This window comes from Lolium perenne, chromosome 1 (assembly GCF_019359855.2).
Source record: "Lolium perenne isolate Kyuss_39 chromosome 1, Kyuss_2.0, whole genome shotgun sequence".
NCBI classification, from domain to species: domain Eukaryota; kingdom Viridiplantae; phylum Streptophyta; class Magnoliopsida; order Poales; family Poaceae; genus Lolium; species Lolium perenne.
This window is the reverse complement of record NC_067244.2, coordinates 188,331,171-188,403,259: the sequence shown is the minus strand read 5'-3', so window position 1 is coordinate 188,403,259 and position 72,089 is coordinate 188,331,171. Positions and strand designations below refer to the sequence as shown.

The 72,089-nt window shown below is 44.1% G+C and overlaps 4 protein-coding genes across 4 annotated transcripts; all 4 read left to right on the top strand.

The window, feature by feature from the left end:
- The first annotated feature begins 22,008 nt into the window (after positions 1-22,008).
- Positions 22,009-23,028, top strand: LOC127316185 (uncharacterized). The gene has a single exon (XM_051346599.2). The coding sequence runs from the start codon at positions 22,109-22,111 to the stop codon at positions 22,751-22,753; it is 645 nt and encodes a 214-aa protein (XP_051202559.1). The 5' UTR covers positions 22,009-22,108; the 3' UTR covers positions 22,754-23,028.
- A 7,394-nt stretch (positions 23,029-30,422) lies between these two features.
- LOC127316196 (uncharacterized) lies at positions 30,423-31,706 on the top strand. The gene has a single exon (XM_051346609.2). The coding sequence runs from the start codon at positions 30,703-30,705 to the stop codon at positions 31,339-31,341; it is 639 nt and encodes a 212-aa protein (XP_051202569.1). The 5' UTR covers positions 30,423-30,702; the 3' UTR covers positions 31,342-31,706.
- A 14,397-nt stretch (positions 31,707-46,103) lies between these two features.
- On the top strand, positions 46,104-48,159 carry LOC139833476 (uncharacterized). Its single transcript, XM_071823778.1, has 4 exons — positions 46,104-46,139; positions 46,223-46,358; positions 46,560-47,878; positions 48,145-48,159. The coding sequence occupies exons 1-4, from the start codon at positions 46,104-46,106 to the stop codon at positions 48,157-48,159; spliced, it is 1,506 nt and encodes a 501-aa protein (XP_071679879.1).
- A 1,799-nt stretch (positions 48,160-49,958) lies between these two features.
- LOC139833474 (uncharacterized) lies at positions 49,959-52,175 on the top strand. The gene is made up of 10 exons (XM_071823777.1): positions 49,959-50,111; positions 50,196-50,472; positions 50,554-50,647; positions 50,733-50,868; positions 50,951-51,027; positions 51,113-51,239; positions 51,320-51,471; positions 51,562-51,850; positions 51,922-51,983; positions 52,064-52,175. The coding sequence occupies exons 1-10, from the start codon at positions 49,959-49,961 to the stop codon at positions 52,173-52,175; spliced, it is 1,479 nt and encodes a 492-aa protein (XP_071679878.1).
- Positions 52,176-72,089: the final 19,914 nt, after the last annotated feature.

The window sequence follows — 72,089 nt, the reverse complement described above, 5'->3', positions numbered from 1 at the left end:
GCAAAGTTATTAAAGTAGTTCTATTCCTCCTGCACGTGTGTAAAGGTGACAGTGTGTGCACCGTGTTAGTACTTGGTTTATGCTATGATCATGATCTCTTGTAGATTGCGAAGTTAACTATTGCTATGATAATATTGATGTGATCTATTCCTCCTACATATGCATGAAGGTGACAGTGTGCATGCTATGCTAGTACTCGGTTTAGTCTGTTGATCTATCTTACACTAAAGGTTACTAAAATATGAACAAATTGTGGAGCTTGTTAACTCCGGCATTGAGGGTTCGTGTAATCCTACGCAATGCGTTCATCATCCAACAAAAGTGTAGAGTATGCATTTATCTATTCTGTTATGTGATCAATGTTGAGAGTGTCCACTAGTGAAAGTGTAATCCCTAGGCCTTGTTCCTAAATACTGCTGAGTTACTACTGCTTGTTTACTGTTTTACTGTGTTACTACTGCTGCAATACCACCACCATCAACTACACACCATCAAGCTATTTTCTGGCACCGTTGCTACTGCTCATATATATTTATACCACCTGTATTTCACTATCTCTTCGCCGAACTAGTGCACCTATTAGGTGTGTTGGGGACACAAGAGACTTCTTGCTTTGTGGTTGCAGGGTTGCATGAGAGGGATATCTTTGACCTCTTCCTCCCTGAGTTCGATAAACCTTGGGTGATCCACTTAAGGGAAAACTTGCTGCTGTTCTACAAACCTCTGCTCTTGGAGGCCCAACACTGTCTACAGGAAAGGAGGGGGAACGTAGACATCAGCGTATCACCGGCTGCCAGGCCGGCCGGCCGGATTTGGCGCTGAGGAGCCCAGCAGGGGGTCCGGCCGGACCGGCCCAGCAACCGGGCGTGGGCGGCAGGTAAGGAAAGGGGCGCGCGGTTCGGTGGAGAATCCGGCTGGGCCGGCCTGGCAGCCGCGCGGCCCGGTGGCAAACCGGCGCCTCGGCCGGAGGGAGCTGCCAGGCCCACTGGATCCCGCCCCCGGATGGCATGAGCTCCCGGGCCGGATTCGGCCGGGTGGGCCGGCGCGGGGCCCGGCAGGCCGGCCGACCGACCGGCTGCTCCTCCTCCTTTTTTTCTTTTCTTTTTACTTCTTTTTCTTCTTTTCTCCTTTTTCCTTTTTCTTTAATAACTAGTGCTCCCGAACTCCGATTCGCATGAAACCAATTTTGTTGGAAAGATAACAACAAATGCTATGCAATAGAAAGTGCAAACACAAGAAACTGTAGGAGGGGATTTTATCATGAATATAAAAGGGTAGAACCTTATATCATGAATAACCGGTAAAATCACCCAACCTCGAAAACGTAATAGAAGATGCATGCGAACTCCGTTTTCGATGAACTTGGGCTTGTTGTAAAGCTAGCAACAAGCTCAAGAACCTTACACATAGAAACACCAAGAAGCAATAAGGATATGCAAAGTATGCAAAGGGTTGAGCTCCCTAAGACGATGTGATCAAGTTACCCAACCGAAAGCCCCTCTTAATAGTGCGGCTATCTATCCTATAATCCGGTCTCCCAACATCCACCTTGAGACCGGTAAAAGGAAAACCTAGCAAGGCCATACCTTTGCCTTGCGCATCCCGCTTGATCTTGATGATAACTCTTCAAGCTTCACTCAAGCCGGAATGCCTCTCTTGACCAATGTTGCTTCGTGAAGACTCACAAATGCTCCTCCCATACACTATGATGGGAAAGCTCCATTGATGCACATCTTCACTAGTCCATTATCATCAAATGGACGGCAGGCTTCAAGTATGTGATTCACTTGAGACGCTCATCTTGAACTTGCCCAACTCAACCTTGTATCTTCACATACTCACTTAAGATAGAGCATGGCTAATATTGAGTTCCACATAAGAACTCCATCTTCATTTCTTCTTATTGATCATATCACATATATATATATCTTTATACCGATGATCTTGATACCAATACACAAGGAATACCTTTATCGTCATGGCATCCATACTTGAATCCAACACATGGAGTACAAGTAGCACCTATGGAATATTCCTTCATATAAACTCAATGAAAACATTAGTCCATAGGGGTTGTCATTAATTACCAAAACCACACATAGGGGCAATGTACCCTTACAGCTATGAATATAGAGATCGAAGTAACATCTTTCATCATGCTTGGCCGAACGTATTACATAATGGTACGATACACGTTCATGCATTTGTAGAATATAATTTCTATGGATCGATCATCGTTGTCCAGAATTGATTTGGCCCTATTGGAATTCTCCGATTGGTTCTATGACCTGGTCAAGTAAGAATCCTACAAATTCTTCTTGAATTGCTTGTACACGCTCGGTTGCTAGAAGTCCATCCCGCAACCGTTCGATCTAATAATTTAAAGAAGGTGGTCAATATATATGAATGAAACACAACACAACTGATGGTGATAAAATAAAATTACGAATATTTTTTACGTACTTGAAGTTTGTTCTAAAATTCTCCCCGTCTGGCAGGTCATATGGCGAATGAACTCGCAAGCGTAGAATCCACATAAATTATTCTCGTCTTTTTGCGTCAAGCACTTTACGAGAACAGAGTTCAATCAAAATAATAATCAAGGATGGTAACGGTATTGAAACTAGAATCAAAGAGATACACAGACCTAGCTAGTAATACTTACCGGTATTCGTTTAAGTTGAAGCTCCTTTTTCCACTCACCCGGAGCCTTCTTGATGAACCGTTTCCAGGCCCTGCCCGGCAAAGAAAATGAATCAAAGAGTTATGAATTACATGATATCGGGAAAAAATGAAAATTGTCGATATACTGCCATAATGGTTGAAATTATCTCTCGAGGATATCAGCCATGTCCCCCCACACCTCAAAGGATTTACTTTTCGAGTTCATGACTTCTACTAGTCCGGCGCCAGGTTCAATGATTAACAGAATAAAGTGAAACCTACGCACGCACATAACTCATCAATTACGCTTAACATCGAGTAAGCGAAATAGATTTAATGTGTATAAGACTCACTGAAAATTGTAAGGAAATACACACATAACTCATCAATTACACTTAACATTGAGTAAGCGAAATAGATTTAATGTGTATAAGACTCACTGGAAATTGTAAGAAAATAGTATGTCCCTTTTATGTGCATGTCTCCTTAAAGCCTATACCAAATTATCCTCCGTGTCTTTTTTCCAACTCATTTGCATGGTTAGGAAACGATCTCAAACAAGTTTGAATATACGGGGAACAACAAAACATGACACTTTGGAATGAACATGGGCCGGATTTTATACACAGAGACAAAGAATAACGCCGTACAAGAATGAATATATCAAGTTCTCTAATGCATTCAAGAAATTGATTTACAAATTACATGGTCCGGGTGGTTTATGGCTGTGAGGTCAAAGCGCTATGATACGGTTTCATCTCGCCATTACCACAATGATGAGCTAGGGCAAGGAGCAAGGACGACAGTACGCGGCGTTGACGACTCCAACCTTGCGTTAATGGAGGCAGCGAGTACAGAGGCTACAGTAATGACGAGGAAGATGAAGAAGATGGGGCGGCGGCAGGTCGCAAGCGATGCAATGCGATCGGGGGACATTGGGCACCCGCTTGGCTTTTTATCCATTAATACGATTTTACCCCTCAAATCAGGATACTACTACACACTAGTATTTGGTCTTGGTACGGGAAGACATCCGCATTGAAGTATAAGGGCATCTCCAGCGGCGCGATGCAAATGGACATTGAGCAACTATTTGCGTTCGATGTGACCGAAAAAGCGTCTGGTACCACCTCCAGCGAGGCGATGCATAGTGATCGGGTCGTCCGCGGCGACGGAAACCTAGCTTAAATATGCGCCAGGTTTGCGTCTCTGTGGACGCTGCGCGGATGCAGCGGTCGTTCGCCCGGTCCTCGCACGGGCCCGCCTGGCAGGGACACAGCTGCTTCGTCTTTCGCTGCATTACTTACGGATGGCGCGCTGCATCCTTTCCAGGGCCGCGTTAATGGCGCGCCTCGGCTTCCGCGAGCGTGCGCAGCTGGACGGCGTCGCAGTGGCAGGACATTGAAGGCGATATGGCTTCCGAGCCTCTTAAAGGGACACTGCCGGCGCCCATTTCCCCGACCACACCATTGCCAGAGCCAATACAATCCACCCCACCGACGCCATGGGGAAGAAATGTTGGCCCTTCCTCAAGAGCAAGAACGACCACGAGGCTAGCGGCTCGCGGTCCGGTAAGAAGCCAAGGATCGGGTGGTACGTCCGCATCGACTTCGCGCGCCGTCTTTGGGAGGAAAACCGGTCAGTGCCATGGCCGGATAGAAACTTGCCTGGAGTAGGCTGGTACCTCAACTCTAGGCGCGTGTCGGTACCCCAGTGCCGCGCGAGGGCCGAGAGCGCCGGGACGAGGTGCGCCGCTGAAAGAACATCTCTCACATTATGTTTTGTGTGTTTGATGTCAATATATGTGATACACTAATATTTGTTTAAGTGGTACAGGGATTACATAGTTATTTATTCATGTGTGTTGGATTTGATCGTCTGTCAAAAGAAATCAGAAAATGTGGCCAGGCCGGATAATCCGGGCCGGATATTGTTGAAATATCCGGCCCCTGTTTTTGGCTAAGTCGTCGAGGAAATGCAGCGCAGTATGGGGGCCGGACATTTGCCCGGATAATGTCCCGGTATTGTACCAGGGCCGGATTATCCGGGCCGGATATTTTGGAAATATCCGGCCCCCTCGTTTTTGGCTAAGGACTGGAAGAAAAGCTTCTCTGGCATAGGGCCGGACATTTGGCCGGATAATGTCACACTTTTGTCCCGATGGCCGGATTATCCGGGGGGGCGGATTATCCGGCCCTTACTTAGGCCGGAATATCCGGCCCCCCGGAAGCAGCAACGGCTCAATTTTGAGGGGATGTATAAATACCCCCCTTCTTCTACCTTGGTTGCGGGCTCAATCATTACACAAGAAATCTGTCAAGCCACCTCCATTAGAGCCACCTCAAGAAACTCAAGATTTGCAAGATCTCCTTCCTCCCCCAACCAAAGCTCTTGATCTTTGGAGATTCGAAGGAGAAGACACCGATCTACATCCTCACCGAAGCGTTCTTCATTTCCCCCTCTCTTGTTTGAGGGATCTCATGCTAGTGTTCCTATTTGGTTCCCTAGTTGATTTGTGTTGATGTATTGTTGTTGATTGTTGTGTTGTAACAGATTTGGGAGCCTCCAATTTGGTTGTGGATGTGTGCCCCAAGAACCTTGTAAAGGCCCGGTTTCCGCCTCGAGGAAATCCCTTAGTGGAAGTGGGCTAGGCCTTCGTGGCGTTGCTCACCGGAGATCTGAGTGAAGCCTTCGTGGCTGTTGGTTTGGCTTTCGTAGCAACCACACTCCTCCAAACGTAGACGTACCTTCTTGCAAAGGAAGGGAACTACGGGAATCATCTCCGTGTCATCGCGTGCTCCACTCTCGGTTACCTCTATCCTATTCTATCTCTATATTGCTTAGCTATATCTTGCTTAGTTGTTTGCCTTGTCATATAGGTAAATTCACGTAGTTGCATATCTAGAGAATTTACCTTTTGTGTCAAGCCTAATTTGAAAAAGAACTAAAAATTGGTTAGCACCTATTCACCCCCCCCCCCCCTCTAGGTGCGGCATACGATCCTTTCAATTGGTATCAGAGCCTCGGCTCTTATTTCGGGCTTAACCGCCTAAGAGTATGCCGGACGAGGAGTCCTCGGAAGGGGCCGCCAAGATGGTTTCCGTGGAAGACTTCAATTCGTTGAAGTCCTCCGTGGAAGCCCAAATGGAAAGCATGAAAAAGATGATTGCCGAGCTTTTGGCTCCGGTCCTTCCCAAAGCTCCTAGTGTAGAGGTTAAAGACACAGGTGCGTTAGATGAGGAAGAGGCTTCGGACTTACCCTCATCTACCAAACCCGTGGAAGGTGATAACTTAAACACTATCAAATCCCCCATTGCATCTCCCAAGGGAACTAGTGAAAGTGAGAGCTACAATCGAGTACCTCCACCTTTCCAATCTCCCGATATACCGGTTCCCCATCCTCATTTGAACATTCGGGGCGACCCACCTAAGTTTTCTATTGATAATTTCGATACTTGGCGATTTGAGTTCCGCTCTCATGTTTGTAGTGCCTCCAATGAATTATGGAGAATCATCTTGGAGGGCTTCAAGCCATACAACCCCGACAAGTTGACTAGAAGAGAAGCGGTTGATAGTCAACTCAACAACACCGCCTTGCACATGATTCAAACTAGTGTGGGGACAAAGGAATTGCATCGTGTCCGGAACTACACCACCGCCAAGGAAGCTTGGGATGGTTTGACCGCTAGCTGCATTGGAAGTGAGAGCACAAGGAGGAACAAGTATAATGCTCTCAAGAATAAAGCCGAAGGGTTCATGAGGCTACCGGATGAAGATCATGAAGACATGTATGGAAGACTTCTCACCGTTGCCGATGCCTTCCGGCTTATTGGTGCCACCCACATCAATGATTCTTGGATCAAGGAGAAGTACATTGAATGCATGATGCCATTTGTACCCATTGATGTCAAGACTCTTGTGGGAAGGGAATGCTATTCCTCTCTCACCTCTCAAAAAGTCGTGCACGAGTTGCAAGCTCTCAAGGTGCTTGAGGAAACCTCTCATGATTCTCGCAATCGTGCTCTTGGGATGGCAAAAGGTTCCAACCTTGCCTTGGTGGTCAACTCCGTTGAAGAAGTGATTCCTCAAGAATCTTATAGGGCATCTTGGAGTATGACCTATCCGGAAGACTTGCAATGCCACTACCATGATCACATGGCCTTCCATGCAAAATCCTTTTGGGTTGATCCCTCCAATGCCAAGGAAGACAACATCAAGAGGAACAACAAAAGTGGGTTCACTAGCTTTGGTCCAAAGACAAGATCATGCTACAATTGTGATGACAAGCGCCACTTCATTGCCGAATGCCCCTATGAGAATAGAGAGCTTCATAATGGGAGGCTCATTCCCAAGGATAAGAGCAAAGACTCAAAGGGCAAATATTCAAAGCCCCTCAACAAGAAGTTCTACAACAACAAGACCAAGAAGGGCAAGAGGCCCTCAAGAGTTGTGCTAGTAACAAGGGAAGAATATTCTTCCGATGAAGTTGAAAGTTCTAGTGGTGATGAAGATGAAGAAAGCTCAAAGGAATTGGCCGCCATCGTCACCACCAACACACCCTCTTCATCTCTCTTTGAATCTCCCAATGAGAACCCTCATATCAAGAATGCACATTGCTTCATGGCAAGGCCCTCCTTGGACACACCTATTGTGCTATCAACTCAAGAAGAGTATACCTCCGGAGATGATGATGTTGATGATGAAGAAGATGCAACCTCTAATGGATTGGTCGCTCTTGCCTCCCTCTCCACTAACTCTTCATCACCAAGTGAATCCACCAATGAGGTCATTCATGTGGAGGAAGAAAGTTGCCTTATGGCTAAATCATCCGAGGTATCATCTCCTAACCCCTCTATGCCTAACATTGCTAATGATCTAGGGGTTGACCCCGCTAGTCTAAAAGTGAAACAAGAGATGCTAGAGTTTGATGAGTTCATTAGTAACCTACAAGGTAACACTAAGAAGCATGTTTCAAGCCTCATGGTTCGTATAGCTCAACAAAGTGATATGCTTGAGAAAAAGGGTCAAATAGAGAGAAGACTCTCTTGAAATCCATGCCCTTAAAAATGCTCTTGAGGAAAGTCAAGAAACTATAGCTTCTCTTGAGGAGAGGCTAGAGACTCTTGAAGAGCCTCAAGATAAAATTAACAAGCTCACTAAAGCTAGAGATCTTGCTAGAGCTAAGACTAAAGTGCTTATAAAGGAAAAGGCCAAATTTGGTGTTGATCATGAGAAACTTGTGAAGGATCTAGATGAACTAGACAAGGCTCACAAAGCCTTGAAGAGTGAATACTCTCTCCTCTCCGAGTCTTATGAGCAACTTCAAATTAGGCTTGCTTCATATGACATACCTAGTACCTCTACTCCTTCATGTGATCATGCAAATATAATTGAGGAAAATGCTAGGTTGAAAGATGAACTTGCTAGGACCTCCTCTCCCCAAAGTAAACTTTCCTTGGATGATCTTTTGAGTAAGCAAAGGTCAAACAATGGGAAGGAGGGACTTGGTTTTAATACCAAGGCTAAAAAGGCAAACAAGAAAAAGACCAAGCCCGCACATGAGAAAGCTAATGGTGAAACCCGAAAGGGCAACACCATTAATGATGATGGTGCGGGAATAGATAACCCTCACTATGTTCTCTTTAAAGATTATTATGGTGATGTCTATGCTAAATATGTTGGTCCATATGATGGTTATGTTGCTTGGTCTATTTGGGTTCCAAAGACCCTTGTTGCTAACAAAAGAGGACCCATTGAAAAATGGGTACCTAAATCCAAGAATTGATCTCATGTAGGACTATGCCGCTGGAGGTTCAAAATGGGTACTTGATAGTGGATGTACAAGTCATATGACCGGCGGCAAGAACCTCGTCAAGGAGTTGAGGCCTAACATAAATGATATCACCGTCTCCTTTGGCGATAATTCTACATCCGAGGTATTGGGTTTTGGCAAGGTTGTGGTTGCACACAACATTACTCTTGTGGATGTCATGCTTGTCAAAACCCTTGGTTACAATTTGCTTTCCGTTTCCGCCCTTGGCAAGATGGGTTTCGCCGTCTTTATTGATAATGATATTGTGGTCCTCTTGTGGAGCAAGACTCTAAAAGTCGCATTCGTTGGGTATCGCGAACACAACTTGTATGTGGTGGACTTTTCGGGGACCACCACGTCAAGTGCGATGTGCCTATTCGGAAAGGTGGACGTGGGTTGGTTGTGGCATCGCCGCCTAGCCCATGTCAACATGAGAACTTTGCAAAGTCTTCACAAGGGGAACCATATTGTGGGACTAATGGAAAATGTGTCTTTTGCCAAAGATCGTGTTTGTAGGGCTTGTGTTGAAGGCAAAATGCATGACTCTCCGCACCCAAGCAAGACTATCATCTCTTCCAAGAGGATCTTGGAGCTCCTTCATGTGGATCTCTTTGGTCCCGTTACTCATGCAAGTCTTGGTGCGAAGAAACATTGCTTGGTGATAGTTGATGACTACTCAAGATACACTTGGGTCTACTTTCTCAAGACGAAAGATGAGACTCAACAAATATTCATTGACTTTGCTACCGAGGTGCAACGCCAACACAACCTCCTCATTATGGCAATAAGAAGTGACAACGGCTCCGAGTTCAAGAACTACACACTCAATGATTTTCTTAGTGATGAGGAGATTCGTCATCAATATTCCGCTGCTTACACCCCTCAACAAAATGGTGTTGCGGAGAGGAAGAACCGGACTCTTATGGATATGGCAAGGTCTATGATGGCGGAGTATAAATCCCGCTATAACTTTTGGGCCGAAGCCATCTCCACCGCTTGTCACTCCTCCAACCGGCTCTATCTCCGCAAGGGCTTGAACAAGACTCCATATGAAATACTCACCGGGAACAAGCCTAATATCTCATACTTCAAGGTGTTCGGGTGTAAGTGTTTCTACAAAATCAAAGGGGTTCGTTTGTCTAAATTTGCTCCTAAAGCTTTGGAGGGTATATTCGTTGGTTACGGTGCCGAATCTCACACTTATAGAATCTTTGATGTATCCTCCGGGATTATCATTGAATCTTGTAGTGTGAAGTTCGAAGAAAATGATGGCTCCCAAGTGGGGCAAGTTGATGTTTGTGCAGGTGATGAAATACCTCAAGATGCCATAGTAAGAATGGGTGTGGTATTTTTCCGCCCCATTGAGGGACACAGTGTGGCGTCTCGGGAAGGACTATGCTCTACCACGGTGGAGCCCTCATCTTCTCAACATCAACAAACCCCATCAAGTGAAGCAAATGATGCACCAACCCAAGAACAAGAACAACACCCTCTCTCTAGTGTGCAAGATCAAGGACAAGATCAAGGACAAGATCAAGGACAAGATCAAGGTCATGATCAACCAAGAATTCATGATGGTTCCGACGAGTATCCATTTGATATTTGCTCCGCACCAAATGATGTCCAAGATCAAGCACATGATGTTGAGCACTCACAAGAAATTGTGGTTGCTCAAGTGGAAGGTCAAGACGGGGACCCAAATGATCAAGTTGATCAAGTGACACCTCCAAGGCCAAGAAGAACCAAGGAGGAGATCGAGGCCCGTCGTCTAGCAAGAAGAGAAAGGCAACTTGAGCGTCTTGAACACACTCACGACAAGGTTCTTGGTGATGTAAGGGCAAAGGTTTCCACAAGAAGGCAATTGGCTAATTTTAGCAACCATCATGCTTATATCTCCTTAGTGGAACCCAAGAAAGTATTTGAAGCCCTTGAAGATTCGGATTGGTTGGAAGCTATGCACGAAGAACTCAACAACTTCAAGCGCAACAAAGTGTGGACTTTAGTAGAGAAGCCAAAGGGGTGCCGCAATGTTATTGGCACTAAATGAATATTCAAGAACAAGCAAGATGGGTTTGGGAATGTTGTGAGGAACAAGGCAAGATTGGTGGCTCAAGGGTTCTCTCAAGTTGAGGGAATTGACTTTGGAGAAACCTATGCTCCCGTGGCTCGTCTTGAGTCCATCCGTATCCTTCTTGCTTATGCATCGCATCATAACTTTAAGTTACAACAAATGGATGTGAAAAGTGCTTTTCTTAATGGTCCTATTCATGAAGAGGTTTATGTTAAGCAACCCCCGGGGTTCGAGGATCTCAACTTCCCTAACCATGTCTACAAGCTCGATAAAGCTCTTTATGGTCTCAAACAAGCTCCTAGAGCTTGGTATGAGCACCTTAAGGAATTATTGGTAGACCGTGGGTTTGATGTTGGGCTAATCGATCCCACTCCTTTTACTAAGAGGGTGCATGGGGAGCTTTTCGTTTGCCAATTATATGTTGATGATATTATCTTTGGCTCTACTAACAAAGCTTTCAATGATGAATTCTCAAAGCTTATAACCGATAGGTTTGAGATGTCTATGATGGGAGAGATGAAGTTCTTCCTTGGTTTTGAGATCAAGCAATTGAGAGGAGGAACCTTCATCAACCAAGCAAAATATCTCCAAGACATGCTCAAGAGGTTCAAGATGACCGAGATGAAGGGTGTTGCCACTCCTATGGTTACCAAATGTCATCTTGCACTTGATCCCAATGGTAAAGAGGTGGATCAAAAGGTATATCGCTCCATGATTGGATCCTTGCTTTACCTTTGTGCATCTAGACCGGACATAGTGTTGAGTGTTGGTGTGTGTGCAAGGTATCAAGCTTCTCCTAAGGAGAGCCACATGATAGCTCTCAAGAGAATCTTTCGATATTTGGTTGATACCCCAAGATATGGTATTTGGTACCCCAAAGGCTCAAGTTTTATTCTAAATGGGTACACCGATGCGGATTGGGCGGGAGACAAGGATGATAGGAAATCAACCTCCGGGGCTTGCCAATTTCTTGGTAGGTCCTTGGTGTGTTGGTCATCTAAGAAGCAAAATTGTATATCTCTCTCCACCGCCGAAGCCGAATATGTTGCCGCCGCAAGTGGATGCACTCAATTGTTATGGATGAGGCAAACTTTAAAGGAATACGGTGTCATTTGTGACAAAGTGCCTCTATTATGTGACAATGAAAGTGCTATCAAGATTTCCTATAATCCGGTGCAACATTCAAGAACGAAGCATATTGAGATCCGGAATCATTTCATTAGGGATCATGTTGCCCGTGGTGATATTGAGCTCATCTATGTTCCTACCAAAGATCAACTTGCCGATATATTCACGAAGCCTCTTGATGAAGCAAGGTTCACCTATTTGAGGAATGAGCTAAATATTATCGATTCAAGGAGTATAGCTTGACCATCTTGCAAACACACCTTTGTCTCAAAACTTTATTTGGTTTAGATGTGGGCATGGAAATAGGGGGAGTGCGGTTTAAATAATTGAGCTATCCCTCCCCCATAATGCCAACATTAAAGATTTCATTCTCGTTATATCATATGTTGATATGTGAGCTTAAATGATGAGTAGTGGCTTGGACCCAAGATATATCTTCGCGGTGCCATGCCACAACACTCATATATGGTGGCCTAGGCCACCACACTCTTCTTCGTGAAGAGTTGGAGTTGTTTGGATTTTCATTGGATTTTATTGACATCTCCATGTTCTTATGGGAAATCACTCTAGTTTGGCCTTATTTGCTCATATCTTGCAAACTTGAGTGACCATGTACCATTAACAGTTTGTATCTTCTAAAACCTAAGCCTACTCTCTCCTATAAGCCATTTCCATCTTGCTCATTTGTCATGTTTGGTAAAAACTTGGAGTTTGAGGTGTTTTCGGTCGGATGATCTTGGTTGCTCCATCTTATTGGTAAATTTGCACCTTATATGTGACGTGATACATTATTGTATCACATATGGGTCATGCAAATAACCAACGAAAGATGGGCCGGATTCCCGGTGATTCTGGAATTTTCCAGAACCCCGGATAATCCGGCCCCAGGAGAAACCGGAAAATCCGGCCCGGCCGGATTATCCGCCCTAAGCTAGGGCCGGATTTTTCGGCCTGGGAAAATCTTGAAAGGGTTGAGGTCGAGGCCGCGGGGGGCCAAACGGTTCACACCTTCCCCCCCACGCGCCTCTCTCCTCTTTCTCCTCTCAAGACCGCCGGATCTCCTCCTCCTCGCCGGAGACGCTCCGTCCGCCCCCTCTCGGAGTTCTTGGGTGGATCGGGTGCATCTCCTCCCTAGCTACCTTCTCCTCCAAGCGGTTTCCACAATGGATGTGGGTGGTGCTTCTCGGGGTGGTCGGAGACGCTCAAGGCATGATCGATCTAGTGACGAGTTTACACCCAATGCACCTCGCAAGTCCGTCACTTCAAGGCGGAAGAACAAGGAAGTGAGGGAGAACTACAAGGCCATGGATCCAGTCTCTTATTCCGCTATTCGCTTGAAGAACTGGTATGAAGATGTTCCAAGGGATGAAGAGATAGAGGACAGGAGATTCTGGTGCATGGAGCAGGAGTTCATCTACAAGGATGTCTATGAGCCCATGAAGAATCTGAGACCCATGCAAGCTATCGATGTGGACATTCTGGCAGTCAACAATCACTTTGAAGATGCAATCTGGGTAGCTGGAAGGCTGGGCTTGCATGATATCATGAAGATTCAATGTGACTATAGCCCAGATTTGGTGAAGCAATTCTTTGCCACTTTGGCAATCAAGAAAGATGAGGAACGCACTATGGAATGGATGGCTGGCTCCACTCACTGTAGTGCCACTCTGCGCCGTTTTGCTGGTATTCTTGGAGTTCCTGTTGATGAGGGTCGTCGCCTTCATGGACCACACCAGACAGATAAGAATGCTCTTGTGCATCTCTATACTGCAGCGGAAAAAGTTGGTTTTACTAAGGGGCTGCTTTCCATATACAGTCAGTTGCTCCGGTTCTTTCGGGCAACCATTTGCCCAAGTGGTGGTAACAATGACGCTCTCCGGGGAGCCCTTGTGGACCTTATGCACCTCAGCTATAAGTGTGCTCGTGAGCCTAATGAGGATCGGGACTTCACTCTTGATATCATGGACTTTATCTTCCATGAGATCCATGATGCCATGGTCTCCCGGACCACCATACCCTATGCACCTTACATTTAGCTTCTCATCAACAACTCTGTGGCTGTGACTGATGAAGATTTGAGTGGGTATCCTCTTGTGAAGCACCATGTCAAGAAGGCCTACAAGCTTAAGCCAGTCTCTTCAGCTGTACCTGCACCTGACACTTTCATGGGTGCTGCTCGTTCTAGTGGTTTTGCTCCTGCTCGTCATCCTGATGTCCCGGCTATGAGGAAGCAAGTGACCCGGCTTAGTTGGTTTCAGCGTCACATCCTTTGCATGAACATTGAGATCCATAAGGAGAACTATGCAGCTAGCCGAGAGCGTTCTGAGATTAAGCATACTCAGGCGGTTATTCTACACAAGCTCAGTGGTGATCAAGGTCCCCCGCCTCAGCCTCCAGCTCACCAGGGTTACAGAGGTTGGCACTCTGCACAGGTTCCTTGGAGTGATCTTGATGATTGCCTTCAAAGGTCCAACACCTCTCGTCGTTCTCCGGATGCACCTGACACTGATGAAGAAGAAGAAGAAGAAGAAGAAGAAGAAGAAGAAGAAGAAGAAGAGGCGCAAGAGTCCGATGATGATTATGCCTCCGAGTGATTCCCATGGGACGTGTAGCATCGCGCTTGTCCCCTTTTTGGCGTCTCGATGCCAAAGGGGGAGAAGTGTTCTATTAGGATTCTCCGGGATTTGCATGGTTTGGGCACAAGCATATGCGTTTATCATTCTTATATTGATTGTGTTCCCTCTTATTTGAACTATTTGGTTTGTTTGTGTGCCGTTCAAAACTATGTGCTATGTGGTGTGAGACATTGTTATGGTTTTCGGATTTCTATTTGTTGAGATCAAGGATATTACATTATGTGTGATGCTATATCTCCGCATTATATATCTACACATGGGTATGATTTCTTGCATCCTATCTCAACTTCATATGTGTCAATGTCTATTGTTAGAGCTCATGTTGGATATCTCTTGTGTTGAGGCACCATACTCCTATGTGTTGTGTATTTGTATTCAAATGCAAATTACTTATATGCACACATGTAGGGGGAGTGCCTCTATGTTTTGCCATCATGCTTGTCTCTATAGTGATTTCCTTGCAAATCCGTATATTGTCATCAAACACCAAAAAGGGGGAGATTGAAAGAACATCTCTCACATTATGTTTTGTGTGTTTGATGTCAATATATGTGATACACTAATGTTTGTTTAAGTGGTACAGGGATTACATAGTTATTTATTCATGTGTGTTGGATTTGATCGTCTGTCAAAAGAAATCAGAAAATGTGGCCAGGCCGGATATTGTTGAAATATCCGGCCCCCTGTTTTTGGCTAAGTCGTCGAGGAAATGCAGCGCAGTATGGGGGCCGGACATTTGCCCGGATAATGTCCCGGTATTGTACCAGGGCCGGATTATCCGGGCCGGATATTTTGGAAATATCCGGCCCCCTCGTTTTTGGCTAAGGACTGGAAGAAAAGCTTCTCTGGCATAGGGCCGGACATTTGGCCGGATAATGTCACACTTTTGTCCCGATGGCCGGATTATCCGGGGGGGGGGGGGGGCGGATTATCCGGCCCTTACTTAGGCCGGAATATCCGGCCCCCCGGAAGCAGCAACGGCTCAATTTTGAGGGGATGTATAAATACCCCCCTTCTTCTACCTTGGTTGCGGGCTCAATCATTACACAAGAAATCTGTCAAGCCACCTCCATTAGAGCCACCTCAAGAAACTCAAGATTTGCAAGATCTCCTTCCTCCCCCAACCAAAGCTCTTGATCTTTGGAGATTCGAAGGAGAAGACACCGATCTACATCCTCACCGAAGCGTTCTTCATTTCCCCCTCTCTTGTTTGAGGGATCTCATGCTAGTGTTCCTATTTGGTTCCCTAGTTGATTTGTGTTGATGTATTGTTGTTGATTGTTGTGTTGTAACAGATTTGGGAGCCTCCAATTTGGTTGTGGATGTGTGCCCCAAGAACCTTGTAAAGGCCCGGTTTCCGCCTCGAGGAAATCCCTTAGTGGAAGTGGGCTAGGCCTTCGTGGCGTTGCTCACCGGAGATCTGAGTGAAGCCTTCGTGGCTGTTGGTTTGGCTTTCGTAGCAACCACACTCCTCCAAACGTAGACGTACCTTCTTGCAAAGGAAGGGAACTACGGGAATCATCTCCGTGTCATCGCGTGCTCCACTCTCGGTTACCTCTATCCTATTCTATCTCTATATTGCTTAGCTATATCTTGCTTAGTTGTTTGCCTTGTCATATAGGTAAATTCACGTAGTTGCATATCTAGAGAATTTACCTTTTGTGTCAAGCCTAATTTGAAAAAGAACTAAAAATTGGTTAGCACCTATTCACCCCCCCCCTCTAGGTGCGGCATACGATCCTTTCAGCCGCCGCCGAGCCATCTTACCGTCGGATCTCCAACAAGATCCGACGTACGCGCTCAACTCCTACAACTGGATCTCCTTCGGAACGTGGGAGTTCGACGCACGCCGCCTCGTTGGCTACCTCGGGGACGTCGAGTTCTTCGACCGCGAGATCACCGCGGAAGAAGATGAGAACGACCAGGAGGACGAGGACGATGCCGCGGACGAGGACGAGCAAATGGAGCTCGCAGAGTACGACCACGACGACGGTGGGCCGGCGTGGGATCCGGAGGCTCAGCCGCCCGACATTACCGAGGAGGAGGCCATTGCCATGGCACTGACCAACAGCAAGCGCGACGAGCTCAATGAGCTCGCTTTGTGGGACGGGCTCGCAATCCAACTTCGCGAGTCCGCGCTGCTGCAGGGTAGGCCTGCGACTCCTCCCGCCACACCCTGCGTTCCAGCGGCTGCGCTCCGGCTGCTGCTTCGGTCTGGGATCCCTGACCACCTTCACCACAGCCTCCTGCGCAGGCGACGGCCTGGCCGCAGTTGCCGCAGCCAGCCCTACCACCTCCACCGCCGGCGTACCAGCTTCCATGGCCGACGCCGGAGTTCATCGACCTTGTCAGCGACGACGGCCAGTAGGCTCACCGCAAACGGACGCACGAACAATTTCGACCATTTCGATCGACGCCGTCCGTTTGAGATTCCGAAATGCATCGCCCGCTGGAGATGCCCTAAACCAATCCTGCACTGGATGTACGAGAATGCAGGATTTCAAAGCGGCATCATAGCTGCGGTGGGAACTCGGAAGAGATAAGCATTGTGGATACTGACTAGTGAATGCACTCCAGAAAATTTAGTGCAGACAGCGAGTGGCACTTGTCAGGGTTAGGTTCTCTGTTTTGGAGGTTTCTCGACAACCTCAAAGATCAGCTCTCGTATGACTAGCTCATCGGACTGCTTCTCTTGCATCTACCACCTATGGTCTGAATTAATCGACGCGCACTCTACCTAGCCATTGTTTACTTCTGGTGTTTCCCGCGTCAATTAATTAAGAACGGAGGGAGTACCTGCTAGACAACTACATGGAAAAATACTCCCTTCGCTTTTATTTATCCATCGTTTTAGTTTAGTTAAAGTCAATTTTTAAAGTTTGACTAAATAAATAGTGAACCGTATAACATTCATAATACCACATCTACAAAAATACTTCTTATGGTTGTTCTAGTAATACTAATATTCTATTTTAGATGTTAATAATACTTTTATCTACATATTTAATCAAACATAAAAATATTTAATTATAACTAAGTCCAGAACGTAGAGTAACTAAAAACTGGGGGAGTAATACTTTTCTCATGAAGCAATTTGAAGAGCCCTTTCTGTTGATAGGACGGAGCTTAATGGGATAAACGGCCAAAATTATTGAGTGAATTTCGCTTTTTACCTTCTAGTCATGCATTTGTGACACTAATTACTCCGCTGAGTGAAAATTTGTGTAGATTACCTATTTGAAAAGCTTTGGACCATTGTTTTCTGATTTGTGTTCATTGGGTAAGGTGTTGATCGGAGTCCAAAAGTATCAAAACGGTTGTGAGGAATGGAACATATGGGTTAAAGAAGTTTGGAATAATCGCCCATGAGGCCCTCCCACATTTTTACATAAGTTTTTTTCTTTAGAAGCGGGCGAAATAATCAGTTCATTGTGCAGAGCATCTGGCCCATTGCTGAACGTAGAGCGAGAGGCGTGGGTAGCCCAATAAACTTCGGACTGCCGCACTAGGCTTAGCCTCGAATGCTACGGCCCAACGATCCTGTTCTACCTCGTCATATCTCCGTTGCAGCACTGCTGTCCTCTCTGCAGCTCTTTTTCCTCCTACACAGCGCTCATCCTCTCCACCTTTGTTTGTGGATTGTTCTCTGACCATGAAACGTCTTTCATCGATACCGACCATCATCTTCCCTGCTCGCGGCGAGTAGCGTTACTTCGCCGCACAGCTCACAAAATTCCAATTCCTAACTAATAACTGCCATCACCGTTCACCGATCATTGTTGTCCCTGATGGTCTTCAATCTGCGCACCCAGGCTGCCAGCTCATGCTGCTCCGTAGACTCATGAAGCATTCGTGCGCTGTCAGATTATCTACTATATGGAATTTGCTTTTAACTATTGGGCTGCGTTTGGCAACAAAGTTCTTTTCGAAGTGTTCGTTTCGTTTAAATCTATGGTATTGAATACTTTGAGGTGTTTGGTTTTAATAAAAACTACAGTTTTCTATACTTCGTTTTCTCACAGAACTGCACTAATTTTGCAGTTTAGAAAAAACAGATCTTGACCCCTATTTCCAAAACTGAAATATTTGTTGTCTGGGCAAAAAAATAATTCAGACTTACAATAATTTGGTTTTAGAAAAACTTACATGCCAAACCAAGCCTTGGTTTTGAAGCAAGGCTTTTAACATTTGTGTTGAGGGGGTGGATCATTTACCCGACAGAAGAAAGCACAATGGTCGAAAAATGATAGCATTTGTGCTAGCTAATCAGACAACATAACTATTCCCTTCATACTGGTTTATGGGGTATTACGCGAGAAAAACTTTGACTTCTAATTTAGTTAATAAAATATGAGATATATATCATGAAAATTATACCATTAGATTCATATTTAAAAGAAGCTTCCAATGGTATAACTTTTATAATATAAATCTTATATTTTATTAATCAAATTACTAATCAAAGTTTTTTTATCTACGGACAATTGTAGGAAGGGAGTAAAAAAAATAACACCGGTATCTATGGTCGGAGCGGGGGGAAGAGCTTTTAGCACCACCAATTGGGGATGAAGCTTTGCAGTAGCAGTCAACCATCGAAAACTGCCTCCTGAGAATTTGCACGTGCTCGAATTGCTGTGGTGCTCAGTGATGACGACTTGCGACTTGCTAAACTGGGCGTGCTAAAATTTCTCAAGGAAACGTGGCCGTCCAAAGGCGGCACCTCGATCGCTTTATCATTTTCTTCCTGTCTGACCGAGCAAGCACGGGCGCGCGTATGCAATGACAATTGGCAAACTATAAACTTCAGACGCCACCTCAGGGCGTCCTGTCGGTTTGACGGACGACGGCGCGTCAACACGACAGAGTTTACGCACCGTCGTGAGCTGGAGCTCGTCGGCGGTGGAACTGGTCGCCTGTCTTGACATCTTATGCATCCCCTTGATCGCTCAGGCGTGGACGGGGCGACGAGAGGAACTTTATCTCCCCCGGATAAAGTTAGCTCACTGGGGCTGCAGTCGACCTACCGACGCTTCGTCGGACTCGATCCAGCGCCGTGAGTTTGCAAACGGCGAACAGATCAAGCAAACCACACAGCTTTGTTTGACGGTATCAGTACGTGTGGGTAATGCTTCAGAGAATGATATACATACTGAAGCTTGACGGTATATGATATGAATGAAGATCAGGAAATTACAGTTTTTGCCTGACGGTATCAGTGATTCAGAGAATTATTATATGCACTCACTACAATACCCCAATATAGCAGTACAGAGTATGTACTGCGTGAGAATTTTTCGATGTATACAAGTCGACGAAGCGATTGACAACAGCTCACCGAAATCAAAATAATGTCATGTTATATTGCTAGTTTCTTCTCTTATGGTCAAGGCTCGCTTCGCCTCGTTTCAGACTTGCAATTTTGGTTATCAACGAAATGTCCTCTAGTTTCCCCAAAAAATTGAAGGTCACTTTAGTCATGTCCAAGCTCAACTTGACGCGTAGCTGGTTTGACAAGATACACGACTAAATTGTGGAGTGGAACTAACGTTTAAGGTATGGTTACCAAAAACTAGTTATATAGGGTCGAGCCTTCAACATCAGCATATTTACTTTTAGGATGTCTTAATAGGAGGGCCGTTTCCAGAAAGTTTTAGATGAGGATGGAGATTTCTCAAGGTACTTTGGACCCATTTTCTTCTCGGGGAAATATCATGAAACCACAACTAGACCAAACGAAACTTATCCCACAACTTTTGGGGTTAACATGTTATGATGGACCCAAATCTCTCAATTTACGTCATTTAATAGTATTTCTAACATTCCAATCTCAGGAGTAAGACGCCACTTGACGCATGGTCCAGTTCGCTTCGGTCCCCTCTCCGCTCGGATCTGAAATAGCCTGTACCAGGAACGGATCAAGGTAGTTAAGTGGTTAGATCGCACTCTTCCTTCATAAAAAAGGACATTGTCTTCCACTCGACTGATCGCATGTCTTCCTGACACATCCAAAATCTTAGCTCCCAAAATTCTAATAAGATAAACCCTAGCGCATTGCCGTCTCGTCATTCTGCACAGTTCATCCCACCACTCTACCGGCAGCTCGCTCCTGCAATGGCACCACACAACCGCTCGAACCCATTCTCTCCAATCGCCCGTTCACCCACGAGGCAACCTGCGCAGGTGATCTAGTGTCGTTGTTGCTGCGATGTTAGGCTGACATAGCTACATAGGCAAGGGAGGGGGTTTGATCATGTCATGGACAGTGGAATCACCTCCGAGTTTGGTGTACCATCATGCTTTGCCCCCTCCAAATATCCTTCTCCTCTTTCGCCTCTACATTACGCTTTATTTCTATCCATCTGATGTTACAACTTTCCACCAAATTCGAGGACCCCCTACATATTTTGTATGGAAACGAGGTTATTAGTGAGCTTTCGGAAAAAAATACATTGAGGGGGTGAGGGGCGAGGCAAAGTAAAATCTATAATTTGAGCTAGCAACTTGCGACCCGGTGATTGAAAAGCTAAGATTGCAAATGGAGAAAGATAATAGAATTTCACATTGACCACATGATGAGAAAATAAAGGTAGAGTTTAGACTACCTTTTTAGTGTTCGTAGACAAAATAAACCAAAGGAAACACTATATAAGAGAAGAAGATAAAGGTAGTTGCAAAAGGATGATATTTTAGAAGCTTAAGTTTCAGAAATCGGACCTGATATTGGAAAAAACTTAGTGTCCAATCTCAACACAAATGAATAAAAGTTCTAACCTAAATATTTTAAAATGAAGAATGGACATGAAACCCCTTTGATCACGTAAGTCGTGCAACGGCCTTGAAGGATAAATGCACCCGAGGACCAACCATCGACAGAGATAAAAACCATATATCGAAACACCAGCTAATATGAACATCGATTGGATCCCGGGAGATCCACCAGGAAGACAAATTCGTAGACCCTACCAGGGCTAGGCGCATCGCCGGGGCGGGGCATAGGGCGGGGAGAACCTGACTTCAAGATATAGCCGCCCCCTCACCATTCCGATGAAGACACTGAGAAACCTAAATAAGGAGAATGAAAACCCTCTCGCCAGTGAGGGGCCGTGGTCCGCTGTACCTCAAAACCCACCGGAGAAAGGACGTACATGTGGTGTCGATGACGAGAGGGACAGAACCCTATGTCTCTTTTGAGAACACCTTCACTCTTAACTGGACCATCTTGGGTTAATTAATGATCACGCTAAGGTGGTGGTAATAAAACCGAATTATAAAATAAGTGTTGAGGAGGCCTAGTATAGTGGATGAAACACTCATGTACCTCAACAAGTTATCTCTTCACCGAGAAAAAGCAAAAATTTCAGATTTTTTTGTTTCTTTAAGAAAACAGCTAGGCCTAGGCAGCTTGGTGTGACAGTACGGTTAGTGCCCTAAGTGATTGGAGCACTGTCACAAATATCTCATTTAGCTTTCCATTAGATGAACCAAGCTTCCATATTCCAGTTCGGCGTTGACATTACCCACTAGTACGGAGTACTACTGAGGCCACCTGTCTTGATAGTTGAACAGCCACTGGTCAACCACAGATAAAATAACAACGAAAATCAAACCTCCGATCTCTGACTACTTCTCAAAGGTCAACTCCTCCCTATATATACATCTCTATACCACGAATCCTCAATCGCAAGTCTTGTAGAAGTACAATTCCAGGCCGTCCCTCCTCTTCTGCATTCTCTCACGGTCTCACGGTCTGACCTTAGGCCAGTTCTAGAAGCTTCTAGAATCTAGATAGACCGCGGCATGGGCAACGGCCTTTCCCCTTGCTCGTGCACCACGGCCGTGCACGGCGAGGAAACGGAGGCCAGGCTGGTGTTCTGGGGTGGGCCCACGAGGCTGGCCGCAGCTTCTGGCCCGAGGCCAACCACGGCCGGCGACGTCACGGCGGAAGCTCCCGACCACCTCGTCTGCTCCGGCGACTCCTTCTTCATCGGCCTCCCGATCCCGGCACTACCGTCGGTCGAACAGCTTCAGGCGGGGCGGACCTACTTCGTGCTGCCCGCGACCCGGTTCTCTTGTTGCCAGGCGCTCACCGCCGCCTCGCTCGCATCGCTGTCGCCGGCGCCGATGAAGGTGTCCCTTGCCGGCGCGTCATCACCGTTCGACTACGTCACGGGTGACGACGGCATGTCGCTCATCAGGGTCCTCCCGGAATTCATCGAGAAACTGATCACGTGCGGCGGCGGCGGAGGCAAGAGCAAGTGCGGCGCTGTGTCGCCGGACCAGCTGTGCAGCACGCCGGAGTTGAGGAAGCACTACATGCAGCTGGTGGGGACGAGGCAGCAGCGGCCGTGGTCACCGGGGCTCGAGACGATATCGGAGGCCAGGAAGAGGAGGAGGATACCGTCGCCGGTGAGGCTGGTCGGGCTGGCAAAGAATTTAAGATAGCATCAGCAACGGCGAGGGCACGGATGTGGTGCGATCTTTTTGATCGGGCCCTTCAAGAAGAGAGATGGAAAGCTTAGTTTTTCAGTCTCGATTAACTGTTAATAATTGAGAAAGAAAAAGTCGGCGTTTATAGATAGTAGGACAAAAGGGATGAGTAGAGAATTTGATTTAGCTCTTCTTCATTCAGTTTTCTATTTACATCAGAAATTTGATGCAAATGAAAGTATCAATTGATAAGGATATTCTTGTACTCAATCGTAGTTCTATTGACTTGATTTCCAGCTGGCCCAACTGGATCATACCAATGGATTTAGGGAAGTTAAAAAAAATTATGTTACTAAATTTGCAATAGTTTCAATGCTTTATACTCTAGTTTTGTTGGTTTAACTGAATTTTCAATTTGATCAACCCTTAGAGAACATTCCGTAAGACTTGGACAGAGATTTGGTGCACATAGGCACCAGTGATCTCATTTTTAAATAAATTAAAAATCATTATTTTGAGTTTAAAAAAATTCTTAAAAAATCTGCATATAGACAATAATGTATTCCACAAATGTGTAAAATATCAATTTGAATACTTTATATTTTAAGCTACACAAAAAAGACAAAAATGCAGATTTGACTAGTTATTTTCAAATCTCTAAAAACATGTCAGATTTTGTTATTTTTGTTTAGCACAAAGTAAAAATAATTTTAGGTTGAGATTTTCCATGATTGCAAGATGTCTCACTGACAATCTAAAGAATTAATTTTCAGATTTTTTGATAATTAATTAATATATATTTTTATTTTTTTAAAATGGCGTTGTACTGGAGCTCGGGAGCCAAAAGCACTTTTGGGTAAGACTTGACATAATGTGGAGTATATGAAATAGAGTAGTGTAACATAGACAGAGTATCATACATGCGTGCATTAATCAGGTTGTAAACTAATTTCATCTTGGAAAGTGTGATTGTATAGTAATATTAGTTAGTTGTCACATCTATCTCTCTATTTATTTAATGACATGTCATATCATCAAAATGTCTAGTTGGTAATGCATATAGTTGAATGTTACTTCTACTATGAGGAGACTAAAGACTTGATTTGGACGAAATGAATTTTCTAGACTTAATTAATATTAAGAATGGAACTGTTTTCTCCTGTGGAAACAACTTGCTGGTGGAAATAAATGTATCTCACAGAAAATTGAACCATTTTGATTCCTTACAATTTTTGTATAAAGCCTTATTTAGTTTTAGATTGGAGATCATATAATTTTTCCTCACGGTCTACTTAGCTCCCAATTTCAAAGACTTATTTTCATTGCTTCATGGAAGTTTTCCTTTGCCTATATATAACAATTATAACATGCAGATTTTTTTAGAGCTTTTTCTTCATTTTTTACTAAGAAAGAACCTACCATCTTCTGTTGCAGATTCACGTGTTTTCAGTTTATTTATAGAAATCAGTATGGCATGATATCCTAACTGTATGCCCCTTTCTTTTTACTGGGCTTTTAGGATCTTTTTAAAAATGGATTTGCTAGTTAACTAGAGTAGTTCTACACCCTCTGATTGTATCGTACATATGCGTTGTAAGTTGATTGCAACTAAGTTTTTTTATAACTGGGGTTGCAACTATGTTTTTATCAGATGCAAATAGGAATGCAACTAAAAACATAATATGAACCGCAATATTTACATTATGATTCGTGCTAGTCTTAAGTTATAATATTAGTTGCAATTAAGATTTGGTAACGACATCTGATTGAGAAATAAACTTTTGAAAAATCATCTGAACCAAAAAAAATCTAAAGTTTACCATAGAATGATAGCATGAAATACCTTCCTCTACTGCCTAATCAACCATTTCCTATAAATATTCATGGCTATTTACTAATAAAAATGATAAAACAACATTTATACCGCCAACGGAAGTTTAGCCCAACAAACTGAGGATTTTTTAGTTGTTCCAAAAGGACATCTTGTTCATTTTACTGGCTATGTGCTAATACTTGAAATCGGGCGGTCTCTCTTTAGCAATTCTAGAAATATCTATGGTTTTTTCTTGATAAAGGGAATATATTAATACCAATATGATAAAAATTACTCCTACCTATGCAACAACATGATATTAAGATATTGTCAAAACATTTCGAGGATACACATAGCTAAGTTATTACAATAAAGAAAAAAAGATCCACAAAAGGCCACAACAATTACTAGCATCAACCACATATGATAACAACACAAGGGTCATGGGAGAGATGCTCTAGTTACGACACCTTCAAGAAGGAAACAAACATGAAAGCGATGTCCAATCATGAGTTTTCACCAGAAGAGAAGTCCGAGAAAACTCCAATCAATGCCTTCAGCAAGGGGACGCCACGTGAGTGCCATAGTTGACATGTTCAACCAAAAGAAGGATGACTCTAGAGCTCTCACATCTGGAACTCGAGACACAACTCTCAAAGAGCGTCACCACACCAAAGTTGCACTTTGGTCCCATCACATGTTGATCTATCATTGCATTATCACACATGCACTTGCACGATGAAACCTAGCCACACAACTATAAACCATGTACACATAACATGCCGTCAAGCATTACCTAGGGACACCTGGCACCAATCTTCATACGCCGAGGGTCCACCCACGTAGAGACATGATCGAAAAATCACGTGAGCATGTTGGATATGGTTCGAACCCACACATCAAGCCAAGAAGAGTCATTAGATCTGATGTTGTAGATGCCTTCATGGTCTATGTCGATCAATCCAATCCCTCACCAATTGAGGAACAACCAATGAGCGGATTACACCGACGAGAACTTCCATTTGAGTCTAAATCCCACAAACTTGTGATACATGCACTATAGCACCAGCCATGGACCGGGAAGGTTCATTACCGTTGAAGCCACCAGGCTACATGAACCAATAAGGTACACCATCATGGCAGGTAATTGATTAGAAGGTCTCCACCTTTGTCACCACCGTTGCCAACGCGAAAACCATCCATGTGGTTTTCATAACCACGAAACAAACATACTCTATTTTAGATTCATGTCATTTCCGTTCCAATAGCAATTCGTAGGACAAGGTATTTTGATCCTACGTATTTCTCTTTAGAATCATGCAACCAAATAGGCCTCTAATGTTTACAGTAGCAGAATATTGTGAGGTATATGTTTTTATGTGTACTTTATTATTTTGGATAAAAAGTTTTTCATATCTACATGGCTATTTTTGATGAACTAAGTCACATAATATAATTCAACAACGACAAACGGATCTATGTGATTACAATATTGTTTTGGCTAAACAACTTTTTTCCTATCTACATGGCTATTTTTGATGAAATAAGTCACATAATATAATTCAACAACGACAAACTGATTTATGTGACTACAATATTGGAAGTTTAGTGCCTCATGAAAGGTTTCTTTAGTTACTGCAAAAGGATGTGACAGAAACAAAGAGTCCCTCAGTGACCAATAAGGCATCCAAAAAATAGAGAAGGTTGATGATGCGTCTCGTACTCCCTCCATTTATAATTACCATACGTTTTGAGTTTGGCCAAATTCAAACTGTATAGAGTTTGACTAAATATTTAGGAAACATATCAATCTATAGTTTAAAATTTATGGTATTACAATTATAATAAAATATATTTTTTAGATTATATGCATTGATATTATGGATGTCAACATTTTTTCCAATATACATGGTCAAACATTTTTTCCAATATACAATTTTTTAAACTTTGAGTAAACCAGAGGGTACTACCTCCAAGTCATCTAGACAAGACAATAAAAAACTGCTCTATGATAGGTAAATGTTGATCTAATTTTCAACAATCAATGCTCACCTTAATATGGCAAGTCATGTACAGAAAGCAATGAAAAATTCGACTCACATTGGGTGGACGCGGATGTAGGTGTTTCTTTTTAAATCTTGATATTTGAAACTGTTAGAAAATTTGCATTCATGCATGTACATATTAACTCAATACTTACTCGTACAAAATTTCAAGGCAAAATAATATTTTATGTGGCCTACACAAAAAATAGCAAATGGAAATTTGTATTTCTTTGAATGGTTAATTTCAATCATTATAATGCATTACTTAGATTTTTCCATTTTCGCGTAGACCACATGTAATTGTATTTTTTCATGAAAATAGGCACGAGTAAGTATCAAGATAACATGTATTCCCTCCGTCCCAAAATATAAGGCCAACACAAATTTTGAGGTAGACCTTTGATTAACAATTTGTACAACAAAATATGAGTTATATGTCACCAAAATTGTATGATTTGGTTCATATTTGAAAGAAGTTTCTAACAACATATTTTTGGTGTCATATAACTTATATTTTACTGGTCAAAGTTTTGGCTCGAAATAGGATGTGGCCTTACATATAAAAACAGGGAAGCCGTATAGGGAAAAAATTATTTATTTTTTTTGAAACTTTGAAATCACAGTTTTTTAATATTTGAAAACTAGGTGCACCTAGACCTGGGTTCCAATAGCCATTTTTGACAAAATCTTGTTGTACAATCAATATGTTTCGATGTCTTCTGTAGCAATCAGTGTAACATTAATATGGTACTTAAAAGTTAAAACTAAAAAGAAAACATGTCACAAAGAAAAGACATCCCTTATAACGAATGAAATAGTGATATCTTAGAAGCTAGGAGTTTATATATTTTCACTAATAGAAGGCAAGCTTTCCAATTTTTTCCCTCTTCCAGCCTATACCCCTAGATGAAGTTGAAGTGACACCAAAAGGAATGTCAAAAGTGACCGAAGCATTGTTAGATGTCAAACATTTTTTACATTTCGTGGGAAGAACCAACGCATGTTTAGAGTTGCTAGTGGGTCCAAATATTAGCAAAAGTGTGTGCACGGAGCGGGGTAAAGAATTATCTCGAACGTAGGCCTGCATGATTCTATGACACTGAATAATTTCTTGTATATTCCTCTCCATTGTAAGCATTTGTTTCCTCTAAGCATCATCATCCTCATTTTCCCCTTGTGATGGAAAATGAATGAAAATATATCGTATGGGCAAACTGGTCTTGATAGCATAAAAAGATTAATAAGGATGGTATACACTTATAGTCCTTTTCCTACTAATCCTACAAAATAATGAGTCCTTATCATGTGATCACTGAATAATACCACATTTCAAAATTAGAGAACATTGTCTTCTCTTGCTCAGTCCTTTCCATGTCATCTAGAGAGCATAATATTAGCTTGTCGTGATAGGTGTATATCTCTTGATCCCTCCACTTCAATTAATGATCATGTTATTCAATTGATTAGAACTAATAAATAACAAAACAAGAGACCAAGAAGCTTAAGGCTGCTCATAGTGGGGAGTAACTTAAACTAGTAATATATGCCATGTTACTAGTCTAGGTTACTACTCCCTCCGTTTCGTTTTACTTAGCGTTCTAGCTTTTTAAAAAATTCCCAATTTACTTAGCGTTTGCACCTTGACTTCCCAATATGCCCCCACGCTGGTCCTGCCATGCATTAAAGCCAGTAGAAGAAAAAGAGTGAAAGCTGCGCGCGCTCACGAAGCTGAGAGAGGAGTGTGGCCATGCATGCATTCATTTGGATAGGAACCGAGGCGACGAGGACGTATCCATGCATGGTGGGCTGTGCATGCATGTATTTATGGTAATCATGGAAGTGGGACTGTAGCTGAGGGCAAATTAGTCCATCAAAGTACTAAAATAGCTCTACCGTCACTTGTCTTGGTATGTGTAATTTAGCTAGAACGCTAAGTAAAACGAAACGGAGGGAGTACCTTCATAGTGGGTAGTATCCTAGACTAGTAACATGACATATGTTACTAGTCTAAGTTACTCCCCACTATGAGCAGCCTTATATAGTGGATGAAATGGTCATATTCGTCATCAAATTATCTCTTTAGCAAGTGAAAGAAAAATTGGTCACCAAACTTTTAGGCGGGGCGGCAGAGAAGCTGCGATGATTGGAGAACTGTGAAAAATATCTCATTTAGCTTTCTACTACTATCAGATAAAGCATGCTCTAATCCCTAGAAGTTTCCATTTCTCAGTTTGGCGTTGACATTGCCTATCTTGATTGTTGAACAGCCACTGGTCAAACCGCAGATAAAATACCACGGAAAATCAAACCTCCAATCTCTGACTTTTCCAAGGTCAACTCCTCCCTATATATAGTACATCTCAATACCACGAATCGAGTGAAATGCATCTACAATCCCTAAACTTACCGGCTATGTCTAAAACAGTCCTCAAATTTAGAAACTGCGCTAATGCAGTCCTTTATATCGCTCCAGAGGTCCACGTACGGTCCAAAATACGAGTGAACCAATGTATACCGCTGACATGTCCATGAATCAGGCCCACAAGGGCAGCATCCATGAGCTCGCATGCCCTCCAATTTCGCGGCGACCTTGGACCACGCTGCCGACGAGAAGAAACATAACATATTCTGGCTGCGCTCTTTATCACCAAGGCTAGCTGCTGGGAGCATGGAACTTCTTCCGGTAGGTGAACAGACGCTGTAAAAATCGGCGAGCTATACGTAGGTTGCACCGAGGTGAAAGTTGCCCCGCTGGAAGCGGCATTTTACGGCGCGTGCTCGGACGGAAAAAGTGCTCCTCCGTCGGGCGTCATTATGCGGTCTGTGCGCGGCTGCTACTTTGACCGTTTTTCATTTCAAATTAAATCAAACAAATCAAATAAACGACGAAAATTTAATTGAAACTACGAAATATATTAGAAGTTCGACGATACGAAATACATTTATTTAAAACTACTCTATCCTACTCCGAATCCCAGTCGTAGTCGGAGGAGTGGCTGCTCGGAGTCCTCTCGGACACCGGCGTTGAAGTCCACTCGAAGGAGGAGGAGGAGGAGGAGAGAATGATGGTGGACGGCCCTGCGCCGTTTTTTTCTCCTCCTCCTTCCTCGCCGCCTTCTCGGCCCTCGCCGCCTTCCTCGCCGCGGATTCCGCCCGGCGCTTCTCGCGGCTTGCCTTTTTCTTCGCCTTCGCCGCCTCCTTCTGCGCGTAGAAGGCTTCCGTGGCAGCGATGAGAAGGCGCTGCTCGAGCTCCCGTTGGCGGCGCTGCTGCTCGCGCGTGATGACCGGTGGCGGCGGCGCGAGCTCCTCCGCCTGCTGCCACGTCCAGATGTCGTGGAAGTTCATCGTCCGGCGGGAGCAGCCGAGGCGCCAGGCGACGGCGTCGTACGCCCGCGCCGCCTCGTGCGCCGTGTCGAATGTCCCGAGGCGGATCCGCTCGTCGCCGGAGCGGATCTCCGTGTCGAAGCAACCGCTTAGCCGCGCCGCGGCGGCGCGAAGGTATCTTGCCGGAGACGGAGGCGGAGCATCGGCACGAGAGGGAGAGCGGTGGGGAGAGAGAGATAGAGAGAGAGGCGGAGCGGCACACGGAAGCTTCAGACGGTTGGCGCGTTCGCGTGTCGCATTTATAGCGCGCGCGGCAGCCCACGCGGCAACTTTCCCGCGCAGAATAGCGCAAACGCGGCAAAGTTTCATCTCTCTAGAAACGTCCTCACAAACAGGGGAGATGGGGGTAGCATTGCAATCATCAAAGAGTTTCAAGGGGTGTTAATGCAAACATGCAAAAAATGACATTGGATGCCACCAGCGGGTCCGCTGGTATGAAGCAGTGGGCCTGATACGGTGCCATGTCAGCAAAATACGGGTTCATTCCAGTTTTGGACCGTACATGTCTCTATAGAACAAGTTTAAGGACTGTATTAGAGCATTTCCTGATTTCGAGGATGGTTTTGGACATAGCCGGTAAGTTTGAGGACTTCAGTTGCATTTCACTCCCACGAATCCTCAAATCTCAAGTCTTGAAGAAGTACCATTCCAGACCGTCTCTCCTCTTCCGCAGTCTCTCACATTAGGCCAGTTCTAGAAGCTTCTAGAATCTAGACCGCGGCATGGGCAACGGCCTCTCCCCTTGCTCGTGCGCCCCGGCCGTGCACGGCGAGGAAGCGGAGGCGAGGCTGGTGTTCTGGGGCGGGCCGACGAGGCTGGCCGCAATTTCTGGCCCGATCGCAACAACGGCCGGCGACGTCACGGCGGAGGTCCCCGACCACCTCGTCTGCTCCGGCGACTCCTTCTTCATCGGCCTCCCGATCCCGGCGCTGCCGTCGGGCGAGCAGCTGCAGGCGGGGCGGACCTACTTCGTGCTCCCCGCGGCCCGGTTCTCCTGTTGCCAGGCGCTCACCGCCGCCTCGCTCGCATCGCTGTCGCCGGCCCCGACGAAGGTGTCCCTTGCCAGCGCGTCATCACCGTTCGAGTACGTCACGGGTGACGACGGCATGTCGCTCATCAGGGTCCTCCCGGAGTTCATCGAGAAGGTGATCACGTGCGGCGGAGGCAAGAGCAAGTGTGGGGCGGTGTCGCCGGACCAGCTGTGCAGCACGCCGGAGCTGAGGAAGCACTACATGCAGCTGGTGGGATCGAGGCAGCAGCGGCCGTGGTCTCCGGGACTCGAGACGATATCGGAGGCCAGGAAGAGGAGGCCGATGCCGTCGCCGGTGAGGCTGATCGGGCTGGCAAAGAATTCAAGATAGCATTAGCAATTTAGCATAGATTGGGCTGTTCATGAAGAGAGATGGAAAGCTTAGATTTTAGTCTCGATTAATTTTTCATTCTACTCGAGAAGAAAAGTCAATCGTGCACAGAAAAGATATAGTATAGAAGGAGATGAGTAGAGAATTTGATTTAGCTCTACTTCATTCATTTTTCAATTACATCAGGAATTTGATGCAAATGAACGAATCAGTTGACAGCGAATACTTTGCTGTAGTCAATCGTATAGTTCCATTGACTTGATTTCCAGCTGGCCCAGCTGGATCATAGAAATGAATTTAGGGAAGTCAAATTTTCGCATTCATTTTTCTAACATTGATGATTTATCCGAATTCATGTATTTTTTAATAGTGGTTAAGTTCAATTTTGAATGTAAACTGCCATAAAAACACCCCCTAAACGCTTGATTGGATCGGCACGAAATTCTATTTAACTAATTTCACTTTTTTTTTGGAGAATTCAACTGCTTACAGAGGTTTTTTTTTTCTATGGAGCTTGTTTGACTGTAGGAAGAAAGGTCAATCATGCATAGATACATCAAAATTGGGTGCGAAGTCGGTTAGTTAAATAGAGTAATATAAGTACAAATGACATAAAATATATTTTGCAATACAAATACAACATTACCATTTATACAACCTCAATTTATATTCTTTAAAAACAAAATGCAAAATTTTGTGCTGTCTTACATATATTTTTGGACATAGAGAGTATAATTCTTTTTTTTTTTTGTATATTCCATTGTTTTGGTTAATCAATTGTTTTCTATTTCCATGGCCAATTAAAATGACGAAACCGAGGTATGCGATTACCATATTCGCATATACCAAGTGGAAGTTTAGTGCGACAACACATGGTTTTCTTTCATGTATCCCTATTCCAAAAGGACGTCTCGTGGCCATGCGCTTACGATTGAAAGTGAGTGGCCTTTGATTAGCAGCAATCCCATAAATATCTTGAATGGTCTACCCAATTATAGAGGCCCTGAAAGAAAGTTGAAGCAAACAGAATGATGCTCGTGATGATATATGAGTAACTGGACCAAAGCATACCAAAATGACAAGCCAAGTCCAGATATGGAGCAAGATAAATTAAACATCCGTGGAATTGGTTAATTAGTGGCGTTTCAGCGATGTATAGGCAGGGAAAAAAATTCTGCTGAAATTTTGAACGAATTTCGTGAAATTTATGAATCTTGGTGAGAGGAATCTCATCCGAAATTTCAAACAAATTGGAAACAATCTCATGCGTAACTCTTATAAGAAAAAAATATCAATTATAGGTTACCAACTTCGCGCTTGAGAAAAATTAATTGCAAGTTCCATTCCACATTATTCATTTAATTTTGCTTGCCGACTTCAAATTTTATCAAAAAATATGGATTTTTTCTTTGAAATTTCCATAATTTTGCGAATCTCTGCTATGGGTGAAAAAATTCCAAAAAAAAATGTACTATAGTGGGTATAGTCTTCTTCAGAGCATGTTTAATAGAAGAGCTCGTTGCCCTTTGTATAGTAGTGACATACACCCCATAAACCCCAAAATTTGTAGCAATTTCAATTATGGAAAAAAAATTGACCCCTTCCGGCAAAGATGATCAAGTGCTATATAAAAATATTTGTGGAAGAAATTATCCCCATAGACTTCAGGGGAAAAAAACTAAATTTATGACGAATATACCGTGAATATTACATGGATATGGGGCGTTTCAATTTTTTATCCAGGATACAATAATAGTAATTTCCTCTCGAAATGTTTTATACAAATAGAATACTTGATAATATTTGATTCCATAATGCCATTTGGATTTTTAAAACCTTTTAAATTCTTTTTTTCTTTTGCATGCATGGGATGCGTTGGCACCCATGTGCATCAATGTGTTTTCTCATACCGCTGTGCTATGTATAGCCTTCATAAAAGTACACCCATACAATAAAAATTAGCTATAAGCACTGGTTATATTATTAATTGGTTGGACATGGGGAGACACATAATTGGTAGAGAGGAATACAAGCCAGCTAAAATACCTCTCCTTCTCGAAACAGGCTTTCTTCCTGCTATATTAGTATAGCAACCACCGATACAACAGCGAGATCTCTATTGGGCAAACAACACAAAGACACCCAAGTGAAAAACAAGAGAAATAAAAAAGAAACTAATGCCAAAAGCGCCATATCGACAAAAGCAATGATGATCCGTGACCGTTGCACCCTTCGGAGAATTCCACCATGCAACATAGCAGGTCCAAATATCAAGCAATACCTTCAAAAAAGAATGCGACAATAACGCCACCGCTGCCCGGACTGGTCTTAGGATTTCTCCCGATATAGGAGGGGAGTGGGGACGGGGGTACACACGACGCCTTTCAAGAAGGAAGGGCAGCGCCTGCAGGCGCCACCGAGTCGGTGTCGGCTGAGCTGACAAAGATTTCTCCCGGTCCCCCGAAACCACAACCCACGACATTTTGTAGTACTCCACAAAACTTGATGCCCGCCAACATGCGCCAACACAATCTTGCGATTACCATCGTTATCTAACCATGGCAAACGTTGTGAGGCCGGCTGGACCAAGAAGAGAAATTTGTAAACATGGGGCAGCAATATCGTAGCCACGCGGGAGGAACAACCTCCACCGCCGTAGACGGTAGACGACCAGACGAAGTAGCAGGAGCACAACATACCACTTGGCACCGGAGGGCGGTAGTAGCGTAGCCACTTGGAGGTCTTCCTCCACCGCTAGGTGCCAACCGGACGGGGCAGCCAGGGCAAAGCCCCACCGCCACGCTGCAGCACGTAGGTGACCGCTACCGTTACCCTCGAGCTCGGCTCCATAGGCACAACTAGGGCGAGGTTGGGTCTGTGAAGCTTCCGTCGTCGCGCTGCAGAAGATGCGGCGTCGTCACCGCCGCCCTCATCCCGAAATGCTCCTCAATCGAGCTAGAGATGGTGCGTTCGAACCCGTCCCAGCCCACTATGACCTAGATTGGGCCCAAAGTGCCAAGATATTGTTCTATAGGTCTTGTCCGTTGAAGCTCTGGTACCTGTCGCCAACTGGCCGAAGCATCGTCGTGCCACCATCTGGGACCGCATCGGAGCGCCGATGACCTTGTTGCCCCACAGCCAAGCCGCGCTCTCCCAAGTCGAGCCGCCGACGCTAGGTAAAATATGGTTTCGCCACCGCCGGCGAGGCAGCGGCACCAAGCGGGCAATGCCTTGCGGCGCCCGGCAGCGACGACATGGGAGGAGGAGGGTGGATGGGAGTTATGGGCACTAGGGCACTAGGCTCTTTTTTTTCTTTCTTTTTTTTGAAATCAGATGACTATGGCACTAGCTAGGCTATTTTGTACTTGCTCTGAGCCGACCTCTCTGATAAGGCAGCTAAAAGTTTGACCCCAAATTAAAGACAAACGTAAAACTAAGTGGAAATTCGTTTAATTAAGTTATGCGCATTCGTTGCAGCCCCAAAGATTACACCGGGTCCTTCTCAGTGCCCGCAGAATACCCCTGCTCGATTTGACCCAGCTGCACGAGGGACTGGGATCAGGTGACATGCACACAGCATGTCACCGGTGAACAGTGCCCGTAACATGCGCTTAGTTTCTTGCCGTTGGATCAAAAATTGATGGACAGATGAACATGAACATGATCATGCTACAGTGTATACGCTACAGTACATGTGCTACAGGGATCGTCTGCAGTGACTCGTTACAGCGCATGTGCTACAGTGTCATCTACTGCAGTAATTAATCTGGTTCGCTCAAGTTTGATCCAACGGTCCAGAGTGCATGTTACAACACTGTTCACTGTTACGAGCATGTCGATCGTCAACCATACATCTCCTGACCATCAATTTGACAGCGTCCACTGCATCCACACTAGATTATCATATCAAGTGGCGCGAAGGGCCTCCGCGTCGATCACGAACCGAGCTCCGCAGACCACAGCGCGTCCAGGTAAAGATCGCACGAGATCTAGCTACTTTGCGGAAAGGAGTCGACCGCGTGGGGCAGAGATTCATACCGCTAGGTATTGCGTAGAGCACAATGGAGGAGTGGAGTTTGACCGGGAGCGGCAGCGCAAGGTCGGCCAGTCGGAGAGTGGGGCTTGGTCAGGCGAGCTGGTGAGGTGCGTCGTCGTCGTCGTCGTTGAAAGCTACTCGCCTTTGCTTCGAGAAAGCTTGGCTGCCTGCATGCGTCGACCGATGCGCCTTTCTGGAGCACGCACGGCTGCGCGCGTGTGGACGGATTTGTGGCTCGCCGACGGTGGTTCAGATGCGTGGAACTGCTGTCGCTTCGCTGCCACGCTTTGAGGAATTTGGTGATGCTTTGCCTTGCGTATGTTGGGTGCTGGAGTGGTAACGTGCGGTCTGATTTTGCCGGTGGATGGAAGTCTGGTCGATCGCCCGACTGGTTGTGTGAGTTTTCTTGGTATCGCCATGGTTCTTTGCTACAGTTTTTTTCGAAATGGGAGCATCGTCTCGGCCTCTGCATCAATAGATGCACATAGCCTTTTATTAAGATTCTTTGGTATAGTAAGCATCTCCACCGGCACGCTTCAAATACGCGCTTGTAGGTGCGCCAGCAGCGTTGTATGTGACGGGCCGGCAGAAGTGTAATGTCCCAGGATTAGAGACGATCGAGGGGTAGATTTTAGAAAGGGATGTGCATTGCATCGTAAATTCTAGGGAAATTTCGCGCTTTTAAAACAAAACTACATCGAAGGGGGACAAGTTTCTCTCTCGACACCTTACAGGGTTAGGGTTTCGAGAGTGCGATAAACTTATTTCTTATTTAAGTAAGTTAGGGTTTTGAGAAGAGAGGAGTGATATTACATCACAACTTAAGTTGTATCGTTGAATTCAAACTTAAGTTGCATGATTGAATTCAAACTTAAGTTGAATTTGAATTTCAAATTCAAACATCAAATAGATATCTCATAATTCAAACTTGAGATAATTCATTAAACAATTATAAATAATCAAGAAATAAATAGAACAATTAACAAGTAAAGCTCATTAGAGAAAAATTGAGCTTTATTGATAAATACACAAGATACATTGTCTTTACAATATTCACAATTGAAATATAAGAATAATACAACACATTACAAGAATTGGTAAAATGGAAAAAGAAAAAGAAAGAAAAGTACAATGTAATGATCTATCCTAAAACTACAAGCTAAACTTCATAGATGCTTGAGCTTGATCTTCACTTGAGCATCATCCTGATTCCCTGCACACAAACACAACAAAACAAGTGTTATGCCAACTGGCAAAGCCACTTCGCAGGTTAGAAAGGAAATGGAGAATTGAGAAGATATGATCAAGCTCTGCCGAGCTGATCATCTCACAGCCAAATACCAAGCCAGATACCAAGTATCTGGTACACACACACAGCCAAACAGCTCACCAGGCAGTGTGCATGCCCAACAGCTAGTCAGCATGAGTGCATGCAGCACAACACACACACACCAGCAGTGAGTCACCAAGTGTTGCCAGGCAGTGTTGTCGACCAGCGAAGAAAGGGGCAAAGCATATAAAAGCCTCCACGGTAAACCCTAGCCAAATCCATCGACAGGCTTCACTGGTAAGTCACCAGAAATCAAGAACACAAAGAACAGGAAGAACATCACTGATGTTCAACCTGCTCAAATCATCTCAGCACCAAATCAAGTACCACAAGCTTGCAAGGAGGAGCAGGCCAAGCATAAGCTCAACACTGAAGAAATCCTCTACACCAACAAACCATCTAGGAGCTGGAGTGAGGTATAAACCAAATCAACCTGAGCAAAACCAAGTTTTGCTCATAAATAAGCATCCAATGCATCACAGGAGCACAGAAGGGTAGAATACCCTGTTGGTGTCATCATCTGGCTACAAAGCCATTTGGTGCAAGCAAATATGGGTAAGACCATTAGGCAATCATCCTATGGGAACCTCAGTCATGCAAATCAGTGCATAACTAAAGAAATCCAGCAAAGAATGAATTCACAACTAGCCTAGCCCACACACTTAGCACCTATAGTTAGCTATGCCATCAGACTATAGATAATTCCTTGTCTATATATGTTCTCAACATCAAAAGCCACTGGAAGTCCAGTAATGGATCAAGCCAGTGAGCAGTTGTTCAATCCCAGCCAACAATCACCAACCATAGCAAGCCACAGAGAGGGGAGCTACCATGACAGCATCGCAAGTGCTGCCAGGGCCACCTCAACCCAAAGCCAACCCATGAAACCACCACATCATCATCCATTTGGATTCAGTAGAGGGCTAGGGTACCAACCAGAGGTTGTCATCCAGCTAGCCCTAGCTAATTAATTGAAATGATCATCACTGAATCACAGTACACATTATTTATCCATTTATTAAGGCAGGATAAACAAATAAATGAAATAGACAAGCAATTGATGCACAGAGCCTTGCAGATGATCCAATGGATCATTACAAGCATCCACTGATGCTTGAGCAAGCACCAGCACACACAGGCCAAGCCTGTATGATGCACACACAGCACTGGATGAGCACCAGTTAGTCACAGAGAGGAGCACACCCATTTCTCACAAGCAAATGTTGATCAATTGATCATCAGAGCACCACTAGCTCTTGCTACTGGTTGCCATAGCCAACCATAGCAACAGGAATCAACCAGCCACTGAATAAATTCAACCAAGCCATAACTGAATAAACAGATACTGAATTAATAACCATATGATTGTATCCAGAAGCACATCAAAGGCTTGATGAACCACTGGATCATGATCAACAAATAAAGCACATATCACTTATCACTGAATCATACTGTTAAGCCAACAGCAATGCTCAGTTGAGCATGCTCATGAATTTGAGCACAAGAAATAGCACACCATGGCTCTGGCACTTGCAAAATTGCAAGAAGGATACACTGTCATCAGGCCAGGGCAGTATAAATGAACACACTTGAGTATCTGGCAAGCATAATAACAAGAACAGAGGCACAGAGCTAGAATTAAGCAAGAATGGCAAGCATAATAACAAGAACAGAGGCACAGAGCTAGAATTAAGCAAGAATGGCAAGCATAGGCAGGCACTAAGCATAAGAAATCTTGCACAGAAGCATGGCAGGGCGGCACACATCAGTAGCACCAACACTGGCATGGCCATGGCAACAATGGCCAAGGCCAGCAGATACACAGCAGCAGCATAACAACATAGCAACCTAGCACAGCAGCTCTTGAGCAGGCAAGCATGGCACGGCAGCAGAGCATGGGCACGGCATGCATCTCCACGAGATGGAGCAGCCGTGGTCAGGGCTTGAAGATGAGGAAGAAGAACAAGCCAGAGAGAGAGAGAGAGAGAGAGAGAGAGGGGAGTGGAGCACGTACCCGGGGCGAGCAGATGGCAGACACAACCATGGCGGCCACGACGGCACACGCCAGGGCACGGCGGCGCCAGGCCAAGCCAAGCCACGGCGGCGCCAGGCCAAGCCAAGCCACGGCGGCGCCACAACCACCGCACCACGGCGGCGAAGCCACGGCTGCGCCATCGCGCCTGGAACCTTGGGGAACAGCGGGATCGCCGCGGATCCCGTAACCCTAGCACCAGAGAGGGTCGAGGATGAGCGCACCAGGTCGCCCGCATCAAATCGACGCGGATAGATCGACGCGCCGTCAAGAGCCGCGTCGATTGCGCACCATGGCGGGGGCCAACACCGCCGGAGTCGGCCGGAATCGGCTGGCGACGGTGAGGGCGACGCAGGCGTCGCGAGAGAGAGGGTTAGGGTTAGGGTTTCACACGCGCGCGAGAGAGAGAGAGAGGAGTGAGGCTGGTCGAGCTGGACCAGGTGGGTCGGTTCGACCTAACCCCACTGGGTTACACCGACAGGTGAGCCCAGGGGTAATTTGGTCATTTCCAAATTCATATAAAAATACAAACTTTGACCAAATTCTATAAAATCATTATAGCTCTAAAAAAATAATTAAAAATATGAAAACCACTCAGTATAAAAATCTCTATCACAATAGAATATGAAATAGAATTTTTGAAGTTAAACAAGAATAAGTTCAAATTTGATGATTTAAATAATCATTTAAATCACACATTTTATTTTCAATAATAAAAATAAGTCCATAAATTCTTTTGGACTCTAAAAACACCTTGACAACATTTCAAGGTTGTATTTTGCCCTAAATTGAGTATCCCTAAGTTATTCTTAGTATTAACCTCTCACATGAAATAATAACGACATCGGAAGGGGGGAACAAACCCTAAAACTGGAATCATGCATCAATGCTTCTTTAACCATTGCCCTTATCGGACAATGATGCTATTTTTCAGCAACAGAGGACAAGGGTCAGTCCACACCATCCAACTGCAACACTTTGCAGTGTTCAGACAAGTTCATCACTTGCTCATGTCATTCGAGTATTTTTATCAAATTACTTGCAAAGTACTATGTTTATCTCTATTGCATAAAAAGCAAAACCACTATTTTCATAACTATGAATATGACTAAGTGGTTGGCAATGGAACCATGGATTGTGTTGATATGGTGGAGGTTCCATTGCAATGGGTTTATATCCATCTAGGATTAAACAACAAATGTCGTCCAGTGATTTTTGTGTCGTAATACCCGTGTTAACCATAAGATCTGGAGTGGGACGGAGTAGTCAAAAGTGTTTCCACCTCTCGTTCATCAACGGATGCGCTTACCGTAGCAGTTGTATCTTGCGAGAACAACCGGAGGGTGGGGATCCCATTCTAATTCCCCACGGTAATGCGGTCTATGATGGGTTGCAACGACCGGCGAAGGACCATGGTTAAGACCTGGTAATAGTCGAGGTCGGAAGGTATCCTTTGGATACGCTGACCGGCGAGGACCCAAGGTCGGAATTGCAACAAAGGGTGGGTGTGCGAGGTAGCGGAGGAATATGATTGGCTATGACCTTATACCGGGCCTCACACCATAGGAAGTGTGGACGGGAAGATCACCCGGTTGGCACCAAGGTTAAGATCTCTTATGGGTAAAGCAACACACCTCTGCAGAGTGTAAAGAACCGTGACCTGTCACTCCCTGTTCCGGGATTTGAAACTGCGAACGCTGCCGGAAAGGAACTCCATGAAGTTCTAGTGAACCGGTGAAGGCTGACGGACATAGTTCTTTGAAATAAAAGCAACCTCTTGAAGAAATGGTTATCAAAACCTGCATTGGTATTAGACTTTCTGGTCTAATATCGTAGCTAGTGCATTAAACACCTCTTTTCTATAATGAACTTTTTGAGTACGCTCGTACTCATACCACTCTTAAATCCCCTGCTTAGATTGTCTGAACCATCTGGAGGAGGACAACGACAACCCTGAAGGAGCCGACATCATCGGCTATGAAGAACCAGACCTCTCTGGAGGTGTCGAAGGTGTAGACTACCTTATAGTCTACGGAACCGGGGAGGGTTCCACAGGAGAACAAGCTTAGACCAATAAGTAGTAGTAGTATCCGAGCAGTACGAACTTCTAGTACTTAACTGCTCGTTGGAATGAATGTACCACCTAATAAGATCTTTATATTGTAAGTTAAGATGGGTTCGCCTCGAACCCAGGAGCATACCTCTTAGGACCCAAGAGGAGCTCAGAGATGATATGTATATTATGCTTGTAATAATAAATGAATGAGTTATGGACCTGCTATGTTCTGTTGTACTACTCTGAGGGATGTAATATTTGCGGATTGGTACTTCGTGAATGTTATATCAACGACTTGCATACTACAACATGCAGTGGTATGCAGGGTCACCACAGTTGGTATCAGAGCAAAAGCTTTGACCTTAGGTTGGAACCTAGTAAATGGGATGAAACGTTAGGAGTCAAATAGGATTAGTAAAGAATTCTCTAAAAATATGGTGTATATTCACTTGAGAATAAAACAATCATATGTTTTAGTGCTATAATTCTTTATTATCACTATTATGATGCATTATTACTAATCTTATATTCTTTCTATACTACAGCCAATTGATACGTCCCAAACGTATCTATAATTTCTTATGTTCCATGCTACTTTTATGATGATACTCACATGTTTTATACACATTATATGTCATTATTATGCATTTTCCAGCACTAACCTATTGACGAGATGCCGAAGAGCCAGTTGATGTTTTCTGCTGTTTTTTGTTTCAGAAATCCTACAAAGGAAATATTCTCGGAATTGGACGAAATCAACGCCCAGGGGCCTATTTTTCCACGAAGCTTCCAGAAGACCGGAGGTGATACGAAGTGGGGCCACGAGGTGGCGACACACCAGGGCGACGCGGCCTAGGTCCTGGCCACGCGGCCCTGTTGTGTGGGCCCCTCGTGACGCCCCCTGACCTGCCCTTCCGCCTACTTAAAGCCTTCGTCGCGAATACCCCAGTACCGAGAGCCATGATACGGAAAACTTACTGAGACGTCGCCGCCGCCAATCCCATCTCGGGGGATTCAGGAGATCGCCTCCGGCACCCTGCCGGAGAGGGGAATCATCTCCCGGAGGTCTCTTCATCGCTATGATCGCCTCCGGATCGATGTGTGAGTAGTCCACCCCTGGACTATGGGTCCATAGCAGTAGCTAGATGGTTGTCTTCTCCTCATTGTGCTATCATGTTAGATCTTGTGAGCTGCCTATCATGATCAAGATCATCTATTTGTAATGCTACATGTTGTGTTTGTTGGGATCCGATGAATATTGAATACTATGTCAAGTTGATTATCAATCTATCATATATGTTGTTTATGTTCTTGCATGCTCTCCGTTGCTAGTAGAGGCTCTGGCCAAGTTGATACTTGTGACTCCAAGAGGGAGTATTTATGCTCGATAGTGGGTTCATGCCTCCATTAAATCTGGGACAGTGACAAAAAGTTCTAAGGTTGTGGATGTGCTGTTGCCACTAGGGATAAAACATCAATGCTTTGTCTAAGGATATTTGTGTTGATTACATTACGCACCAATGCAATTGTCTGTTGTTTGCAACTTAATACTGGAGGGGGTTCGGATGATAACCTGAAGGTGGACTTTTTAGGCATAGATGCATGCTGGATAGCGGTCTATGTACTTTGTCGTAATGCCCTGATTAAATCTCATAGTACTCATCATGATATATGTATGTGCATTGTTATGCCTTCTTTATTTGTCAATTGCCCAATTGTAATTTGTTCACCCAACATCTGTTTATCTTATGGGAGAGACACCACTAGTGAACTGTGGACCCCGGTCCAATTCTTTACATCTGAAATACAATCTACTACAATTGTTCTTTACTATTCTTCGCAAACAATCATCATCATCCACACTATACATCTAATCCTTTGTTTACAGCAAGCCGGTGAGATTGACAACCTCACTGTTACGTTGGGGCAAAGTACTTTGATTGTGTTGTGCAGGTTCCACGTTGGGGCCGGAATCCCTGGTGTTGTGCCGCACTACACTCCGCCACCAACAACCTTCACGTGCTCCTTCACTCCTACTGGTTCGATAACCTTGGTTTCTTACTGAGGGAAACTTACTGCTGTGCGCATCACACCTTCCTCTTGGGGTTCCCAACGGACGTGTCAACTACACGCTAGCAAGAAAATTTCTGGCGCCGTTGCCGGGGAGATCAAGACACGCTGCAAGGGGAGTCTCCCACATCCAATCTCTTTACTTTGTTTTTGTCTTGCTTTACTTTATTTTATTTACTGCTTTGTTTGCTCTTATATCAAAAACACAAAAAAATTAGTTGCTAGTTTTACTTTATTTGCTATCTTGTTCTCATATCAAAAACACAAAAAAATTAGTTACTTGCATTTACTTTATTTACCTTTTGTTTATTTCATCATGTTTCCTCCTAAGTTCACTCTGAAAAAAATACCGGTAGGACAAGGGTCTATCATTGGAAGAGATAATATAGAAAAAAAATTCACCCATGTTAGTATGGATGAAGATTTTGAAGATATACCATTATTAAAAGTTGCTCCTACTTATGAAAGTGCTTCTGCCTGTTTAGTGCACATGTTGGAAACTAGATTTGTTAATCTCAATCCCATAATGCAACATATGTTTCTTACACTTTCTGATATGGAGATGGGAGAAAAGAGAGATTTTTGTTTTAAAAGTCCTTGTTAGAGAATTTGAAGATATAGCTAAAGAAGCTAGAAAAGTTTTTATTAAGCATAAGAGGCTTGGTTTGTTCACTGATTTTAAAAGAACACTTGAAAAGATGGACATGGATATAATAAAGTATACTAATAATGTTAATGATGGTGGGGAGATTAAAGTACCGATACCTAGCAAGCTCCTAGGAATGCATGAAGCTCTAGAAAATAACTATGCTTGCCTTGTTCCTGAAAATTTGTTTGATGAGAATAGTAAGCCTAAAAGCGTACAAAGAGGAGTTACTTATATAGAACAGATACAATGCATTGTTGAGGAAACTCCCAACGCCCCTGGTAAGAATGCCAATGCTTCATCTCTTGATAATACTTGATTCACACTTTCTGCGCCTAGCTGAAAGGCGTTAAAGAAAAGCGCTTATGGGAGACAACCCATTATTTTACTTTTGCACTTTTATTTTATATTTGAGTCTTGGAAGTTGTTATTACTGTAGCAACCTCTCCTTATCTTTATTTTATTGCATTATTGTGCCAAGTAAAGTCTTTGATAGTAAAGTCAATACTAGATTTGGATTACTGCGCAGGAACAGATTTCTTGCTGTCACGAAATTGAGCCGCCCCTGCTGTAGAAAATTTATAAAAATCTGCCAATTTACACGCGTGATCCTCAGATATGTACGCAACTTTCATTCAATTTGGGCATTTTCATCTGAGCAAGTCTGGTGCCTCAAAAAAATTCGTCTTTACGGACTATTCTGTTTTGACGGATTCTGCCTTTTATTTCGCATTGCCTGTTTTGCTATGTTTGATGGATTTCTTTGCTCCATTAACTTTCAGTAGCTTTGTGCAATGTCCAGAAGTGTTAAGAATGATTATGTCACCTCTGAATATATGAATTATGCACTGACCCTCTAATGAGATTGTTTTGAGTTTGGTGTGGAGGAAGTTTTCAAGGGTCAAGAGAGGAGGATGATACAATATGATCAACAAGAGTGAAAAGTCTAAGCTTGGGGATGCCCCCATGGTTCATCCCTGCATATTTTAAGAAGACCCAAGCGTCTAAGCTTGGGGATGCCCAAGGCATCCTGATGCGTGTAGTTGACACGTCCGTTGGGAACCCCAAGAGGAAGGTGTGATGCGCACAGTAGCAAGTTTCCCTCAGTAAGAAACCAAGGTTTAATCGAACCAGTAGGAGTCAAGAAGCACGTCGAAGGTTGATGGCGGCGGGATGTAGTGCGGCGCAACACCAGGGATTCCGGCGCCAACGTGAAACCTGCACAACACAACCAAAGTACTTTGCCCCAACGAAACAGTGAGGTTGTCAATCTCACCGGCTTGCTGTAACAAAGGATTAGATGTATAGTGTGGATGATGATTGTTTGCAGAAAACAGTAGAACAAGTATTGCAGTAGATTGTATTCGATGTAAAAGAATGGACCGGGGTCCACAGTTCACTAGAGGTGTCTCTCCCATAAGATAGATAGCATGTTGGGTGAACAAATTACAGTTGGGCAATTGACAAATAGAGAGGGCATGACCATGCACATACATGATATAATGAGTATAGTGAGATTTAATTGGGAATTACGACAAAGTACATAGACCGCTATCCAGCATGCATCTATGCCTAAAAAGTCCACCTTCAGGTTATCATCCGAAGCCCTTCCAGTATTAAGTTGCAAACAACAGACAATTGCATTAAGTATGGTGCGTAATGTAATCAATAACTACATCCTCGGACATAGCATCAATGTTTTATCCCTAGTGGCAACAGCACATCCACAACCTTAGAACTTTCTGTCACTGTCCCAGATTTAATGGAGGCATGAACCCACTATCGAGCATAAATACTCCCTCTTGGAGTTAAGAGTAAAAACTTGGCCAGAGCCTCTACTAATAACGGAGAGCATGCAAGATCATAAACAACACATAGGTAATAGATTGATAATCAACATAACATATTATTCTCTATCCATCGGATCCCAACAAACACAACATATAGCATTACAGATAGATGATCTTGATCATGTTAGGCAGCTCACAAGATCCGACAATGAAGCACATAAGGAGAAGACGACCATCTAGCTACTGCTATGGACCCATAGTCCAGGGGTGAACTACTCACTCATCAATCCGGAGGCGACCATGGCGGTGAAGAGTCTTCCGGGAGATGATTCCCCTCTCCGGCAGGGTGCCGGAGGCGATCTCCTGAATCCCCAGAGATGGGATTGGCGGCGGCAGCGTCTCTGTAAGGTTTTCCGTATCGTGGCTCTCGGTACTGGGGGTTTCGCGACGAAGACTATATGTAGGCGGAAGAGCAAGTCAGGGGGCCACACGAGGGGCCCACACAACAGGCCGGCGCGGCCAGGGCTTGGGCCGCGCCGCCCTGTTGTCTGGCCACCTCGTGGCCCCACTTCGTAAGTCCTCCGGTCTTCTGGAAGCTTTGTGGAAAAATAGGCCCCTGGGCGTTGATTTCGTCCAATTCCGAGAATATTTCCTTACTAGGATTTCTGAAACCAAAAACAGCAGAAAACAGCAACTGGCTCTTCGGCATCTCGTTAATAGGTTAGTGCCGGAAAATGCATAAATATGACATAAAGTATGCATAAAACATGTAGATATGAAGCAGTCTCTTCTTTTATGATTCATGGACCTTGTGGCCCTCTGGGACCCAAATCACCCTGTATGTGTGAAGGAAAATGTTCCAAATTCTACCCTAAGGAATTCTGTGAACAAACTGTTGTAAAAGAAAATGGGTTTGCTTAGTATGCTCGACCGAAAAATGGAATAGTTGTACACAGAAATGGAATTAACATTGACAATGGATTTGTTGTTCCTCACAATGTTGACTTGGTGGTTAAATATCAGGCACACATAAATGTAGAAAGGGTCAATCATGATGGTATGCATAAATATCTTTTCAAATATGTCACAAAAGGCTTTGATTGTGCAAGAGTTGGATTTTATAAAAGTTCCTCATCCTCAGAAACAGCCGGTGAAACTGTCAATGAAATAAATAATTATCTTGAATGTCGTTGTGTTACCCCACATGATGCATCTTGGCGCTTGCTTCAGTTTGACATTCACCATACTCTCCCATCAGTTGAACGCCTTCCTGTGCATCTACCATTGGAGAATAATGTTGTGTATGCAGAGGATGACAACCTTGAAGAAGTAATTTCCAACCCAAATAATTTGAAGACTAAGCTAACTGCATGGCTAGAAGCCAATGGTCGTTTCCCTGCTGCTCGAGAGCATACTTATATTGAGTTCCCTGCACACTTTACATGGCATTCAGATAAAAATGAAAAGTACTGGGACACACGTAAAGGCTCTCAAAAGAAAATTGGTCGTGTTGCTAATGTTAGTCCTGCACAGGGAGAACTTTATTACCTCCGACTATTGCTCCACATTGTCAAAGGTGCAAAATCGTATGCAGAAATCCGCACAATAGGAAATCGTGAATATCCAACATTTCGTGCAGCCTGTGAAGCTTTAGGACTTCTTGGTGATGACCAAGAATGGTCCCATGCTCTCGCAGATGCAGCTCAGTGGGCAACACCTTCCCAATTACGACATCTTTTTGTCACATTGTTGCTATTCTGTGAGGTCACAAATCCAAAGAAACTTTTTGATGAACATGCTACCTCAATGAGTCAGGATAGGACCTACAGATTAAATCGTAACAGTCTTCAAGGAAGCAACTCATCTGCAGATATTGCTGTTTCATTTGTTCTGTTTGAGGTGGATAAATTGTTGAGAGATGCTGGGTATTCTCTGTCACATTTCAACTTACCACTACCAGATGATATAGCAAGTGCTTCCCTAGAAAATAGGCTACTATTAGATGAACTAAGCTATGATATCCCTCAAATGACCAGAAGTTTATCTGAAGATATTCCAAGGCTGAATAAATGCCAGGAAAAAGTTTATGATGCTATTTGTAATTCTGTCCAAAATAGGGAAGGTCGAACATTCTTTGTATATGGATTTGGAGGAACTGGAAAGACCTTTCTATGGACAACTATACTTAACTCTGTAAGAAGCAAAGGAAAGGTAGCCTTGGCTATCGCATCATCTGGAATTGCATCCCTGTTGCTTCCAGGGGGTAGAACACCACACTCCCGTTTTAAAATCCCACTGGATATACGGGAGAATTCTATGTGCAATGTCAAAAAAAATACTAACTTGGCTGAACTTATTCAGAAAACATCACTGATTATTTGGGATGAAGCACCAGTCAACCATAGGTACTGTTTTGAAGCACTTAATCGTACTCTTAGAGATATGATGTCAGATACCAGACCCAGTTTGGAGGGCAAACAGTTTGGTAACATAACAGTTGTTCTTAGTGGAGACTTCCGCCAAACTCTTCCAGTTATACCAAATGCAAGAAAGCAACAAATCTTAAAAGCTTGCATTGTAAATTCTTATTTATGGCGTCACTGTGTGGTTTTGAAGTTGACCGAGAATATGAGGCTCAGATCTCAATTTCTTTCGCCGTCTGATAAACAAGACCTACGTATATTTGCCGAATGGCTTTTGAGGGTGGGAGATGGTACTGAACCTTTCATTCCCATTGAAAATGAGCCTGAAAACATTTTCATAAAAATTCCACCATCTCTCCTACTCCCATCAGAATGCAGAAATCTTCAAGGTTTGATTTCCTTTGTGTACAATTCTGACAGCCCCCAACAGAGTGACATTGCATCATACTTCTGTGATCGTGCTATCTTAGCTCCTACAAATGAAGTTGTCTCTGAGATAAATAGAAAAATGATCGCAGAGTTACCAACAAATGAGATGTTATATTACAGTGCAGATTCAATTGATGACACTTCCTCAAACCTTTCCACGCTAGAGGCATTGTATCCCACTGAATTTTTGAATACCATTCCCATGAATGGGCTACCAGACCACGTGTTGCATCTCAAAATAGGAGTTCCCATAATGTTATTGCGTAATCTTGACCCCTCTCGTGGTCTCTGTAATGGAACTAGACTTATTGTTACCAGGGCCGGGCCGGCTAAATTTGGGACCCTGTGCGAAACTTCAAAATGGGGCCCTATGGCACTAAAAAAAATTGACTATTCAAAATTATAACCAATATGCGAGCGTATCTTACGTAGAAATTGTATATATTAAGAAACATACCTATTAAACTCCGGTTGCATAATATTTGTTAGAACAACATCATTAAAAAGCATACCTATTAAACTCCTGGCTCAATATGACCGCCTCTAGAATCAGTTTAAGGAACAAGGGTTGAAGAATCAACATCAAGTGACTGATTATCGGAGGACACTTTTGTTTTGTTTTTAATAAACTTGTCAATTGCCCCTCTTTGAGATTGAATCAATTTTCCTTCCTTCTCTTTTTTTCTAACGCTCCTAAAAACTGGATTCGGACTTTTCCATGTTGATTTCTACAAAAAAAAAGATGAATAAAAATACAACACAATTGAACGAATTTGGAAATTATGATTTAAAAAAATATAGGGGACGGTACAGCATCTACTAGAAAAAACTGGACAAGAAAATTAGAAAAGAAATAGGGGAGAGAGGTGAGATGAGGGATGCTGCGAGCGCACGGCCGCACCTGCTGTACTTGATCGCAAGATCGACCGGCAAGGACTCGGAGCAGTGCAGAACTGCAGAGGAGAAGAACTGATTGGTGTTGGGGCCTGCCGCCCGCGTCGCTTCTGCTTCGTCAAGGGACCCGAGTCATGTAGTTTCTCGATCAATTCCGCTTTGTTGAGGGAGCTGAGCCAGTTTCTGGATCGATCGACTCCCGTCGGCCTCGCTGGGCTAGCTCTCTCCCATCGATTGGAAGGCCAAAGTATAGGGCCGGCCCTGTTTTTTTCCTGAATATCTATACGTAGTATAAGCCTATTCCAAAATTTGGGGCCCCAAATTTTTTTGGGCCCTGTGCGCATGCACACTTTGCACTCCTGCTGGCCCGGGCCTGATTGTTACACAACTTACAAACAGGGTAATTGAAGGAGAAATAATAACTGGGAAAGCCAAAGGTTCTAAAGTTTATATCCCACGCATCGTCACCACTTCAGCCCAGTCTAGGTGGCCATTCAAATTGGAGCGTCGTCAATTCCCAGTACGTCTTTCATATGCTATGACAATCAACAAAAGTCAAGGGCAGACTCTGGACAGAGTTGGTGTCTATTTACCAACCCCAGTTTTCTCTCACGGCCAATTATATGTCGCTTTCTCACGAGTAACATCGCAAAAAGGCTTACGAGTTCTTATTGAGAACAGTCCTCCATCACATGACAATTGCACACACAATGTAGTCTACCATGAAGTTTTTTCTCATATCAACGCACAACTTCATTAAATCAGAAAGGTATGCAATGCAGAAACGATACTACAAGGCTTTGAAATTTCTTATCATGTTTGATTGGGCGTTGTCTTGACAATATACTAATTGCATATTCTTATCATTTTTTTCATAATATTTATTTTGTTCTTTCAGAGACGCATCAATCATGAGCTCTACTACAGAGTTTGCAAAAATTACTCCAGGACAGCAAAACTGCAAGGTTTTTGGACGGCTCATACGCCTATGGGATGCGAAAAATATGAGCCCGAAAGCTGCAGACCCTTTCATCAGCATTGATGGAATAATTCTCGCTGAAGACGTAAGTACTCTATGAAGATTATTCATCGAATTCAGCATCTTTAAATAAAATTTCTTACCACGTAAAGTTTAACATATTCTGTAGGGTACTATGGCAGAAATAAGTGTCCCAAGAAAGGTCGAAAAACAGTTTCGACCGTTGCTACAAGTTGGATCGGTCTACATATTTACAGATCTTAACGCTGTTGATAGTACACACAAGAAATATATTTACCACCACCAGAACTACATGCTTCAGTTCAAGTCAAGCTCGAAGGTTCATCTCATGCAATCACGAGGAGCCAGCATTCCCCAGTTTGCCTTTGATTTCTGCCAGTTCGATAAACTATCAACCAAAGACATTCCTACCAAGCCACTAATAGGTATTACATAGAAAGCTGTGTTGTTATAGAAATGTATATTCTCCTAAAATGATACATGTCTTACATACTTCTTTTCAACAGATTTAATAGGAGTTATCAGCTATGTTGGTCCATATGATTATGCCAGCCCAGTCTCTCAGTATAAACTCAGGAAAATTCACATCCGTAACCAAGAGTACAGATCTTTCTCATAAGTTGTATAAAAATAATTGTGCCCACTTCTCCATTTCTCTTTTCATCGCTCTTTGATCATGTTTCAGCGAACAGACACAGCAGATAAATCTTTGGGGTGAACATGGTCAAGCATTTGATGAGAGCACTGTCCTTGCAAAATCAAAAGAAAAAATTGTGGTATGTGCGTTTGCTGGACTTACTACAGGAAAGTTTTTAGGTAAGCTGACAAGAATGAATATTTTATGTACCAACTTTAGTAGCATGACAATGAAGAATAACTCAACTATTTAATTATGTACAAAACATAGAGGCTTCTTCAAGTTCAGCAACGCAAACATTCATTGACTTGGATATACCAGAGGTTGCCCAATATATAAGCAGGTTCATCAAGACTTCCATCTACAATAGTTTTACCTTATTTTGATATCCACAATACATACTAAACATGCATATATCTACTTTGAAGCTATCAATGGGAAATTCCTACCCTACAGCAACAAAAACCTCAGGTTGTCCGTCAACCCCCCATTCAAGCAGCAGGCAAAATACACAAATTGGAGGAAATATCTGCACTGCCAATTTCATCTTTTCAGGTACCTATTCATTTACATAGCTCTAAATATGGCTGCACAAATATTATTTTAAATAACACTCTGTACATTTATAACAAAAGGGAGGAGCTACCTACAGCTGCATTGCGAAGATAGAAGCAGTAATACAGTCATCTAAATGGTACTACAAAACTTGCAAAACATGTGGTCAAGGGTACAACAACAACCTGGACACTCCAAGATGCACATGCCCTTTTTCGGCACCCAAACCCATGTAACATCGGAATTTACACAATTGATCGCATCACCACTTTATTTACAAATAGTCTGCTCAACTAATAACTATAATATCTTACTCATTTAGGTTCAAGCTTCCCCTAAAAATTACTGATGGCACAACTAGCATGGACACAATTGCTTTTACTGCTGTAGCTGAAGATTTGGTCGACAAAACCGCTTCAGAAGCCTCTCAAAATATGAAAATAGATGCATCAGACCATGCAGTTGCTCTTGACCAAGCCATTGGAAAGACAAGACTCTTCACCATAGGCATGAATCCCGAGTATTTCTCAAAATTCTCTATAAACTATGTCCTCAAAAAGAGTTACCCAGTTGATGGACAAAACTTAAATACAATATCGTCAGCCCCACAGGTGAAGCCACTATCCTTATTCTATATTGATACATCATATTGTCATTTCTTCTAACAAACTCACTTTTCCAGGACCCCGCAGACAAAAATGCATTAGCCCTCCCATCTCCCACCAACACAAATCTTTCTCACAGGTATGTCATCTACAGATTGTTAGTTTTGTGGTTCTAAGTTCTTCTTTCCCAACTGAAATTCCGTTTGCATGAAATTCCAGTCCAGTTATTACTACACCGCATGCAGAATCTTCAAGTAGCGTGACACATCAAATTTTGGACGAATCATCTGACTGCCCTGATGTTGACAACCCAATTACGTGCGGACTTTAACACCCCAAAATTACTCGCTTCTGCTTTTGTTTAATTTTTTTTATAGTATCTTCCCTTCTGTAAACAGCTCAAAGACAAACACTACTAGGGAAAGGCCCATTGCCGGCGCACCTAAAACCCCCATTGCCGGCGCACCACGAGCCCGCCGGTGCGAACGCGCCGGTGATAAACGGACACTGCCGGCGCACCAGGCTGTGCGCCGGCGATATATCAGCTACTGCCGGCGCACCACCCTGCTTCGCCGGCAAAGATCTATTCCACCGGCGCACAATCAGGTGCGCCGGCAGTAGTGCATCCAGCACTGGCGCATGCCACGTGCGCCGGCAATGTTTCATTTAGGTGCGCCGGCAATTAATTCGAAAATTCTTTTTTCCACTTTTTTCCAGCATATTACAATACAATTTTGACAGCAGTATATATTTACAACGCAGTTCATATTTATACAGTATTACATGCAATATGAGAAGCACATAGAGAGCCAAGTTTCATTTCGGTATCAGTACACAAATACGCAAGTCTCGTTTCGGAATGTGTTGATTCATACAACACATGTGCATATGCAACACCGAACGGCGAAGTTTCACAAAGTTAGAAGTCTTGGTACATAGTCGTCACAAGTATCGTCATACACCTCACAATGTAGGTCCTAACCTAAACTAGAATCACATAGAACATGACCAACATGGTCATGACCATCATCACGAAGGCCATGGTCTTCATCCGGTTCCTCCTCATGTCCCTCATCTCTCCCGCTAGATAACGGGCGTATCTTCCTTCCGCCTCCACCCTAGTGGGGTATCCCTTGTAGCTGTTGCCGCTGAAACGGTGCACCTGTCTCCGACAGTCCTCCCAGTCGTCGTAGACTCCAGGAACCCTCCCCTTGTACACGACATATGTCGTCGGCATCTCCATTCACAAGACAAGTAAAACGTTAGTACCAATGCAATGAACAAGTGCCAACTCAAATAAGAGACAAGTAGTATGAACTAAATAGCATGTGCCTCATACTTTGTTGGTCGAAATAAATAATAACATACAGGGATGGGGTCAGTGAGGCTAGGTAGGATGCACAATAGATTGATATTTGTGGCCATCACACCAAGCCTCACTGGCCCCACCCCGGAGTGTACAAGTGACCGAACATTTTAATCATCGGCCAATGCAATTAAGAAGTGCGAACTCAAATAGAAGACAAGTAGTACGAATTAAATAGCGTGCCTCATACTTTGTCGGTCGAAACAAATATTAACATCCAGGGATGGAGTCAGTGAGGCTAGGTAGGATGCACAATAGATTGATACTTGTGGCCGTCGCACCAAGGCTCACTGGCTCCACCCCCGAGTGTACGATTGACCGAACATTCTAATCATCGGCGAACTCCAAATACGAGGCAAGTAGTGGTCGAGTAAATGCAAATAATTATTAAGCTATGTACGCCATAATCTTGAAATATATAGCAAAGTAAATGAAACTACAGACACATGTTCACATGCACATTCATACAACTAAATAAAAGCAACTAGTCGATTCTATGGGAATATATAACAATTATTACAGACGGAAGTTCAAGGACATATCGTTCAAGCTTTAGCAAGTGTTCCCGTCGTAGGATCAGGTTGTACGCCTAGGGGGGAATGGACGGCAGCCCTCAAGCGAGTTGAACGGCCTCTCATCACGCGACATCTCCAAGCGGAGGTCTATCTCGTCATTAGGTGGTAGACCATAGCCGTAGAAGAACTCGCCAGACCTATTGTTGACATCCTGCATGATTATCGTGCAAATGAACTGCTGGATGCGACCCCGATTCTTTCTAATCTCTCTATCGGGGACATCCGCCATGTTTGCAAACCTGTTTCTCGAGATTATCGGCAGCAACATGTCATCTGCGTACTTTATGTACTCCTGCATCGAAGGATGGCGTACCACGCGTCCATCCCATTGTCGGGCGTCGGCTTGCACGAGGCAGGGAAGTTGGTTGTGTGGGTTAAGACGAAGCCTCCTCGGGATTTCCTCTCTACTTTGAGGGGCCTGCCTTGTTGGCGAAGCCGGTGAGAGCATCATTGAGAAGGGCCTCGATGTGGGAGTAGTCTTTCTTGCGGTCCCTACCCGAGTCGAGATAGACCGCATGCGAGTGTTGCGGGTGCACGACGATGAGGGTGCAGAACTTGTCTCTGCGGAAAACACACGGATTAACCTTTGGAAATGCAAATGGAGATATAGGATAGAATGGTGATGGGGGACTAGCGAGTGATTACTTACTCGGGGAAGTAAGGGATGAGAATGGCGCCCTTCTTAATGTTCGCCAAACATGAAATCCTCGACCTCTGGGTGGCAATCGCGCGAGCCCCAGGGTGGCAGAGGCTGCTATCCCGCATATAGACGGGGACCACGAGCGCGATGGACGGCGTCCCCTCCTTACCAATCTGGGAAGCCATGCTAAGAGCAACTACGCGAACCACACTCAAGTGGAGCGCTTGCATGCGATAGATGTCGAAGATGTCGTTGAACCGGATGAAGCACAAGTCCGCGGGTACTTCTCGACGAAGTTCATGCCGGTTGGCACCTTCGCCACGAAGAGAGGGTAACCAGGATCTTTTGATTTGAGAAGAAGGTTCTCCACATGCAAGACAGTCTCATGCAAGCTCCTCATATCCGGGGTGAGTTTCTTCACGACATGCTCCGGCAGCATCGGTTGACCCAAGTGATGCAGAGGTCGCCAATTGTTTGGCAACTTGTCAAGGAGTGGGACCTTGTCCTTGGATTTGGCCGCCGCCTTGTCTTGGGCGTCCTTCTTATTTGCCCTCTTCCTCTTCTTGGGTTGTAGTGCTGGACCATCCATCGTCGTAGTGGCCGTAGCACGGAGTGTGTTTGGGCTCAACATATTTTTGACGGCGGCGGTGGCGACCTCCTCAGGATTTTCCTCCTCATCAGCCGTTTCTTGAGAATCGAACAGCTTCTTGGAGCACACATATTTGAAGCCCGGCGCATCCTCATGGACAACTTGTGAAGACGTAGGAATATCCCATTGGAAGTTGTCACGTTCATATTCCTCGGCCTCTGGCGCAGCTGGCTGTTGTGGTGGGGCGCTGACCTCTGGCGCAGCTGGGCGTTCTGGTGGGGCGATGACCACGGGCGCCGCTGGCTGTCGTGGAGGGACGCCGACATGTGGCGCCGCAAGGTGCTTGTCTTTGCTTGCCGTCGACCCCGAGTAGGTGTTGATCCGAATTAGGGTCTTCGGCCATAGCAGTACCCAACCCTTCGGTGAGGCCGCATTCAACGGGCTATCGTCATCGGCACCATGCGGTTGATTAGGAGGAAACAAATCCTCATAGCCCGGTAACGCCCGATCCACTTCAACCCGGTAAACGTCATCCGCCATATCTCGTGTGTGCCACTTCTTATCCAGGGGCCGAATGATGGACCCCCTCGCGACGTCTTTGAGTTCGTCGTTTACTCTCATCAAAAAGGTGCATGGCGTCGAGAGCGCCTGCGAGAACATGTGTATGGCGTTAGAGAGAGGGCAAGGATGACGAAACTAATATATTAACTTGATGTACACATTAGTTAATTACCGTGAGGGCGTTGAGCTCGGCTAATGTCGACGGGCCAGCACATGCGGCGGCGGGCGTGCAAGTGACGGAGGGGCTGCTACCCGGCATGGACGGTGAATCCCTAGCACCAGCGACATTGCCGACGGCCGGAGGAGTCTCCATTATAACATTGTCATTGCCGGCGGACGGCGGCACCATCGAGTTGCTGCCGTTGAAGCTAACCACTTGCATTTTCGGGGGGGGGGGGGCCTTGTTTGCCACCCTCATACCACGCTTGCATAGCGTTGAAATCTGCTTGGACTCCAGCGGCGACTTCAACTTTGACTTCAGGTACGAGTGTAGCTTTGAGTTGCGGTACCAGTTGCGGTACCAAACCAGCTTGGACTTGGGCTAGGATTGACTCCCTCATTTCCTCCGCCTCCCGCTGCTTCCTCTCATTACGCGCATTTTTATCGGCCGCAGACGACAAGCCATAGTGACCATGCTTGTAGCCTGTACCGGCGCCAGCCACACGGCCTCTATGCGGCCTTCTCGTCGGTGAATGCTCATTAACGATGTTTAGCGCCCGTACGAGAGGCTTGTCCCAGGCTACCCTGCCCGTCGACGCCTGGGACGAGGAGCCTTCGTCACCTTGGGAGGCTTGAGAAAGTCTTTGTCTTTCTTCTTCCTGCGGAAGAAACGCGAACCATTTAGAAATGTTGCTACTATTATATGAACGATACTTAATCTAATAAAACCGGTAAATTGCTTACCAGTTTTTTCTCCAACGCCAGGACCTTCTGGTCGTTCGTGAACCAAATTATGTCGGTTACGACCTTCGGGTCCGTGACAAGTTCCCCGGTTAGTTTCTTCTTATGGTACCGGGACCTGATGAATCTTCTTTCAAGCGGGTCCTTGTACTTGAGCCAGGGGTTCTCAATGCCGGCATTTACATACGCCTCGTCCTCCTTCGCCCAATAGGGCTCCTTTCCCTCGTACCCACGGCTCCCAAGGTTGTGGTTGCCGATGTTAAGCTCCCGCATTTCCTTCCCCCACAACTTGCGATTCTTGGTTGCTTGTAGCTCTTCATTGGCCACAAAAGCATCAAAGTCCGCCTGGGTGACATGCGGAAAGGCGGAGTGGACCTCTTCGAAACCTTTGCCCTCAGCAATCAGCCTCCGCACCATGTACTTATAGCTGCTGAGGTGTTTGGTGAACTTCAGGAGGGCTTGTGAGTTCACAATGTTGTTGGTTTGATGACTGGAGGCGTAGTCGCCTAGGAACTTGTATCGTGCGTGCAACCTCGCAATGAGCTGGGCTCGCAAAGGCGCTTTGCTCTCAGCTCGGAGGTCCGTCTCGTTGAGATTGACGACCTCTCGGAGGATACATGCCGCTGGTTGCCGTACCCCTTGGCAACATCCTTAGGCAACACCGGCAAACCACTGGCGGGGTCCACCTCTGTGACTGTGTCTCTGCCGGTGCCGACCGTGTTTTGGCGCCTTGCCTTCCGCGGCCTCTTGGCTCCACTTGTCCCGGTGCCACTACTCCCGGCGGCGGCGCTAGGATCGTCGCCGCTTGTCTCGCCGCCACCCCGGCGGCGCCGGGTTGCCTCATCGCCGCTAGGCTCGTAGGTACTACCCCCGGCGGCGGCGCTTGCCTCGTTGCCGCTCGGCTCGTCGGCACTACCCCCGGCTGCGGCATCCTCCATCTCATGGTCCTCGTCGCCGCCAACACCAGCGGCCTCGGCATCCTCCTCCGTCCTAAAGAAGTGCCTATTGTAGTGCTCCTCTAACTCTTCTTGAGACGACATGGTGGCTTGCACTAATAGAAGACGAAAAAGAGTTAGAATTCACGGAAAAATTCGGCATGACCTTTGCTAAAAATTGGTCATGCCGAGTGCTAGAATTGCCGGAACGGAAATGAATCGACATTCCGGCACTCAATAGCAACTCAATCCACTCGTAACAGAAATGCAATTCACATATAGGAATTTTCTCCAATTACATAACTCAAAATGTAGCAAAGCAACAATAGTAGCAGAAACATCTTAACTCTCAAGTTACATAACTCAAAAATGTAGCAGCAACAATAGTAGCAAATAGTAGCAGCAGCATTGCATGTACTACAACCAAAGATAGTGAGCATTTTACATCCCTGGCATCCCTGGCAGCATTACTGCTTAATTACAACAGAAATTCACATATCAGCTACATTTCATTTACACTATAATAAACAAAATCAATTTTCATTGCATTGACAGTAGCATGAGCATGAGAGCATAAATGGCAGAGAGCATTTTCTCTGGAACCAGTAGCATTTCCACAGCCCAACTCAATTTCTTTTTTTCAACAAAGACTTAGTATATAAAGCATTTTATTAAAGCATTTTATTTTTATTGCTAACATAATTTGACAGTAGCATGAGCATGAGAGCATAAATGGCAGAGAGCTTGTACCCACACTTATACAAAATACACTAGGTACCTTATCATTTTCATTTTGTTTTAAATGAACCAGATAAGGAACATAGCACCAATTTTCATTTTCTTTTAAATGAACCATAGAAGCTCACATGTGTCATTTCTCATTTGTTTATTATCAGAAAGCTCCAATTATAAATCAACTAAATGAACCTAGCTAGCTACTGTCCATTTGCAACAGCACATCATATATTTGCAAAAACACAATTTTAAATGAACCAGAGAATGAACATAGCACTTCTTCTTCTTAAATTAAGTAAACCAGTAGCTAAACCAGTAGTAGCATTTGCTACTGCCAACTAGTGTTCATTTAATTTAAATGAACCATGTACTGCTAGCAAATTTTATTAACTAAACCTACTAAATTATTTTGACCAGAGAACCATCATATTATTATGAACATACCTAAGAAACATGAACCTAGCTAGCTACTTCATTTGCATTTCATCTAAACCAACTAAACCAACATATATAAAGTTCATTTTCAACTTGATTCCAAAGTAGCATAAGCATGAACCAGAGAACCATGTACATCATTTTTATTTTGTTTTAAATGAAACACAGAATGAATTGAACCCTAACGTGTTCATTTCATCATTTTTTAAATGAACCAGAGCATTATTGCTATATCAACCAGCCAACATCTAGAGAATTTATAGAATTTCAGGCAGCCAACATTTAATAGCATTGCCATAGAAGGCACTACATTTAAATGAACCATTAGCAATTTATTTTAGTGCTCTCTCAAAATTTCAAACCTTGAGAATGAATATGAGTGCATTTCATCATTTTCATCGCATTTCATCATTTGCTACTGCATTTCATCATTTTATGAACCCTGATTACTGCATTTCATCATGAGCACAACATTGAGTAAAACTAACTAATCAACCTAAGTACTTAACTCATATAGACAATGATGTGCTTAATTTTTCAAATTTGAACTTCAAAATTGACTCTTTCACCTGCTATTGCATTTATTTAATTCTTTAACATGAATATATAGCAAATTGAGCATGAGCAGTAGCAAATTGAAATCAAATTGAGCATGAGCAGTAGCAAATTGAGCATGAGCAGTAGCAAATTGAGCATGAATATATAGCAAATTGAGCATGAGCAGTAGCAAATTTGCAAGGGTACAGGGCATCAAATCAAATTTTCTATGAGTAATACAAGAATCGGCGCAAGATCGAATTCAACTACTGCAAGAACAACGGCGCAGAGAGAGGGAAGGAAGAGGGGGATGGAGAGGGAAGGAAGAGGGGGATGGAGAGGGGAAGGAAGAGGGGAAGGGAGAGAGGTTCTTACCAACGGCGATGGCCGGCGACGCCCTCGCTGCTCCTCTCCGCGACGGTGGCCGGCGATGGTGGCGCGCAACGGCCTCCCTCCTCCTCTCCTCCGCGACGGTGGCCGGCGCGCGTGACGCCCTCCCCTCCTCTCCGCGGCGACGCCCTGCTCCTCCTTGCGTGGCGGCTCCGGCGTGTCGCGAGGTCGACGACGGCGCAGGGCGGTGCTAGGGTTCGGCGTGTGCTAGGGCGCGTGAGATTGTGACTGGTGGGAAGAGGATCGACACACGCGGTGCGGCTAAGTCCCACGTATAGCCGGACCCATGTTATTGCCGGCGCACCACCAGTTTGGTTCGGCCGGGACAACTATTACCCCGGCGAACCAAACAGTGTGGTGCGCCGGCAATAACATGGGTCCGGCTATACGTGGGACTTAGCCCCCACCAGCCCCTGGCTGGCCATTTCCTTTTCTATTTTACTTTTACTTTTTCTTCATTTCTTTATTTGTTTTCACTTTATTTTATGTTTATTTTCTTTCCTCCCAAATCATCTACAAAAAATGAGTTATGCATTATATTTATGTTCTTATCTTTTTAAGATAATAACAAAGCAATATGCATGAGTTATGTAAAAACATGAAGATATGAGTTATATATACATGCATGCATAAAATATTGACCAACACAAATCCTATACTATTTTTTTCCTTTTCTAAAACATTTCCTTTTTCTATTTTATTTTATTTTTCTTCTTTTCTTTATTTCTTTTCACTTTCTTTTATGTTTATTTTCTTTTCCCACAAATCCTATACTATTTTTTTCCTTCTCTTTTCAAGATAATAACAAAGCAATATGAGTTAATTAGGCATTACAAAAAAATATGAGTTATATATACATACACAAAATATTGACCAACACAATATTAATTAGTCATACATAAAATATTGGCCATGACCATATGAGTAGTTATGAATTACACAAAATATGAGTTATAGTTTGCAAATAAATTTTTACATCATCGATTGAGAAGAGTGTTTCGCTTTCTTCTTGCTTTTCTTGCTCGTCGTTGAATAATTTAGCCCCGTGTCGTGACTTCTTCTTTTGAAGGGTCGACCTGACCTCGGTAGCGTGGTCCTGCTTCTTCTTGTGGTGTATGTTGTGTCTTCATCCTCGGATTCTTCCATCATTGGGTCTCCGACTTGTCCTTCGAAGTCTTCCTCGTTGGCGACTCCATCCATTCCGACGATGGTCCTCTTGCCTCTCCTCACGATAACACGGCTAGGCCTGGATGGGTCGGTTATGAAGAAGCATTGGTGCACGTGTTCGCCAGCACCCATGGCTCATTCTCGCGCGGTGGCGTTCGTGGATTTTGATTTGTTGGCTTCGGGTAGAAACATGGTGGTGAAATACCGGTCTTCTTTTACGACGCTCTTAGCCCATCCGATACGGAACATCGGCACTTTCTCCCAGCGTAGCTAAGCTCCCAGATTTCCGCGATTCTTCCGTAGTATCTCGCCTTCACGTCACCCGCCCAGGCATCCAGCGTGACCCCCGAGCTCTGGTACACACTGTTCTTGTCTTTTTCTTCCGTGTAGAATGTGTACCCGTTGATATCGTACGCTTGGTAAGTCATGATGTTGGGCGCGGGGCCATGTGACAAGGCCAATACTAGTTTATCCTTGTCAGAATCCATTGGTGGGGGATTAGCATCAATGTGGTCTTTGAACCAGCGCGCGAAAGAGGAGTTGTGCTCTCTCGCATATTTCTCGCTTCCGTCATCATCGGCTTGCCACTGTTCTCTATCATGGTTTTGTGCTCTTTCAACCAAGGATCGATCAAGTCAATGTGTTGTAGCGCTACTAAGTTGGCCCTGTCAAAGTCGGCACTCCGAGCAGACATGTGCACGTGCAGTTCCTTCCTTCCATTTTTGTGGCCTACTCCCTCGAACCTACAGAGGTACTTGTTTTGAGGCAAACCAACAGGGTCCTCGATGTCTAGATAATTCGTGCAGAAAGAGATGCACTCTTCGGTGAGCCAGCCCTATACGATGCTTCCATCTGGATGTGACCTGTTATGAACGTATCCTTTAATGACCCCATTCATTCTTTCAAACGGCATCATGTTGTGTAAGAATGCCGGCCCTAGATCGACGATATCATCCATGATATGGACCAACAGATGGACCATCACGTCAAAGAATGCAAAGTGGAAGTACATCTCCATCTCACATAGGATCACCACGATCTCTTCCTGGAGCCTTGCGAGTTTCTTCACGCTTATCGACTTCCGAGTTATGACGTCGAAGAAGTTACAGAGCCCGATCAGCGTTGCACGGACATGGTCATCCATTATACCTCGGATTGCAACCGGAAGAATCTGCGTCATCATCACGTGACAGTCATGAGACTTCATGCCGCTGAAGTTTCGTTTCTTGGGGTCCAGGTATCTCGCTATTAGCCCGGAGTAACCGAAGGGCACTCGACTCCTACAAGGCAATTGAAAAATTGATCGACCTCGGCCGGACTAAAAGTGAAGCAGGAGGGGGACAGGTAATAGTCCGGCTGCTTAATCCTTTTGCGCTTCGACCGCCGTCCGCCTCCTCCTCCGATCGTCCCTCTTGGGCCGGCGGGATCTAAGCTCTTCCCCGATGCCCAAAACTTTCAGGTCCTGTCTTGCTTTCGGCCCATCTTTGGTCCGGTCCGGCATGTTGAGAAGAGTGCCAAGCAAGCTCTCGCACACGTTCTTTGTAATATGCATGACATCAAGGCAAAGTGAGGTGTATCGAGAATTTTCCAAAGACGGCAAGTCCCAAAACACGGACCTCCTTTTCCATACACCAATGAGCGGCGTCGTTTCCTTTTTCTTCTTCTTCTCTCCAGGCTTTTGACGAATCTTTCCCGGCGCAGGGCACTCCTTCCAACCTTTCAGTAATGTATCGATCTCTTCGCCGCTCTTCTTACGTGGAGGTCCTCGGGGTTCATTTGTACCATCGACCGTATCTCCACGCTTTCTCCACGGGTCAGTTTTCTCGTAGCCACCTTCGATGCCCCATGTAAACTGTTTTCGAAGAGCCATCCTTACCAAGCTGCAAAAACATCGTCTCTTCCATGCACACGACACATGCCTTGTGTCCATGGCACACCTGGCACGAAATGTAACCGTATCCGAGGTAGTCCTGCACCGTCGTGATCAACGCGGCTCTCAAACGGAAATATTCTTCCGCGACGGCGTCCCATGTATCTACCCCTTCCTCCGCCCACAACGTTTCAAGCTCCTCCTTTAATAGTTCGAGATACATGTTGATATCGTTTCCTGGCTGTGTCGGCCCTTGAATTAGCATACTCATCTGTATGTACTTCCTCTTCATGCACAGCCAGGCGGGAGGTTGTAGATCCATACAAACACGGGCCATGTGCTATGTGTGCTGCTCTGGTTTCCGAACGGATTGAATCCGTCCGTGCTCGCACCCAACCTGATGTTTCTGGGATCTGCCCGAAAACTTCCGAATTCATTGTCTAATGCTTTCCACTGGCTTGCATCCGAAGGGTGCGTCAAAGACCTGGTGCTCAATCCGCTCTTTATCATTCAACACTGCCTCCTTTCTTTCTGCGTGCCAGCGCATGAGCTTTGCTTCCTTGCGGTCCGCGTAGAACCGTTGAAGCCGGGGGGCGAGCGGGAAGTACCACACAACTTTCCGAGGAGCTTTCTTCTTCCCTTTCTTGTACCGTTCAGCTTCACACACAGGACATTTGGTCTTGTCCATGTGCTCCTTGCGATACATGATACAGTCGTTGATGCAGGCGTGATTCTTTTGGTGGGGTAAGTCGAGAGGGCACGTGATTCTCTTGGCCTCGGCTAGACTACCAGGACACGTGTTCCCGGCAGGAAGGAGATCTTTCACGTATTCCAGGATGTCGTCGACGCTTGTGTCCGTCCATCCGTGTTTCGCCTTCATCTGCAAGCACATCGAGAGCTACTCTCAAGCGAGACTCCCCCAACCCGCGACCTGAGTCGTACAACGGAGTATTCGAGTCTATCTCGAGTTGCTCAAGCTTTGATTTCCGCTGGCGCCTTTCGTCTTTTCGAGAAGCAGATCTTGAAGATGAGGGTCCCGCACGACCGAAGCTAGCGGCACCTCTTCGTCGTCGTCAAGGTTATTGTCGTCGTCAAGGTTATCGTCATGTGCGACAAACTCTTCATCGTCATCGCATCATGATGCCCTCCTTCTTGCCGGCCATTTTTACCACCTGCCGCCGTCGCCCCATTGACCTCCGCGCCATCATCACTCATCCATTGAGTGTGTCCATGCATGAAACCATTAGTGAGCAGGTGCCCCGCAACTTGCCTGAATACGGGTCAAACCATTTCCTCGTTTGCATCTCCGGCACGGACACAATACCTCCGTGCGGTTATTTTCATACATGTCGATGATCGCGTGTTTCAGATATCTCATCACGATGCTTTCACTCATCTCGATAACCATTATCGCCTGCATGGTAAGATTACATAATTCATTAGAACCATGCATCCGTCGGTAGTTTTCACGGAAAATTTCGGCATGACCTTCCTACACGGTAGGACATAGGAGCGCCGTAAATGTGCCGAAACGGAAACTTGAAGAATCAACATTTCGGCGCAACGTTGGCAACTCATTTTCAACGCCAACACACACACAAGCACAAGCACAACATATATATATGCCACACACGAGAGCTTTTCTTCAAATGTCCAACATACATCGATTTCATTCCTTAATTTGTTCATTAATCACCTATTTGTTTGATATATTCGTCGATAAGATCGAGACGACGCGCCGCGACAATGGCGTATGGAAGCCGACTTTCTAGATCTAGATCTAGATTGAGCGGTCAATGCGGGATAGTAGATCTAGATCTACATAGGGGGATGTGGGAGATGCATGTAGGAAGGGAAGATTTGCTCAAAAATTTTGATTTTGTTTGGTCAAATTGGTGAAATTGGGGATAGAAATGGGCAAAAATGAGCTGGGTTGGGAGAAGGCTCGGGTTTGTGTGGAGAAGTGGAGTGTAGTGAGTGTGTGAGTGAGTGGGCTCTGGTTGGTGGCTGAAATAACTGCCAGTTTATTGCCGGCGCACCTGGACCATGGTGCGCCGGCAACATATACCCCTTTCGGCTATATCACCCCCGGGCCAGGCCCAAGAATCATTGCCGGCGCACCGGCCCAGGGTGCGCCGGCAATAGCAATAGCAAATTTTCCACCGGCGCACCCCTGGGCCGGTGCGCCGGCAATGATTCTTGGGCCTGGCCCGAATCGGCCTGGGCCATGCCAGGAAATAGCGCCGGCGAGCCTTTCCCCGAGATGCGCCGACAGTACCCCTTCATCGCCGGCGCGGCTGAAATGTGGTGCGCCGGCAATGCTTTCCACCGGCGCATGCACAAGGTGGTGCGCCGGCACCACTTGCCTCCACCTATAGGCTTTTCCCTAGTAGTGAAAGAGACAACTACTTTTTCATAAGGACGCTGGTGTCAATAATCAAAGGTATATACCACTGCTCTATTTATTATTGCACCATAACTGTCCATGTTCAACTTTTTTATTGTTCAATTTTACTCACAAATTATTTTTATTGTTCAATCGTCATCGCTGGCAGCAGCACCATATCAGATAATAATGACGACAATGTGAACAAACGACAAAAAAACAAGGTGGTTAATGCTTCTGCACCAATCTTAACCTCCATTATTGCAAATAAAAATCTAACTCGGGAACCTCATACAGCCTTGAAGATGCAGCCTCATAAATGAATTTCTCAGCGACCTCAAAAACATTTAAAGGTAAATCACCACATGATAGCTACCTACGGTACATCTATTTTACTCCGTACTAAAGAACATATAAATTCTCACTTTCAAATATTACATATTTATTGACACTGCAGATATCCAAGCTGTTTTGGGAAGCGAGTTGTAGTGTCGTACTGGTTGTTACAGACCACCAGACGTGATGAATAAAGATTTGACAACAAAGGGCTTCTCCAATATTCCGCATCTTTTGTCAAATATTTTACATTTCTCCTTCTACATGTGAGGAGCCTATCAAATTTTAGTAGTCAACATGTCTTTGTTTGTGATGTGAGAAATATTTGTGTACTATGTTTTTGCTGTGCTATTGACGATGCACGTGCCCTATATTGCCTAAATTATCGTTGGTTAACTCCCACCATGCGTTCACTTTCTTTGTATGTACCATACAACAAAAGAAAGCTTCATAACTTTGAATTCAAAAGATGAATTTCCTGCTATTTCTTCAAATATTGTACCCGCGGCGACGTGTAGAAAAACCAAATAAATATCATAACACTACACAGTCACAACCTATTCGTGCCTTCTTTTTTATATATAAGGAAAAAGTCTCTAATGCCCGCCGCAACGCGCGGGGTATCAACTAGTTTGTTCTAATAATAGAATCAAAAGGTAACTTCATTCTATTTCTAGGGAAGTGTTCCATACCTTTCTTGAGAGGAAATTGATATTTAATATTACCTTCATATCAATGATAGCTCCAACAGTTCGAAGAAAAGGTCTTCCCAATATAATGGGACAAGATGCATTGCATTCAATATCCAAGACAACAAAATCAACGGGGACAAGGTTATTGTTAACGGTAATGCGAACATTATCAACTCTCCCCAAAGGTTTCTTTGTAGAATGATCAGCAAGATTAACATCCAAATAACAATTTTTCAATGGTGGCAAGTCAAGCATATTATAGATTTTCTTAGGCATAACGGAAATACTTGCACCAAGATCACATAAAGCATTACAATCAAAGTCATTGACCTTCATCTTAATGATGGGCTCCCAACCATCCTCTAGCTTCCTAGGAATAGAAGCTTCACGTTCTAGTTTCTCTTCTCTAGCTTTTATGTGAGCATTTGTAATATGTTTTGTGAAAGCCAAGTTTATAGCACTAGCATTAGGACTCTTAGCAAGTTTTTGTAAGAACTTTATAACTTTAGAGATGTGACAATCATCAAAATCCAAACCATTATAATCTAAAGCAATGGGATCATCATCCCCAATGTTGGAAAAAAATTCAGCAGTTTTATCATAGGCAGTTTCAGCAGTTTTAGCAGTTTCTGGCAGTTTTGCAGGCTTTGCATTAGAAGTGAAAACATTGCCAACACCAATCCTTTTACCATTATTAGTAGGAGGTGCAGCAACATGTGGAGCATTAGCATTGCTAGTGGTGGTAATAGTCCAAACTTTAGCTATATTATCTTCTTTAGCATTTTCTTCTTTCTCCCACCTAGCACGCAATTCGGCCATCAATCTAATATTCTCATTAATTCGAACTTGGATGGCATTTGCTGTAGTAACAAATTTATTTTCAGTATCCTTATTAGGCATAACTTTCAATTTTAAAAGATCAACATCAGAGGCAAGACTATCGACTTTAGAAGCAAGTATATCAATTTTCCCAAGCTTTTCTTCAACAGATTTGTTAAAAGCAGTTTGTGTACTAATAAATTCTTTAAGCGTAGCTTCAAGTCCAGGGGGTGTGTTCCTATTATTGTTGTAAGAATTCCCATAAGAATTACCATAACCGTTACCATTATTATAAGGATATGGCTTATAGTTGTTACTAGAATTGTTCCGATAAGCATTGTTGTTGAAATTATTATTTTTAATGAAGTTTACATCAACATGTTCTTCTTGGGCAACCAATGAAGCTAACGGAACATTATTAGGATCAACATTAGTCCTATCATTCACAAGCATAGACATAATAGCATCAATCTTATCACTCAAGGAAGGGGTTTCTTCGACAGAATTTACCTTCTTACCTTGTAGAGCTCTTTCCGTGTGCCATTCAGAGTAATTAATCATCATATTATCAAGAAGCTTTGTTGCTTCACCAAGAGTGATGGACATAAAGGTACCTCCAGCAGCTGAATCCAATAGGTTCCGCGAAGAAAAGTTCAGTCCTGCATAAAAGGTTTGGATGATCATCCAAGTAGTCAGTCCATGGGTTGGGCAATTTTTAACCAAAGATTTCATTCTTTCCCAAGCTTGTGCAACATTCTCATTATCCAATTGTTTAAAATTCATTATGCTACTCCTCAAAGATATAATTTTAGCGGGAGGATAATATCTACCAATAAAAGCATCCTTGCATTTAGTCCAAGAATCAATACTATTTCTAGGCAGAGATAGCAACCAATCTTTAGCTCTTCCTCTTAATGAGAAAGGAAACAATTTTAATTTTATAATGTCACCATCTACATCTTTATACTTTTGCATTTCACACAATTCAACAAAATTATTGAGATGGGTAGCAGCATCATCAGAACTAACACCAGAAAATTACTCTCTCATAACAAGATTCAGTAAAGCAGGTTTAATTTCAAAGAATTCTGCTGTAGTAGCAGGTGGAGCAATAGGTGTGCATAAGAAATCATTATTATTTGTGGTTGTGAAGTCACACAACTTAGTATTTTCAGGAGTACCCATTTTAGCAGTAGTAAATAAAGCAAACTAGATAAAATAAATGCAAGTAACTAATTTTTTTGTGTTTTTGATATAGAGTGCAAGACAGTAAATAAAGTAAAGCTAGCAACTAATTTTTTTGTGTTTTGATATAATGCAGCAAACAAGAAAGTAAATAAAGTAAAGCAAGACAAAAAAAAAAGTAAAGAGATTGGATTGTGGAGACTCCCCTTGCAGCGTGTCTTGATCTCCCCGGCAACGGCGCCAGAAATTTGCTTGATGCGTGTAGTTGACACGTCCGTTGGGAACCCCAAGAGGAAGGTGTGATGCGCACAGTAGCAAGTTTCCCTCAGTAAGAAACCAAGGTTTAATCGAACCAGTAGGAGTCAAGAAGCACGTCGAAGGTTGATGGCGGCGGGATGTAGTGCGGCGCAACACCAGGGATTCCGGCGCCAACGTGGAACCTGCACAACACAACCAAAGTACTTTGCCCCAACGAAACAGTGAGGTTGTCAATCTCACCGGCTTGCTGTAACAAAGGATTAGATGTATAGTGTGGATGATGATTGTTTGCAGAAAACAGTAGAACAAGTATTGCAGTAGATTGTATTCGATGTAAAAGAATGGACCGGGGTCCACAGTTCACTAGAGGTGTCTCTCCCATAAGATAGATAGCATGTTGGGTGAACAAATTACAGTTGGGCAATTGACAAATAGAGAGGGCATGACCATGCACATACATGATATAATGAGTATAGTGAGATTTAATTGGGCATTACGACAAAGTACATAGACCGCTATCCAGCATGCATCTATGCCTAAAAAGTCCACCTTCAGGTTATCATCCGAACCCCTTCCAGTATTAAGTTGCAAACAACAGACAATTGCATTAAGTATGGTGCGTAATGTAATCAATAACTACATCCTCGGACATAGCATCAATGTTTTATCCCTAGTGGCAACAGCACATCCACAACCTTAGAACTTTCGTCATCCTTGTCCTGCATTGAATGGAGGCATGAACCCACTATCGAGCATAAATACTCCCTCTTGGAGTTAAGAGTAAAAACTTGGCCAGAGCCTCTACTAATAACGGAGAGCATGCAAGATCATAAACAACACATAGGTAATAGATTGATAATCAACATAACATAGTATTCTCTATCCATCGGATCCCAACAAACACAACATATAGCATTACAGATAGATGATCTTGATCATGTTAGGCAGCTCACAAGATCCGACAATGAAGCACATAAGGAGAAGACGACCATCTAGCTACTGCTATGGACCCATAGTCCAGGGGTGAACTACTCACTCATCAATCCGGAGGCGACCATGGCGGTGAAGAGTCCTCCGGGAGATGATTCCCCTCTCCGGCAGGGTGCCGGAGGCGATCTCCTGAATCCCCCGAGATGGGATTGGCGGCGGCGGCGTCTCTGTAAGGTTTTCCGTATCGTGACTCTCGGTACTGGGGGTTTCGCGACGAAGACTATATGTAGGCGGAAGGGCGGGTCAGGGGCCACACGAGGGGCCCACACAACAGGCCGGCGCGGCCAGGGCTTGGGCCGCGCCGCCCTGTTGTCTGGCCACCTCGTGGCCCCACTTCGTAAGTCCTCCGGTCTTCTGGAAGCTTTGTGGAAAAATAGGCCCCTGGGCGTTGATTTCGTCCAATTCCGAGAATATTTCCTTACTAGGATTTCTGAAACCAAAAACAGCATAAAACAGCAACTGGCTCTTCGGCATCTCGTTAATATGTTAGTGCCGGAAAATGCATAAATATGACATAAAGTATGCATAAAACATGTAGATATCATCAATAATGTGGCATGGAACATAAGAAATTATCGATACGTCGGAGACGTATCACATCCCTTCTTCATCGACAACTTATCAGATCACCTCTAGTGAAACTATATTTTTATTCCGTCACATCTTATGTGCTTTACTTGGAGCGTCTGTTTGTTTTTGTTTTTGTTTGAATAAAATCGGATCCTAGCATTCTTTGTTTGGGAGAGAGACACGCTCCGCTGTTTCGTATGAACACATGTGTTCTTAGCTTTATCTCTAATGTTCATTGCGAAGGTTGAACTACTTCATTCATTGCTATATGGTTGGAAACGGAAAATGCCGCATGTGGTAAATGGTATAATGTCTTGAATAATGTGATACTTGGCAATTGTTGTGCTCATATAGATCATGTTTAAGCTCTTGCATCATGTACCTTGTACCCATTAATGAAGAACTACATAGAGCTTGTTAAAATTTGGTTTGCATGATTGATCTCTAGAGTCTAGATATTTTCTGGTTAAGCTGTTTGAACAACAAGGAGACAATGTAAAGTCTTATAATACTTACAATATGTTCATATGTGAGCTTTGCTGCACCTTTTATACTTGAGTTTGCTTCAAACAACCTTGCTAGCCTAGCCCTGTATTGAGAGGAATTCTTCTCGTGCATCCAAATCCTTGAGCCAACAACTATGCCATTTGTGTCCACCATACCTACCTACCACATGGTATTTCTCTGCCATTCCAAAGTACATTACTTGAGTGCTACCTTTAAAATTCTATTCTTTGTCTTTGCAATATATAGCTCATGGGAAAAATAGCCTTAAAAACTATTGTGGTGAAGAATATGTACTTATGTGTCTTATTTCTTAATAAGTTGCTTGTTGAGCGGTAACCATGTTTCTGGGGACGCCATCAACTTTTACACCTTTGTTGAATATCATGTGAGTCGCTATGCATGTTCGTCTTGTCTGAAGTAAGGGCGATTTTCATGATCAAATGGTTTGAGTATGCATATTGTTAGAGAAGAACATTGGGCCGCTAACTAAAGCCATGATTCGTGGTGGAAGTTTCAGTTTGGACAATTAATCCTCAATCTCTTAAGAGAATATTAACTGTTGTTGAATGCTTATGCATTAAAGAGGAGTCCATTATATGTTGTCTATGTTGTCCCGGTATGGATGTCTAAGTTGAGAATAATCAAAAGCGAGAAATCCAATGCGAGCTTTCTCCTTAGACCTTTGTACAGGCGGCATAGAGGTATCCCTTTGTGACACTTGGTTGAAACATATGCTATGCAATGATAATCCATGTTAATCCAAGCTAATTAGGACAAGGTGCGAGCACTATTGGTATACTATGCATGAGGCTTGCAACTTATAAGATATCCTATACATAACACATATGCTTTATTACTACCGTTGATAAAATTGTTTCTATGTTTTCAAAATGAAAAGCTCTAGCACAAAAATAGTAATCCATGCTTCCCTCTGCGAAGGGCCTATCTTCTACTTTATTGTTGAGTCAGTTTGCCTATTCTTTCTATCCCAGAAGCAAACACTTGTATCAACTGTGTGCATTGATTCTTACATGTTTACCTATTGCACTTGTTATATTACTTTGTGTTGACAATTATCCATGAGATAAATATGTTGAAGTTGAAAGCAACCGCTGAAACTTATATCTTCCTTTGTGTTGCTTCAATGCCTTTACTTTGAATTTATTGCTTTATGAGTAACTCTTATGCAAGTCTTATTGATGCTTGTCTTGAAAGTACTATTCATGAAAAGTCTTTGCTATATGATTCATTTGTTTACTCATTATCTTCATCATTGCTTCGAATCGCTGCATTCATCTCATATGCTTTACAATAGTATGATCAAGATTATGATAGCATGTCACTTCAGAAATTATCCTTGTTATCGTTTACCTACTCGAGGGCGAGTAGGAACTAAGCTTGGGGATGCTTGATACGTCCCAAACGTATCTATAATTTCTTATGTTCCATGCTACTTTTATGATGATACTCACATGTTTTATACACATTATATGTCATTATTATGCATTTTCCGGCACTAACCTATTGACGAGATGCCGAAGAGCCAGTTGTTGTTTTCTGCTGTTTATGGTTTCAGAAATCCTACAAAGGAAATATTCTCGGAATTGGACGAAATCAACGCCCAGGGGCCTATTTTTCCACGAAGCTTCCAGAAGACCGGAGGAGATACGAAGTGGGGCCATGATACGTCTCCGACGTATCGATAATTTCTTATGTTCCATGCCACATTATTGATGATATCTACATGTTTTATGCATACTTTATGTCATATTTATGCGTTTTCCGGAACTAACCTATTGACG

Excerpts from the sequence above, each read along its gene's own strand:
- LOC127316185 (XM_051346599.2), top strand. The coding sequence starts at position 22,109 with ATGGGCAACGGCCTTTCCCCTTGCTCGTGCACCACGGCCGTGCACGGC.
- LOC139833476 (XM_071823778.1), top strand. The coding sequence starts at position 46,104 with ATGGACCTTGTGGCCCTCTGGGACCCAAATCACCCT. Across the intron at positions 46,140-46,222 it reads TCTGGGACCCAAATCACCCT|TATGCTCGACCGAAAAATGG; the intron begins GTATGTGTGAAG and ends GGGTTTGCTTAG. Across the intron at positions 46,359-46,559 it reads AGAAAGGGTCAATCATGATG|TTGAACGCCTTCCTGTGCAT; the intron begins GTATGCATAAAT and ends CTCTCCCATCAG.
- LOC139833474 (XM_071823777.1), top strand. The coding sequence starts at position 49,959 with ATGAGCTCTACTACAGAGTTTGCAAAAATTACTCCAGGACAGCAAAAC. Across the intron at positions 51,472-51,561 it reads TTTTCGGCACCCAAACCCAT|GTTCAAGCTTCCCCTAAAAA; the intron begins GTAACATCGGAA and ends TTACTCATTTAG. Across the intron at positions 51,851-51,921 it reads CAATATCGTCAGCCCCACAG|GACCCCGCAGACAAAAATGC; the intron begins GTGAAGCCACTA and ends TCACTTTTCCAG.
- LOC127316196 (XM_051346609.2), top strand. The coding sequence starts at position 30,703 with ATGGGCAACGGCCTCTCCCCTTGCTCGTGCGCCCCGGCCGTGCACGGC.